Source organism: Lactuca saligna, chromosome 1, assembly GCF_052625555.1.
Source record: "Lactuca saligna cultivar CGN05327 chromosome 1, ASM5262555v1, whole genome shotgun sequence".
NCBI classification, from domain to species: Eukaryota; Viridiplantae; Streptophyta; class Magnoliopsida; order Asterales; family Asteraceae; genus Lactuca; species Lactuca saligna.
The window spans coordinates 69,435,596-69,507,684 of record NC_136417.1 but is presented as its reverse complement, the minus strand read 5'-3'; the positions used below and the strand labels follow the sequence as shown (position 1 = coordinate 69,507,684).

Sequence of the window (72,089 nt, the reverse complement as noted above, 5' to 3'; positions counted from 1 at the left end):
ACTCGGCGAGTCTTAGCATAAAGTGTTCATCGGATGAAGATGAACTCGACGAGTTGTTCATACAACTCGGCGAGTAGGATGAAGGAGTTGAATGACAGTTAGAAGGTGAACTCGTCGAGTCATAGCCCGAATCGACGAGTAGAACCAGGGACCCAGGACCATAGTTTGCTAGGGACTCGGCGAGTGGAGATCCACTCGGCGAGTCGGGACAACTGAAAGTTGACCCTAGCATTGGCTTAGAGCTAAACCAGGGGTAAAATGGTCATTTTACCTAAAGGACAGTTAGCAGTGTTTGACTGAGTATGTTGTGGGAATTGCAGCCGGAGGACTCCCGGAGCAGCAACAGTCAGTTAGTTCCCGATCAGTTCAGCAGCTACTTTGAGGTGAGTTACCTTCCAGTAGCAGTGGGTCTAAGGCCACAATGCCGACCCACCAGTAGGAAATGTATGATAGATGATTGTCTTTGTGATATCATCTAAGTTTGCTACTACCTGATATGTTATATGCTCGCATGTTATGTTATATGTGATCGTAGTAGTAGGGGTGAAATAGTCCCCGAGGATCGGTTGTTAGGACCGATGGGTAGTCAGCACCCCAGAATGGCTTGACATGGGTAGTCAGCACCCCAGAATGGCTTGACACGGGTAAGACGGCACCCCAGAATGGCCGTATGGGTAGGTCGGCACCCCAGAATGGCCGTACCGGGTAGTCAGGCACCCCAGAATAGCCTGGCAGTACGTATGTTATGTGTTTGTTTGGTATTTGGTACGTTGGGGGAACTCACTAAACTTTGTGCTTACGTTTACAGTTTTGTTTTCAGGTACCCCTGCATCGAAGGGGAAGGAGCCGGCGCGGTAGCGGCACGTCATACACACACTCTTCGGTTTCCGCATTTATGAGATTTACTGGGATTGTACTCTGATGTTCTGATGGGATGTATGGTTTGACTTTTTGGAACATGGTTGCGATGTGTTATGGTGTGAACAAACAATGTTTTTATTTATTAACGTTTTCTAAAGTAATACCTTAAAAATGAAATTTTCGGACGTAAAAATTGGGTCGTTACAAGTTGGTATCAGAGCCCTGGTTTGAGGGATTCGAACACGCCTTCGGGAGTGTTTGGACTCAAATCGAGGGATTGAAAGATTTTTCCAAAAGAAATTGTTCTTTAAAACCCGGAAAAGAGTCACAAGAAAGAGTGAAGTGTGTGACGTGCGCGACCGGCCGAGCTCAAGTAAGTATTCCCCATAGTACCCATACAAGTTTATGTTATGTTTATCAGCTCACGTAGAACTGCATGCTAGAATAGGCTAAGGATCTAGGAGTGATGCCTTATGTGCCTGTTTATGTGTTACAGCTTTATGAATATTGCATGCTAGAATTGAGTAGACAGCAGTAGGATAGCCTGTTCAGGTTATGCCTGATAGTATGAGCTTAGCATCCTAGGTTAAGTGTCGTTTCTTGTTATAAGAATAGTTTTGGCTTGAGTCTGTTTTTCCTTATCCGAATGCTGCTTGCTTTGTGCTTGGTGGGATTCTGAGTAATGGGAGTGAGCCACTAGGTAAACACGTCACACCACATGTAATCAGGGTTGAATAATCCCAAAGTGTTGGAACTGGCCCTATTGCGCAGCTCTTGTTTGAGTCCAACCGTTGTAGGGACGGATCTTTTACTTGAAGGATTATCTAATCCTCATCACATGTGATGGTGTTTAGGTGGTGGCTAACTGGCATTGTGAGGAGACCTACAGCAGCTGAGGACCAGTCGTGTTGAACTTGAGTTTTCCCTAGGGCAAGCCTAGGATGAGGATAACAGAGAGTAGCAGTAGTAAAGGGGAGCTGGTGGAGTCGAGGAATTCCTCGGAGAAGGTACGGATAGATGTGGAAGGTAGTATGGGCCCGTACTACTGAAAGCAGAGGATCCGTACCCGAGCCAAGGAGGGCTTAGACGAGACCAAGGAACCTATAAGTAGTTGAGATCCCTCAGAAAGTAGCAGTACCACTAATGATTATTATGATGTTTTGCAGAATGGTGGTACTTCGACCGAGACCGACAGATGGCGGGTCAGGAGAGGGGTCAGGTTCGGGATCTGGCACCGAGCCGATTGAGGAGAGGCTACGTGAGTTCATCACGTCGAAGATCACTAGGGGCATCCTTGAGTCGACCCCCATCATCTTTGGGTCGATCAAGGAAGGGATCGTGGAGTTGATGGAGGATCGCCTACGGGCATTCAGGAGCGACTTGGCCTCTAGCCAGTCAGGATCTCGCACACTGTCCTTCAAGGACTTCAGGGGCAGTGGTGCGCCGGATTTCCATGGGGTGAAGGACCCCATTGTCGCCAGGCGGTGGATTGCGGATATCGAATCCGCCCAGTTGACCAGCTTCTGCCCCGAGGGGTCGAAGGTGAGGTACGCAGCAGGGTGTTTGCGGGACCGGGCCCGAGATTGGTGGGAGTCAGTGGGTGACTCGTTGGGAGCCTCGGCTATCGAGGCAATGACCTGGTCGGACTTTGTGGCTAGGTTCAGGGTAGAGTTTGCGCCAGCGGTCGAGCTTCAGCAGCTGGCCAGGGAGTTTCTAGACATGAGGCAGACGACATAGACCGTGGCGGAGATCACCGCCAAGTTTCGGGAGAGGGCTTTATTGGTGCCCCAATATGCAGGTGACGAGGATATGAGGAGGACTCGTTACCATGATATGCTACGAGCTGACATTCGGGAGCATGTTAGCTTTTCGGCTTGCCCTACCCTGGACTCCATGATTGCCAGGGCTAGGGAGAGAGAGATAGATTTGGAGCACATCCGGAAACGGAAACTTGAGGATGGTCAGGCATCAGGGGCTTCGGGGAAGAAGCCCAAGGGATCAGATGGGAGGCCAAAAGGCCAGTCGGGACCGAGCCGCTGCAGGAGGTGCGGCAGGCCGCACGAGGGGGCGTGCAGGATGGGATCGTCAGGCTGCTACAAATGCGGCAAGTTTGGGCATATCAGCAGGGATTGCACTGCTCCTGCGACAGTTATCCAGACATCGGAGTTGCTGTGTTTCCACTGCAACCAGAGGGGCCACAAGAAGGCCAATTGCCCCATGTTGACAGTTTCAGCGCCAGTGAAGGCGCCAGCTCCAGCGACCCTGCGGATCACGGATGGCCGTCAGGGCAAGGCAGAGGCTCCAGTGGTGAGGAGTCGGGCATTCCAGTTGACTGCCGAGGAGGCACGCGCCGCGCCCGATGTGGTGACGGGTATGATTCCTTCCTTCTAACTTTTATTTTATGTTGTTATGATATTGATATGTGCTCTGTGTGTATACATGTGTATTAGGATCGTTCCATGTGAACGGCATCCTGGTTCAGGTATTGTTCGACTTGGGTGCATCCCGATCGTTTGTTTCTCTTGCTCTTAGCAAGAGATTTCATGAGACTTCAGGCGAGTTAGATTGCCCGTTAGAGGTAGAGATTGCTGACGATCGATCGGTGCGAGCATCGATGGTGTTTCGAGATTGTGTTCTGCGACTGTTTGAGGAGCGTTACCTGGTAGACTTGGTTCCCATTCCATTGCGTGGGAACAAGGTGATTATTGGTATGGATTGGTTGAGCCCTAATGGGGCAGTGATAGATTGCGCACAGCAGCTAGTGCGAGTCAGGACCCCAAGCGGGGGAGAGTTAGTGATTCATGGAGAGCGGCCGCAGTGTGGACCCACTGTATGTTCAGCAGCGAGGGCTAGGCGCTACCTTCAGCAGGGATGCGCGGGTTATGTCGCGTACGTGATGGACACCCGGGAGGCGGGTAAGGCGACCGTGAGCGAGGTCCCGGTGGTTCGAGATTTTGCTGATGTTTTCCCGGAGGAACTACCTGGGATACCTCCGGAGCGACAGGTGGAGTTCAGGATTGACCTCATTCCCGGTGCGGCTCCGATAGCCAAAGCACCATATCGGTTGGCTCCTCCCGAGATGCAGGAGTTGTCTACGCAGCTGCAGGAGCTGCTGGACAAGGGATTTATTCGGCTGAGCAGTTCACCCTGGGGAGCCCCGATTCTGTTCGTAAGAAAGAAGGACGGGTCGCATCGGATGTGTATAGATTATCGGGAGCTGAACAAGGTAACGGTGAAGAACCGATAACCGCTTCCAAGGATTGACGACCTATTTGACCAGCTTCAGGGAGCATCTTGGTTCTCCAAGATTGACTTGCGTTCGGGGTATCATCAGATGAGGGTCAGGGAGGAGGATATGCAGAAGACTGCGTTTCGGATGCGCTATGGTCATTACGAGTTCGTGGTGATGCCGTTTGGGCTCACCAATGCTCCTGCCGCGTTCATGGACCTCATGAACCGCGTGTGTAGACCGATGCTGGATCGGTCTGTGATAGTCTTTATCGATGATATCTTGGTCTATTCCAAGACTCGGGAGGAACACGAGGAGCATCTGAGGGAGGTACTGGAGACCCTAAGGAGGGAGAGCTTGTATGCCAAGTTCTCCAAGTGTGAGTTTTGGTTGCGCGAGGTGCAATTCCTTGGACACCTCGTCAACCAGAAAGGGATTCTGGTTGATCCGGCCAAGGTCGAGGCCGTGATGAGATGGGAGGTCCCGAAGTCTCCATCCGAGATTCGGAGCTTCCTGGGATTGGCAGGCTACTATCGGAGATTTATCCAGGATTTCTCCAAGATAGCCGTACCCCTGACACGACTGACGAAGAAAGTCGTGGTCTTTCGGTGGGGACCCGAGCAGCAGGCTGCGTTTGAGATGCTGAGACAGAATTTGTGTGAGGCACCGATCCTAGCCCTGCCTGAGGGCGTAAAGGATTTTGTGGTTTACTGCGATGCGTCCATTTCGGGGTTGGGCGCAGTTCTGATGCAGAGAGGGCATGTCATTGCCTACGCTTTGCGGCAGCTCAAGCCTCACAAGGCAAATTACCCGACGCACGATTTGGAGTTCGGGGCGGTGGTCTTTGCCCTCAAGATTTGGCGGCATTACCTCTATGGGGTTCGGTGTACCATCTACACGGACCACAAGAGTTTGAGGTACCTCATGGACCAGCCGAATCTAAATATGAGGCAGCGGCGGTGGTTGGACGTGGTGAAGGATTATGATTGCGAGATCCTTTACCACCCGGGGAAGGCCAATGTGGTGGCCGATGCGCTTAGCCGCAAGACGGTGCCGATCAGGGACGTCTGTTTGAGGATGACTGTGGTGACTCCCCTGTTGGAGCAGATTCGGGAGGCTCAACAGGAGGCTATCAAGGAGGAGCATCGGAAGAGCGAGCGTGTAGTGGGTCAGGTTTCCTCCTTTGATTATGATGGCAGAGGACTTTTGACATTACACCGTAGGGTGTGGGTGCCGTATCACGGTGGTGTGCGTCAGATTTTGATGGAGGAGGCGCACAAGTCCCGATTTTCTATTCATCCCGGGGCGACGAAGATGTATAGGGATCTTCGTCCGGATTATTGGTGGCCTTGCATGAAGCGGGATGTGGCATGGTACGTCGAGCGGTGCTTGACCTGCAGGAAGGTCAAGGCCGAACATCAGAGCCGCATGGCAAGATGCAGCCGTTGGACATTCCACTGTGGAAATGGGAAGATATCACGATGGATTTTATCACAAAGCTTCCCAGGACCGCACGGGGAGTGGATTCGATTTGGGTCATCGTGGATAGATTGACCAAGAGTGCTCACTTTATTCCGATTCAGGAGAGCATATCGGCCGAAAAATTGGCCGACATCTATATCAGGGAGATTGTGGCACGGCATGGGGTGCCAGTATCGGTAATCTCGGACAGGGATGTGCGTTTTACTTCCAGATTCTGGAAGAAATTTCATGTCGAGTTGGGCACTCGTCTACATTTCAGCACCGCCTTTCACCCGCAGACAGATGGTCAGAGTGAGCGGACCATCCAGACTTTGGAGGACATGTTGCGGGCGTGTGTTCTGGATTTCGGTGGTAGCTGGGATACCTATCTTCCTTTGGCTGAGTTCTCCTACAATAACAGCTATCACGCGAGTATTGACCGACCCCCGTTCGAGATGTTGTATGGGCGGAAGTGCAGAACCCCGATATGTTGGGGGGAAGTTGGCCAGAGAGTCATGGGAAGCACCGAGGTGGTGCTAGAGACGACCGAGAAAATCCAGCAGGTTCGGAGAAGACTTCAGACTGCACAGAGTCGGCAGAAAAGCTACGCCGATAGACGTCGATCTGACTTGGAGTTCCAAGTCGGGGATATGGTCCTCCTGAAAGTGTCTCCTTGGAAAGGTGCCATTCGATTCAGGAAGCGGGGCAAGTTGGGCCCAAGGTTCATCGGGCCGTTCAGGGTTGCAGCCCGGGTGGGCAAGGTGGCATATAGGCTGGATCTACCAGCCGAGCTCAGTCAGATCCACAGCACCTTCCATGTTTCGCAGCTGCGGAAGTGTCTGGTGGACGATTCAGCAGTAGTACCGTTGGAGGACATTCAGATTGATGACAGCTTGAATTACATTGAGCGCCCAGTCGCAATACTTGATAGAAAGACCAAGACGTTGAGAAGCAAGAGGGTAGAGCTAGTAAAGGTGCAATGGCAGCACCGCAAGGGTTCGGAATGGACTTGGGAACCGATGGACGAGATGATCGAGCACTACCCCGAGCTGTTTCAGGACCAGGCAGCAGACTTCGAGGACGAAGTCTAAAATAAGTGGGGGAGATTTGTAGCACCTGGTTTCCGGTATGTGAATTTTATTTGAGCATTGCCCTAATTTAGCCTTGGACTCGGCGAGTCATAGGGTCCGACTCGCCGAGTAGGGACGAGACTCAGGACACGTTTTAAGTAGGCGACTCGGCGAGTCCACATCCTGGACTCGGCGAGTCACCGCTGCTGGATGAAACCCTAAGTTTCAAGGGTTTGCACCCTATTTAAACTCTCATTCCGCCCCAACTCGTCCCCATTCACCCCCCAGAACTCCCCCAACATCGTTTTCCCTTGTTTCCTTGAGAGTTTGAGGTGTTCTTGGTGTGTTCTTGAAGGTTTTGAGGAGAAAGAGGAGTAGATCAAGAAGAGGAGAAGGAGATCAGCCATCTTTGTGTCATTTCAACATTTTCCTTGAGGTATATCTCGTTTTCCCCTGTTTCTATGCTTAGGATGTCATTTGGGACACTCTTGAGCAATTCTCCAAGCTTGTTTGTGCTTAAGGACTCGTAATAAGTGGATTAACCTTTAGATCTAGGCAAGATTGAGCTCCAGGAGCTCAGATCTGTGAGCTTTATGGCCCCATGTGGCTTGTTCATCCTAGATCTACCCTTTTGAGGCATTTTACACCCTAAAATCCACATTAGTGAATATCCACACGTAAAGTTGGAAACTTTACGTGTGATTTGTGTCCTAGAAGTCCAGATCTATGAATGGCATGGACTGAAACCGAGTAAATCTGTGTATTTGGTGGATGCATGGCGACGACTCGGCGAGTCGCATAGGTGACTCGGCGAGTCTGGTCGCGAGTCACCGATTTGGTCCCTTCATCATGTGTCGAGTTGAGCCATGAGTCACAGGGGGTGACTCGGTGAGTTGGGAGCTGAACTCACCCATGTTAGGACTCGGCGAGTCAATGCCCTGACTCGGCGAGTCCAAGACAATCTTCATAGATCAAGAACAGACTCGGCGAGTTGTTCATACAACTCGGCGAGTCTTAGCATAAAGTGTTCATCGGATGAAGATGAACTCGACGAGTTGTTCATACAACTCGGCGAGTAGGATGAAGGAGTTGAATGACAGTTAGAAGGTGAACTCGTCGAGTCATAGCCCGAATCGACGAGTAGAACCAGGGACCCAGGACCATAGTTTGCTAGGGACTCGGCGAGTGGAGATCCACTCGGCGAGTCGGGACAACTGAAAGTTGACCCTAGCATTGGCTTAGAGCTAAACCAAGGGTAAAATGGTCATTTTACCTAAAGGACAGTTAGCAGTGTTTGACTGAGTATGTTGTGGGAATTGCAGCCGGAGGACTCCCGGAGCAGCAGCAGTCAGTTAGTTCCCGATCAGTTCAGCAGCTACTTTGAGGTGAGTTACCTTCCAGTAGCAGTGGGTCTAAGGCCACAATGCCGACCCACCAGTAGGAAATGTATGATAGATGATTGTCTTTGTGATATCATCTAAGTTTGCTACTACCTGATATGTTATATGCTCGCATGTTATGTTATATGTGATCGTAGTAGTAGGGGGTGAAATAGTCCCCGAGGATCGGTTGTTAGGACCGATGGGTAGTCAGCACCCCAGAATGGCTTGACATGGGTAGTCAGCACCCCAGAATGGCTTGACACAGGTAAGACGGCACCCCAGAATGGCCGTATGGGTAGGTCGGCACCCTAGAATGGCTGTACCGGGTAGTCAGGCACCCCAGAATAGTCTGGCAGTACGTATGTTATGTGTTTGTTTGGTATGTGGTACGTTGGGGGAACTCACTAAGCTTTGTGCTTATGTTTACAGTTTTGTTTTCAGGTACCCCTGCATCGAAGGGGAAGGAGCCGGCGCGGTAGCGGCACGTCATACACACACTCTTCGGTTTCCACATTTATGAGATTTACTGGGATTGTACTCTGATGTTCTGATGGGATGTATGGTTTGACTTTTTGGAACATGGTTGCGATGTGTTATGGTGTGAACAAACAATGTTTTTATTTATTAACGTTTTCTAAAGTAATACCTTAAAAATGAAATTTTCGGACGTAAAAATTGGGTCGTTACAGAATGGCTTGTTCTTGGATTTTGGTGAAGCTTAAGGAAGGAGGAAGTTCATAGTGGTGCAAGGAAGCAAGGAGCTAGCTTGGATCCATCACCCTCTTCTGATTTCTGAGTTATTAAAGGTATAAAATTCATCTCAAGACCTTTGATCTTCTTGTTTCAAGTTTGAGTTCATTTTGGATGATTTTGGTCCCTTTCATGGATGCTCTTAGAGTTTAGAGAACCCCAGAGCTTTTTGTGACTCTCAAATGGTCATTAAGTTTCTAAAAATGAGAAAAGAGTTATGTTTGGGTCTATCTTGAATTCTTGAGACAACTTTGAACATATTAAGGACTTAATGGACTTAGGGTTGTAGATCTTGCCTTGGAGTGAGGTCATAATGAGTAAATTTGGAAACTTTATCCATTAAGTCAATGAGAAGGATTAGATTTTAAGTTTTGAGCCTTGATCTGTGAGGATTAAGCTCTTAATGAAGAATTATAGAATCTTCCAGTAACTACGATGTGGCCAAGCAATGGCCACGACGTGGTGGAGTCTATCTTCGCAATTATTTTGTCTGTACATGCCCACGACATGGCTAAGGAGGGTCCACCACATGGTGATGTCCTGCATATCGTCTATTTCATCATGTAATGGCCACAACATGGCCAAGAGATATCCACTTTGTGGTAACTGTTGACTTGGTTGGCCACTGACATTTATTGACCGTTAACCATTGGCTATTGAGTGGTTTGACTTTTGGGTCAAACATTGAGAATTTTAGGTTTTTATTGAGGATTCATCTCTTTTAGTGCTATTCGGTTCGCAATATTGATCAGTGCAAGGGGTGAAAGTGTTGTTGTACTTTTCTGGTTCTTCGGTTCAGGTGAGTTACTCACTATGCCATGTATCCTATTATAGATCCTTTACATGGTAGGATCGAGGTAATGTTAGAGTTCAAGTATGCTAGTTAACTAGGATAACTCCTTTCCATGTACGTGCAGTGTAGGACACTTGGTGTCGTGATTTGTTAGATCGGTGGGGTCTTTCTTGTTGATCGTATGATACTGTTAGAAGTTATGTTTGGTTAGGGTAGCTCCAAGTATTTGCATGGAAGACTAGGATATAGCTCCTGGTGGTGGAGTTTGGGTTGGGCCTGTTTACTCCTTGGTTGGGGCCCGTTATGTAACACCTGATGGTTCCAAGGTATTAATAATTTATTTAATCATTTATTTTATTGTTTTAATCATGTAAGTTGTTGTTCGGCTTAGAAGACTTGGGCTCCTACGAATGGATTTGCTGAGGCGGTACGCTGGGCGCAAGCCTGGTGTACGCGGGGCATAAGTGGATCAATAAGGATCGCAGAGGCATGCACGTACGCTTAGCGTAGGAAGTGCGCAACGTACGTGGTCAGATCCCAAAACCCTAATTTTAGGGTGCAAGCCCTATATAATGCAATTATGTTCTAAGTGTTAGAATCCTTATCAGCCTCTTATGTCTAGAAACCCTAAAATCGAGTCCTATATTCCATTGTTGAGTGTGTGAGCTTTTGGAGAGCTTTTGGTGTTCATCTTTCTGCATTTTGAAGGATTTGTAGAAGCTAGAAGTTGCTTAGCCTATAGAGGAGGTCTTGGATCCAGAACCTCTACTCATTTTGCAAGAAGTTTGAGGTATTAAGTTCTTATCTTGGTTGCTAAATGTTTAGATCTCCTTTTTGGTTAAATAATTATGTTTTTAGCCATGGTTTGGATGGATGTTGGGATTAGGATGTCCCAAAGGCTTATTCTTTCAGATTCAAGGTCTTCATGGAATCCCTTGGCATAAAGGTGCCAACTTTATGGAATTTAGGGGCCTCATGCATTCATTAAGTCCTTTTTGAGATTTGGAGCTTCTTAGGGTCATGCATGGACGTAAAGTTAGCAACTTTACATGGTATTTCAGCTAAAAGGGGTCAGATTTACATCCTGGAGCAAAGTCTTAATGGGTTAGGAGCTTAATCTTGAAGTTGGCCGAAATGGTTAAGTACGTTAGGCGTACACACCTGTACACACAACGTACAAGCCCTCAATGCAGTACGCTTAGCGTACCATATGAGTACGCCCAACATACTCAGTCTATTGGCATTTCATTATTGGACTTTCGGTTCGGGTCTTGGTTTGGGCTTGGAAGATTGGGGTTAGTTGGGCCATCTAATTTTGGTAGTTTTGGGGCCAAGTATGTTATTGGGCCATAGGCTAAGGCTTATGCGAAGGAGTTTGGCCCAATTGGAAATTAGGCCATATTTTGGGCCTTAGTGGATTGTTTAACTTTTGGGCCCATTGGATTGTGGTTATGGGCTTCATTACTGGAACAAGCTAGGGTAGGGTTAAAATGGTCTTTGTACCCCAAGTAGAGACTTTTGGTTATGTTATAGATCCCAAATGTTACTTAGTTTTTATGTGGCAATTGATAGCTCAGGGAGCTGTAGGACCAAAAGTCAGGGATCATTCATTTCATTTGGCTTTTTGAGGTGAGTTTTCCTCGTTGGGTTTAGCGGGTCGAAGGCACCAATGCAGGCCCATGTTTATGCTATGTTAGTATGCTAGCTATCTGAATGACTCTTGCATGTGTTATGTGTTTATTTGATATATGTTATATGTATGTTGGGCGGGGTCCGATATATTACCGAGCGGGGATTGATGTCTGGTTGGGCCCGAAGACAGGACAGGGCTATTATATGTTATTGTATGTATGGTATGTGGTACTTTGGGAAACTCACTAAGCTTTGTGCTTACAGTTTTCAGTTTATGTTTCAGGTACTTCCAGTTCCAAGGGGAAGAGCTCGGGTTGACTGCGTCACACATACCATTGGGATTCCGCATATGACATTTACTCTGATTTTTATGATATTTGATACATTGGTTTTGTTGAAATGTATGGATGATATTTGAAAATACTATTTTATCTATTTTAAAAATGAAATTTTTGGGACCATATTTTGGGATGTTTCATGTTATGTATGGTTGGGCAGGGCCCGTTATGTGAGTTGGGTTGGGCCCATGAACTCTTGGGTTGGGCTCGTTATGTATGGTATATGTATGTGTGTAACGTCCTGATTTTCAAGGCAAAAATTTTCATTTTATTTATTCAAAATATATATCAAAGTAAACGTATTTTATGCAGAAACATATTGACTGCACGTATGTATAGTCGAACCTTGCCCTTCCTACGAATCGATGAAGTTTCTAAAATGCATTTATAAACAACTAGGTAACCGCTAGGATTAGTGAGTTCCCTAAAATACCATATACCACAATACATACACATGCAAACAAACATGCCCCACCCAAACTACATGATGGGTCCCACCCAACATATATAACGGGACCCACCCAAACTATATCACGGTCCCCCTGATATAATTAACCATACATAGAGATACACCTTAAGTTCTACTGATATAGGTACATAAAAGCTTATACTACCGGCTCTACTCTACTAGGCACTAGCTGCTATGTCCTAACATACATGGTTATATATTGTAAGATACAGTATATTGAGATAACTCGCCTGAACAGTTTCTCAGAAGATCGACAACTAACCGGACAATTCAATTGATGAACAACACGCCAATGGGGATTAACCTATAATGTTATAGCTTATTAATTCCTATGGCAATTCGGTGATGAAAGCCAGATCTTTCACTAATCCCAATGAATATTGAGAGTTCTATCAAATAAGGATCAGTCAGGCATGATAGTTGGGAGGCAGGATCATTTCGGGTTATAGCTTTTCTGAAATCCAACATCCAAGCCAACATGACCATTTTAGACACCTCTCCCATTAGTATATCAATCAACATTATAACTAGAATTACTGATAAATATTATTGATACATTCATAACGACTATGAACTTTATATATCTATGGAAATCGTAACGATGTTTCCTACATGTTTACGATGATTACTTGGGCTAAAGAGTGTTATTTCTAGACTTTGAACTTTATAAGAAATGGTGTATATTGAATTCTATTGAAAGGTGAAGAGGGGGTGTTACAATGTGGATAGGAGATTTGGTTGCTTGACGCTAGAGTTGAGGATTGTATATGAATGCATTGTCTGTATGGTAGAATATGTGGTGTATTGGGGAACTTACTAAACTTTATGCTTACATTCGTGGATTAAACATTTTGCAGGTAGTTTGTTAGAAAAGTTCGACAAGACTATATACACGCATCAAAGATGTTCGTTTCCACGGTTTTGTAAAGCTAACTCAGATATATGGTTTTCAATCAATCAAATGTTATTCAGTGGTTTCTAAGACAAATGTTAAATTGGCTAATCTATTTTAAGAAATGAATCTCTTTGTAATTTTTGGGACGTTACAATGACAATTAGATCCTTGATTTATATTTCCTAATTATATTAAATAAATTTATTTATTTAGTTAATTCTATTATTATTATTATTATTATTATTATTATTATTATTATTATTATTATTATTACTATTATTATTATTAGGTAACGAAAATCTTATAAATACATTTTTTTTAAATTAATTAAAACGCTAATGATTTCTCATTTCTATTTTAAACCGAAACACAATGTTACAATTAATTAAGTAGGTTCTAACCACAATCACAAGTAACTTAGTAGAAGAACAATCCATGATAATTTTATGTCTTGTTATGATGTGAAATTTTATAAAACTTTCTTGCACACATGTGTTTTAATGATTTGTATGTTTACGCAAGTAAAATCGCAAATGAACTGAGTCCATCTATGATTTTGGTGGCTTTTTTGTAATTTAGATTTTTTTTTTTTTTTTGTTATTTTCCACAAAATAATTAAGAGATTAGATTATTTTTGTAATTTTCTCCTAATATAATTTGGTTACATGATTAAAATTTATCTAACATATAATCACTCATTTATTAAAACCTAGAAAGACGCTAGGCAACAAAGATGTACATCCAAACACTCATTTAAGAGGCATCAACAAATTAGAAAAGATTTCATATCATGTTTGGTTTCATTTATGATTCAACGACATTATGTCAGATTGACTTCCACCAACACGGCAGCACATGAATTGACCATGTTCAATTCCATTCACTTTTTTTTTATTAAAAAAACAAACGTCTCTTTCTTGTATATATAACAAATAAAACATCGAACTCATTCTAAGTTTCCAGCATATCTTATAAATCTAGCATGAGGTCATCCGAAGATCAATACTAAAAAGAACCCACATAATAAAACAACTAAAGCAACGTTCGAAACAACGTGAAGTACAAGGTTTGACTTTGCACAAGAACCCCACACCACACCACTCCCTCACATAACTCCATTGGTATCCTTTAGTCCTTCTCTCCATGAGGACATCGATGGAATCTATGAATAGATTAGAAGTAGTTTAGAGTGTATGTTCGTTCTAAAAAATAACACAACTCCATTGTACGTTACTAGGTTAAAAAAACACTTACACTGTCAACTCTAAACAAAAAGAACCCAAAAATTATACCACTGTCAACTCTCTTTTCATGCGAGACTTTTCATTGCCAAACCAATTAGTGTTGCTAATTTCATTATACAGTATTTAAATAGTTAATTAATAATAAAATAATCATACAAAACTTGTTTGTAAAACTAAATATTAAGATTTTTTATGGACTTTGTATAGATTGATGTGGGTGCCTACTGCCTGGGTGGTATTTTTTGAAAATAAGTGTTTTGATTAGAATATGTGCTTTTGTTTATAGGTTTGTTTAGTTATTGAGGTTCTTTTGGGATTTTTTTTCCCTATATTTTTTAGAATGGCAAAAGATTTCATCAAAAAAGAGCTAAAAAGTACAAATAAGTTACAAATTACATGCTTTAAAAAGCCACCGATCAATCCAATCTAAAGTAAACATTTTCCTTCTATGTTTGATCCAAGAAAACAAGCACAATTTGATGTCATCCATCAATTTCTTTTCATCAACCTGTGCCTTCCTAAAAAGTACTTCGTTTCTAGCTTTCCATAGTAGCTAAAAAACAACTCCAAAAAATGTATCCATGAGTTTTCTCTTCATTGAGTTTTGCGTTGAAACCAATGTTGGGTTTGCCACCAAGTCCAACAAAGAATTAATGGGCCTCGGGCCTATATCGCCCCATTTCAACACCCATTTCCATACTAACGAATAAGTGTTAAGCATCTTCTTCCGTTTGAGAACATATGTGACAGTTTATCGAGTTGATCTGAACACCTCTACCAGCCATATTAGTAGCTAACAAGATTCTATTATGAAAATGTCTCCATATAAAGCAGGTAGCCTTTATTGGTAGCCAATTATTCCAATGGACATCTATTGGTTTGTGATTATAGCAAACCTTTTCTATGTGTTCTTTTAAAGAATTGAGAGAAAAAATACCTTGCGAATTACCCTTCCAAACCTATGAGTCTTCCTCATTCAAGAAGCCTTTTAGCCCTTAAATAAGTGTCATGCCAAAATATCCTCCCGTTTCTATCAAATCTTCATTAAATTTAGCACTATTTAGCCATACACCGGTCATCATTTTTTAGCCATGGGGTAGTTGTCATGCTCATTAAATTATGAATAGAACACATGACTTGGACCATAAGCATTTAGTGTCCTTTTTAACTATCCACCGCCGTTTAGCAAGCAACAGAAGATTTTGTTTCCAAAGGCACCCAATTCACGACCACCTAGGCTTTAGGGCAAAGTTCCTTAAAAACCTTGTCTTTTTTAAAATATCCTGAACATAATTTTTTGCTAAGCAACCCACCTTTTTTTGTAACATCTTCCCTAAAGGAAATTCCTTCTAATACTTTCCAACATGCCACTAATTTTTTTGGTTCTTCAAAAATAGATAAGTTGTAGAGGAGAAAACTACCAAGTACTTCCACACCAGAGGGTTTTGGAATTCCGACTGTTTAATTTAATATTGAAACGGTCAACAATCGACTTCCAATGTGTGCTTAATTTCATGTTGGCACAAATCGACACTCATAAGTTAGTGAAAGGAAGTGCACTAACTTCATAGTTTAGGAAATTAGCAATGCGGGCTACCTCCAAATTTTCAATACCAAAGCCAAACACCTTACTTTTAATAAAATTTACATTAAGAGCGGAGACAAGATGAAAGCATCTAAGTAGTCTTTTGAGGTTGAGAACATCAGTCATCGAACACTCTGTGGTAAACATTACATCATCGTCATACATCAAATGTGAGAGGTGGCCATATTGTTAAGAAGTGTGATGCCATGAAATAAGTGTTTTCCAAATGTGGTCTTGATAAAACCATGAAGTCCTTCTATAGAAAGTATGAAGAGGAAGGGGGACAATGTATCTCCTTGGTGAAAGCCTTTGGAAATAGCAAACTCTATAGTAGGGGGGATTAACAAGCATTGAAGCACCCCTCAAAGGCTGAAAATGAACAAACCATGAATCCACCATTTCCATTTTATACCAAAATTAGAATTCCATTTTATACCAAAATTCATTCGAGTCAACACAACTATTCTAGAAAACCCCAAAAGTAAAAAAAATCTTTGTCCAAATCAACTTTGAACAACACCATTTTCTGTTCTTTCCTCTTATCTAAAGAGCATACTTCATTTATTATGAAAGAACCATCAATAATGTTTCTCCCTTACACACCGTTTCTTCTCAACCGACCATCGAAGTAATGACGTGTGATATTTTGGTCATTAAGATGGTTTTAGATATAGGAGAATTCTATCACAATCAGTTTTACTTATATAGCTTTATGTTGAAAAGAATTAATAAAGTTTCAAACTTAAACATTAATTTATTAAATGTGTTAATATGTTAGTTAATTAAAATGATAAACAATATATTTGTATGTATTTTGTATACGTGTTATTATACTGCAGGTAAAGAACACGCGGGTCAATTGATATACGGGTTATACCCGATGTTTAGTGGGTTATGATATATAAAGTGTTAGGTGATCTTGATAGATATGTACGAAGATATTGTTTTCTCATCTTATCTCTCAGTTTTCTCTTTATCTCAAGTTAGGGTTTGTTCATACATAGTTGTTTTACAAGATCTGTAATATGAGAGTATGAGTGTTTTTGTAGTGAGGTTTGAGATGTAATCTGTTGATGAAAACCATCTGTTTGATAGTGAATGAAATGATGATGTTGGGAAGATCTTGTGTCGATTATGTTTTTTTACATGGTATCAGAGCTATGGCTCCTTCAGTGTTCTTGTGATGTTCGTTGATTTGCGATTGTTTGTCTCACGATCATCCTGGTAATTTCTTAAACCCGTTCTTTATTTCGTTACAATCTCTTCCTTGACTGACACAGTTGTTGTGTATCATGAGTTCGTGTGAACTCTGATCTTGGATTTCATCAACTGTGTCACTCTTTCTGATGTTCAGTTGATTTAGGGTTTTCGTTAGATAAATCCAATCGAACATCTGTTTTTTTTGTTTATATCTGGTACTGCAAGATTGTTGTGATCTTGTAGGTTTCTTCTGTGACGATCAGATCAAGTTTGTCTACAAGACTCATTGTGAATAAAGATTAAGCCAAATCGATTAATCTCTGAGTCTGAAATAACTCACAAGGGGTCAGAGTTCATCACTGATAAACCCTGGTTGAGAACGGACAAAGAGAGTCGATCTCTGCACTTGACTCGTCGGAAAAAAGCTTTGTGAGCAATTTCTTATTCTTTTTCTTTGTCTTGCATGTTTGTTTGTAAAGATCCTGGTGATCTGTGTTGTGTTGATTGATTTTATTTTTGTATATCTGCTTGGTTCTTCCTTTGTTTTGATTGTCTTGGGCCCCGATATACGTGGTGACCATCTGGACATAAGATCAGTTCAGGGGGAAGTTTTCTTGAGTCTCTTTTCTTGAGTTTTATTCTCATTTGCTTCTATGGCGGGTGAGACAACTGATCCACCCAGTGGAAGTGGGAAGGATGATCTGATTAATTTTGATGATCCTCTCTATATTCACCCTTCTGATAATGCTGTTACCTCTATAATTACAATCAAGTTGACTGGTAATGAAAATTTTAGGTTATGGAGAAGTTCAATTTCTCGAGCTCTTAAAGCTAGGAATAAGTTAAGCTTTGTTGATGGTACTTGTAAAAAAAGCAGTGTTGATGAGTCAAAGAAAACTAAATGGGATAGAGTTAATGTTGTTGTTTGTTCTTGGTTGTTGTCTTCTATATCTGACTCAATCTATCAGAGTCAAGCTTATTCTGAAGTAGCAGAGGATATTTGGGAAAATCTTTTTGAAACATACAATAAATCTGATGGATCTGTTGTTTTTAATATACATCAACAAATTAATTCCCTTAAACAAAATGGTATTTCTCTGTCTGATTACTTCAATAAGCTTGATTCTTTATGGAAAGAATTTGATGGTCTTACTAGTTTAACAGAGTGTACCTGTGATGCTTCTATTAAACTAAAGGATCATTCAAATCTTATGAAGCTTATGAAATTTTTATCTGGACTTGATGATTCATATAGTCAAGTCAAAAGTCACATTTTGTTAATGGATCCCTTACCTAATGTGAAAACTGCTTTCTCTATTGTATCTAGAGAAGAATCACTTCAAAGAAATGGTTCTTTGACTTCTCTTCAAGCTTCTCAGTCTATAAATAAGTCTCAGACATTTGCTTTAATAGCAAGTTTAATAACAAGACTAATGTTAATAAAAATAAGGGTCAGACTGTTCAATGTAAGAATTGTGGTATTAAGGGTCATACCATTGAGAAGTGCTATAAAATAATTGGGTACCCTAAGGATTTTAGGTCAAGAAGTGAAACTAATAATCAGAATAACTTTGTTAAAAACTTTTCTGCTAATTCTACTACCACTTCTTCTGGAAGTGCTAGTACTAATAATTTTTCTGGTGATTCTGTGTTTCATTACCTTACTAAGGATCAGTATTTCAAACTTTTACAACTTATTGGTGATAAGCAAGTGAATGAAGAAGCTTCTGTTAGTGCTAATATGGCAGGTACTTGTTATTTTCAAGCTTTTAATTCTTTTGTCTGTAGTCAAAGATGGATAGTTGATTCAGGGGCTAATCAACATATGACTGCCTCTGAGTCACTGCTCCATGACACTATGGATGTGTCAAATTTAGATCTGCTGGTGTGTCATCCCAATGGTACATCAGCTAAAATTAAAAAAATTGGTAACATGAATTTATCCAATTCTTTAACACTGTTTGATGTTTTTGTTGTTCCTGATTTCAATGTTAATTTGCTTTCTGTTCATAAGGTTTGTAAAGATAGTAATTGTGAGGTTGTTTTTAATGAGCATAATTGTAAAATTCAGGATTTACAATCAAAGGTGATGGTGGGGAGTGGTAGAGATTCTGGAGGTCTCTATTACATTAATAGTGCACCTTTAGGTAGTCTATCTAATTCTACTATTTCTTCTTATGTTTGTTGTGTGTCTAAGTTAACTTGGCACAATAGACTTGGTCATCCTTCTGATCAAGTTTTAAGTTCTTTGAGACATAAACTTAAGATTGGAAGTGAAGTACTTCCACCTTGTGACATTTGTCATAAGGCTAAACAAACTAGAGAATCCTTTCCTGTTAGTCAGCATACTACTTCTAAACTTGGTGAGTTAGTTCATTTGGATGTTTGGGGTCCTTATAAAGTGACAACTTCAGAAGGATTTAGGTATTTTTTGACTATTATGGATGATTTTACTAGGGCAACTTGGGTTTATCTTTTAAAGTCTAAGGATGAAGTTTATGATTCTGTTCTTGTTTTCTTTAATATTTTGATTAATCAGTTTAGTATTAAAATTAAAACTATTAGATCTGACAATGGTATAGAGTTTTTGAACAATAGAATGAAACAATTAACTGAATCAAAAGGAATTTTGCATCAAACATCGTGTGTTCATACTCCACAACAAAATGGTGTTGTGGAGAGAAACCACAGGCACATTTTAAATGTTGCTAGGTCTTTAATGTTTCAGTCTGGTTTGCCAATTAAACATTGGGGAGATGCAATATTAACTTCATTTTTTTTGATTAATAGAACACCTACTTCAGTTTTAAATGGTTCTTCTCCCAATGAAATTGTTTATAATTCTACACCTGTTTTTGATAAACTTAGGGTGTTTGGATGTTTGTGTTTTGCATCTAAGCTGAATAATAATGATAAATTTTCTGAAAGGGCTGATAAGTGTGTTTTTCTTGGTTATTCTTCTGATAAAAAGGGTTACAAGGTTCTCAGTCTTGATTCTAATCTTATCTTTGTTTCCAGGGATGTAAAGTTTTATGAGTCAGTGTTTCCTTTCAAGCTTAGAACTTCATCTTTAACTGATAGTTCAGTTGTCAATGTAAATTCAAATGACCTATTTTCCTATGATGAGTCTACAAATTCTAGTTTTATTCTAGATAATACTAGAGCAGATAACTTGAGAAGTAGCCATCAGGTGGATGGTGCTAATGCAGACCAGGACCAAGATGAGACTTTTCCCTCTAATGTCAGCAACCGGACTGGTGAGGTAGATGTGCCTCTATCTGATGAGTTGTTTCCAAGTTCTTCTGCATTGACTGAGGAAACTGATTCAATTAATTCTAATCCTTCTGAAAGCTTGTCTACTAGGATCACTAGGTCTGGAAGGAATGTTCACATGCCAGTTAGATTTAGTGATTATGTTATAGAGGGTAAAAATAAATATGGTATTGAAAGAACAGTAAACTATTCAACTCTTAATACTGAGTCATTCTGTTTTATTTCTAATCTTAATAAAACAGTTGAACCTAAAACTTATAGTGAAGCAGCTTTAGATCCAAATTGGATCAAAGCTATGAATGAGGAAATGGAAGCCCTTTATAGGAATAATACTTGGGAAATTACTAATCTTCCTAAAGGAAGAAAAGCAATTGGGTGTCGTTGGATATATAAAATTAAATATAAATCTAATGGTGATATAGAAAGATATAAAGTTAGGCTTGTGGCTAAAGGATATAATCAGAGGGAAGGAATAGACTATGAAGAGACTTTTTCTCCTGTTGCAAAAATTGTAACTGTTCGTGTGGTAATAACAATGGCAGTAAACAGTTCTTGGCCACTTTATCAGTTAGATATTAATAATGCTTTTTTATATGGAAATTTATCTGAAAATATATATATATATATGTGTCAACCTGAGGGATATCATTCTAAGGATGATATAAGGGTTTGCAGGTTGTTAAAGTCCCTTTATGGACTTAAACAAGCCCCAAGGAAGTGGAATGAAAGGTTGTCTTCTTCTCTCTTAAGTTTTGGTTTTAAGCAAAGTGTTAATGATTATTCGTTATTTGTTAGACAATTTCAAAATACTTTTATAGTTCTACTGGTTTATGTAGATGATATAATTCTAACAGGTAATGATGAATCTGAGTTAAATAAGGTTAAAATGTTTCTTAAATCTCAGTTCTTAATTAAAGATTTAGGTGAATTGAAATATTTTTTAGGTATTGAAGTATTGAGAACTGAAAAAGGTATATGTTTAAATCAAAGGAAATATTGTATGGAATTGCTTCATGAGTTTGGTATGCTAGCATGTAAACCAATTAAAACTCCACTTGAACCTAATTTGGTTGTCAAAAGAGAATATGATTTGGAAAAATCAGATTATTTAGTTAATATAATTGAATATCAAAAACTTATTGGTAAGTTGATTTATTTAACTGTGACTAGACCTGATATATCTTATGCTGTGCAAATATTAAGTCAGTACATGCATAAGCCTTATAAGTCTCATGTTAATATTGCTTTCAGACTTTTGAGATACTTGAAAAACAGTCGTGGTATGGGAATTCATATAATTAACTCTGGTAGTTTAGATTTGATTGGGTTTGTGGATGCAGATTGGGCGAAATGCTTGTTTAGTCGAAGGTCTGTAACAAGATATCTTGTATATCTTGGAGGCTCTCTTGTTTCTTGGAAGAGCAAGAAACAGAATACTGTTTCTCGTTCATCCACAGAATCAGAATATAGGGCATTAGGAAGTATAACTTGTAAGGTAATATGGATTTTAAAATTACTTCATGATTTAAGTATAAAAACTAATTTACCTGTTGATATTTTTTGTGATAATGAGTCTGCAATTAAGTTGGCCTTAAATCCTGTATTTTATGAGAAGACAAAACATTTTGAGATTGATCTTCATTTTGTTAGGGAGAAAATTGAAAATGGAATTTTAAAAGTTAATAAGATAATGTCTTCAAATCAAAATGCATATATTTTAACAAAATCACTTGGTAGTGTTCAACATGAATATATTATAAATCGGCTTAATATGATTGATATTTTTAATAAGAATTAATTTTTTTTTGTGTCAAAATTAATGTTTAGTTTGAGGGGGCATGTTGAAAAGAATTAATGAAGTTTCAAACTTAAACATTAATTTGTTAAATGTGTTAATACGTTAGTTAATTAAAATGATAAACAATATATTTGTATGTATTTTGTATACGTGTTATTATACTGCAGGTAAAGAACACGCGGGTCAATTGATATACGGGTTATACCCGATGTTTAGTGGGTTATGATATATAAAGTGTTAGGTGATCTTGATAGATATGTACGAAGATATTGTTTTCTCATCTTATCTCTCAGTTTTCTCTTTATCTCAAGTTAGGGTTTGTTCATACATAGTTGTTTTACAAGATCTGTAATATGAGAGTATGAGTGTTTTTGTAGTGAGGTTTGAGATGTAATCTGTTGATGAAAACCATCTGTTTCATAGTGAATAAAATGATGATGTTGGGAAGATCTTGTGTCGATTATGTTTTTTTACACTTTACTTATACGACACATAAATATTAGGATCATAGAATGTCTCGCAAATCATTAGACATACACTATTATGTAGAAGATTTAATTATAATGCCTATTATTGGGGATTGTCCTACCATAATTTACGTCTCCAAGACATTTAATGTCTCTAACATCTACAAGTACTACGTGCAAGCATAATTTGTTTATCTTGGGGACTCAAGGTTAAGTTTTTCTCAAGTAAAAGGGAATTGAAGTGGAGCACATAGAAGATATTGCACAAGCCTAAGTGGAGAAATAGGAGAAAGAACAAGCAAGGGCTAAAGAGGCCCAACTTACAACATACTACCTTTTGATACATCAGGAGTTTGGAAGCCCATTTTATATTTTCGGAAAGCTTTCGGCTGGGAGCTCCAATTCTGATTTCCCCTCAAGCTTAGTAGATTTCTTTATTTCATTTTTATTCTGTTTTTATGACAAAATAAATTAAATCGATTCCTATTTTTTATACCTAAAAATTAAAATATGAATTTCTTTAATTTTTGTTTTTCATGTCCTAATTTAGCAGCTTAATTAGGGGAATTTCATATCAAATTTTATTTTCAGAAAACTTGACAATACGTGCCAAATTTAGCACTCTGTGTATAAAAAGATTTCTAAGCCATTTTTGAGGCATCTTAAATTCAATAATAAAATCTCATTTGAACATTTCCTTTTTCTTGTTTTTGGTATGTTTCACCTTATTTATAAAATGGTGGTGACTAAGCGTTTCCAACTTATAGTCGGTTAAATGTCTACCGGATGTTGGTGATTAGGGAATGTACATTTTTTTCCTTTAATATTTTTTTTCTACTTGAACCATTTCATCGGTGCCTATAAACTTTATGATACCATGGATTGTGGAGCCCACTTCTACAAATCTGACACATGTCTATTTGTTCTAAAACGATACTTCTTAAACTTGTTGAACGATATTTTTTATTCACAACAAATTAATAATCAAATAATTTATACTCGATGTTAGTTTTATTGTAACAAATTTTTACACGTTTGTCAAAATTTATTTTTTTTTACCCTAAAAGAATCTAAACTACTACAATCTCTCATAAACTCGAAACACCCCTGAAATAAAATGAAATCGATTATTCTGAACTAGAAACAAAAAAAAAAAAATACAAAAGAATTCTTTTTAAATAATTAAAAAAAAAATCACTCATATACCAGAAAGGCCTGCCCATCTCCCAAGATCACCAGGGTGGGCATAGTAGTATAACTTAATCCGGTTTAACAAAGACAACCCCGCCGCCAACGGCCGCCCTGTATCGCCGCCGTCTTCCGGATCATCGGCAAACCCAGCAACATCTCCGACCAGCCTGAATCGTACTCGTCGACTGTTCATCGCTTTAGGAAAGTCAAAGTACATCGCCGTTCCACTCTTCACCTCCGGTATCCGGTACTCTGCAACCACCACCGTCTCCTCCGACAACCCCTGAAAGTATACATCATAACAATTTATCATGATTATATCCGGTGCCACAACCACCGTCATCTAAAATACAAGACATTTTTGGTGCTCGGAGTACCTTTAATGTCGATACTTGAATACGTAATACCGGTGGAGATATGAATCTATGTTCGAAAACTGTAGATACTGCCTCCAATGCTGAAGGTGAATGTTTTAATCGAGGTTTTATAGCGCTAAAACCGTCGAGCCGGAAACCTGCTGCTACCGGTGAAGACGGAGACATGTTTTGTTCCAAAACCAGATCGTTCTCGATCAACTTCTCGGATTCAATCGGAGCCTGCAACAAAAAAGATAAATTCAAATCCTGCGATGATGTTTATGTAATCGGAAAAAAGTTTAATCGTCAATCGTACCTTGTATCTGTTTAACAATGGCGGTTTCTCCAGCCAATTTTTGATGCTACTAGCATGCTCAGATCTCTGCGACGACGACCGCTTTATATCCGCTTTCACCGGAAATCCAACTACGAGAATTCTTTTGGCGTGCAGAGACGGAATACTTTCCGATGTTCCTGCTATGGAGGCGCGTCTGCCGCCGGGATCGGAGGCCGGAGTTTCATCAAAGGATAAAAGATTGAAATCGTTCTCGAAACTCACAGAACTCGATCCAACTTTCTGGATACTCAATTTTATCCAAATCATACGACATCGCACAGGATTTCGGAAGTCGAATTTGATGTGGCGAGGCGTTTGAATATTGGATTCTTCTGGACCACAAAGCTCCGGCGAAGATGTGAGCATTGATTTCACATCCCATTTTCCGACACACGATCTTTCTTCCTTGTGTATTTTGTTACTTGCCCAAATTTGGACCTGTTCAATAACAGAATATAAAATTATGAATGAGTTTGGTATAACGGAATTGGAACTGGAATTGGAGATTCCATTCTGTGACGTGGTTTACTTACGATGGGGGAATCGGACATGGAATAGCCACAGGGACTAACGAGAAGGATGACGCCGGAGACATCAGAGAGACTGCCGAGAACGATAATAAGCTCAGTAGAAGAGGTGGTCGGAGGTGCCCTCCAGTACGACTGTTTTAATCCGGTATTCAAAGGTGCAAGCAACGACAATGGTGGTGCTGAACCTGACGCTGATTCAATCTATAAAAACAATAGAAATAATCAACAATTCAGATCTAAAGCTAGTTATTAACGATATTTTAACATGTAAAAGGGAAGATAAAATGATCTAATATATAATACCGAGTGGAGAAAGCTTCCGAATGGGAATTCAGCCAACGATTCTTCTCCATTGAGCAACTGTTGAAGCGCCGCCTTGACATCTCCATTTTTATCAGTCGACGACTCCTTTTTTCCGGCGATATAATTCCTCCCTACAATTTCACCTAAAGCTTTATACGTCGCCGTTTCGGCATCCCTATTTCTTCTCTCGCTAATCAAAACCCTAAGATAATCCAAAGTCAACGCATCAAGAACACTATCATCACAACACAGCTTACAAATAACCCCATCCATCAATAAACACCGTTCATTAACACCACGATTCTGAAGAACAAGTACAGCACCTTTTCCCGCGCAACAAACTTTGCAAACCTTCCGATTACACGCAGAGCATAAATAAATCGACTGTGAAGAAGAAGAATTCAAAGTCGAAGTCCCCATATGAACTTGACACGATTCACTGCAACAACTCTCCCCAATTCTGTTAATATTCCAAAAATCCACATCGATTTTTTCATTTTCGATAATCTCAAGACCAATCGCACCAGTAATTCTGTCTTCTAAAGAAGCTTGACCTAGAAATGCAACCGCATTTGCGGCTTTACATAATGAAGAAACATAAGATTCTTCTATTAACACGTTCGGATTTATACTTTCTGGATCGATTCCAATTGATGATAAAGCTTTATCGCGTTCAACACCAGATAGATTGAGCCTAAGACGTTCGATTTCAAGTTTCATCCCTTCTTTAAACCCTAATTTGTTACCCTGCAAAACTCCATAGTCACTTTTTTTTCTTCTTCTTGTTGAATAATCTAAAGAAAATAGTACTAATAATCTAATATCCATATCATAATTCATACCCCATGTAAAGCTGACAACATTTTGAAGCAAGTTATGTACTGAAGTGCTTCTACGTCCCCTTTGGTTTGTATTTCATCTTGTTGTATTGAATTTGTTTTATTGTCTTCAATGTAACCATGATCAAGCAAACTGATTTCTGTCATTGGTTGTGAAACAGATTCTGAAACGATGTCATCACCTGACAAGAGATCCATTGTATCAGATTTGCCAGATGGCGCCATGTCATTTGTCAAAGCAATAACACACGGGTTGTTCTCTTTGATACTATTCAAACGTTCCCATAGCTTTTCAGATGCAAATATACCTCTCCATGGAAGAGAAATCCCAAGTATCTCCACCTACAAACACATGTAAAAGATATAGAAAAACACACACACATACGAAAGGGTAAAAATGTAAAATACAAGAAAGTGAAAAACATAATGTACCTCACCGATAGTGACAGGGGAAGTGGTAGACTCAGATGGGTAGAATGTGAGAACAACCACCCGAGTAAGAAAGTCCAAATTGCCCTCGCGACCTTCGAAATCATATAAAAACGGTAGCTTAGGTTTGTGGGTAGGTGGGGTTGTTACACTTCTTGTGAACGCCATGTCATCGTCACTAATGGGCCCCGGTATTGGTATCACCATGTTTGTACCATTAACACATCTAGCAATGGAAGCTCCCTATATTGTAAGCAAAGAAAGACCCGTGTTAATTACTTAATTAGCCCTAATGTAACCAATTATAGCAATGTACTTTCAAATTAATGAAAGTAGGTTGCTATTTCTTGATTTTTTAAAAACTTGTAAAGTGAAACCTCTAAAACAAGTTTAAGCTCATCAAGATCGCGTCCTGTTCTGACATCGACTGTTGATGGATATGTTGAATCGTCTGCACCGTGTGAAATTGTGAGAAGAAGCTGACAAACATGACAAGGCTCGCCAAGGTAGATAAAAAGTTGTATTATATCGGCAGCTTGTTGCGAAATCTGTACAAAAATCAATCCAAATTATATGCTGGATAATGAATTAGTTGAAAAGCTAGCTTTTAGCTTATAAGCTAGCTTATCAATCAAGTTAGCTAATAAACTACAATAAACTACTTTTATGATTTTATCAAATGTTAAATTACAATAAGCTAGCTTAATTTTGCTAAACATTGTCTTCGTTTTTTTGTGAAGCCAAAAACCTGAAGTTTATGGGTCCTATCGACTCCTTTTTATACAAATCTATATAATTGAATTCAAATAACTAAATAGTATATATAATTTTTTTTATTATAGAAAAGAAAATTAAAATACATAAATTTTAATTTAGATCTACTTATTCTTTTTCTATAAATACATATATTTGGAATTTTTTAAATTCATATATTTATCATTGTTCTAATTTATAATATTTATATAGTTCTAAATGTTACCAAATTTCAAACTTTTTCTTATTTACATTTTTATAAAATCTTAAAAAAGATATTTCAACACCCGTTCCTTAAATAAAATAAACTATAGTTACCCAGATGAGATTTTTATGTTTAAAACTAAGAAGACTGTCTCCATCATCAGAACTCGAGTCAATGCTAGCAATCGGTTTAAGAAGACAACCAGATCGTCTACTTAGCACCTAATAAAAAAAAAACAAAAAGATATAATGTCACATTAGATGTTTTCATAAATATAAAATAAGCGATAATCACAAGGACCAAAACTGAAAAAGGTTTCAACTTTGGACCATTTTTGGAAAAAGTTACATACATGCAAAGGTTGAATTGATATCGAAGGAAGATGTTTAAAAAGCCTTAATCCAAGAAACATCTCTAACTGTTTCTGTCGATAACTATCCACAACTGCATTATTATATCTTCTTTGAAGCGTTATCTTCACATTTTGCGCAACTGAAAACTGTTTATTTTTCGCTGCTTCTTCACTAAAAATACTCAAAATATGACTATGCATTGCTTTAGAACCCGTATAAATAGTCGCATGAATATCACCCGAAATTAAAAAAAGCTCAGCTAACTGACAAACAGGTGACAAAATAGTCGACCTTTTAAACTCCTCAAATGTCATATCAAATCTCTTCCACGCCTTATCATTACACGACCGCATCCTCGCTAGCGACCCGCTTGGCTTCAACGCCACGTCAGCATCAAGAAAAATCCCAAGCCGCCTACATTGTTCAGTGAACACCTGTAGCCCACCAAAATAGCTAGCAGCATTTGTTCTATCCAAAGAATCCGCACAGTTGTAACGAATCACACCGTTTTGATGCACGTGTAAGCGAAAGCAACCGATGATGTCATCGTTGGAAACGATGACATCATCAGCTTCTTGGATATTTTCACGAGAATGTAAATAATGACCTTCTGTGATCCCTATGGAGATTGTGGGAGATTTTAAATGATACCAAAGTCCTTCAATTGTTTGTTGTTCGCCTTTGAATCGAATACTTGTATGCCAATCGTAGTTTATTAAGTGGAGTCTTGTGTTAGGGAGTTGACCGTTTGACCGGATGTGATTTAAGGATTCTTCGAAATGTTGGACTAAAATGGATTCGGATTTTCCTTCTCCGTTTCTAAGAAGGTTGATGCATACAATGGGGACAAAGCCGATTTTATTTTGGTTTCCGTTTATACCCTTGTTTCTTGAATCGTATCTTTTGGTTAATCTTTGGTAATATCGTGCGCTTCCTTTGTAAGGGTCACGGTCAGAAATGTAAATTACTGCTTCTGCTGATGTCATCTTTAGCTCTGCACCCCACCATATGGGAATAGTGCCTCGTCTCCATATGTAGGTGTTGAAAGGCACATTTTGTCCATCTCTTTTTGGTACCCATACAAGTTGTTCACACTCGATTTCATTTCCTATTTCATAAAGATGCTAATTAGGCTATGTTTGGTAAACTAGTTGGTAGCTGATAGCTGATAAGTTAGTTGAAAGATTTATAACTAATTAAGGGTACATTCGGAAAATTTTCAAAAAGCTATTTAGGCTATGTTTGGCGTACAAGCTGAAATGCTAGCTGATAAAATTTAACATTTGGTAAAACTAGCTGATAAGCTAGATGAAAGATATAAAATGACATTTAAAACAATATGATTATAATTAATCAAGGGGTATATTTGGAAATTTAAAAAAAAAAAAAAAAAACTCCTAAAAAGCTAGCTTATAAGCTACTTTTTGGCTTGCTAAACATAACAACCTAAAAAAGCTTGAAAAATAAGCTAGTTGTGGCGCGTCAAATACAACGTTAAAGTAGCTTTTTAAAAAAGCTAGCTTATCAGCTACTTTTTGACTTGCCAAACATGAGTATTTATACTAGCTCGAAAACAAGATAGTTTATCAGCTAACTGTGGTGCGCCAAACACAGCTGTAAAAGCATATACAAAGAAAAAATTGTTGAGAATAGCAACGAATTTTACCCTTTTTGCAAATATAGGCAATGTATTTTATTTGTTATATGTTGCTATTAGAGCATCAACAATAAGGGACCTTTTTCATGAAAAAGCTTAATGTGAAAAAGTTTATTTTATCTCTACAATAAGAAAGCTTTTTTCAATTTGCTTTTTTGTGGGACCCTTGTGTAAGTTGTCTGTCTACAATTGGTTGAAAACCTATGGGGCCCACCGAATCATTGAAAAAGCTTCTCCAATAGCTTTTTTCAAATTTCATGAGCTTTTTGAGGTGAAAAAGCTCCTATTGTGGATGCTCTTTATCAGTAAATAAATGTAAGTATGTTGCTATTATGAGTAAAAAAGAGTAAAGTAGGTTGCTATTTTTGACAATCTACCTGTGCTATAACAAGAGTTTAAGCCTCTTGCTAAATATCGAGTGCCAGGATGCAACCTACTACGCCTAGCTATAAGAGCAACAATTCCATCTTGCTGACCTAAGCTTCCAAAAGTTCGATATTCCACAAATCCCTATAAGTATAGGAAGAAAATTCCAAATAAGATGATAAGGGCATTAATGTAGTTTCAACTTTTCAAGTCACAAAGCATCAAATACCTGAAGCAAAATAACACAGTGTTGATCCAACCCAATTCTTTTGAAAGCAGTTGAAAACCATCCATTCCAAACAAACTCATCATCAGGTGTTTTTACAGAAACTCGACTAGGAAATGGCCTTGTGATGTCTCTTGTTTCACAAAAGTAATGTTTTCCATCAATTTCAAGTTCAGTGAGTTCTTGAATGTTTTTGACTTCTCCTTTCCCTTGTGGTTGAGGATTTTGAAGAAAGATTTTGATCCATTTGCTCTCACTAATGGTGTATACACAACCACCACCTGGTAGAAATGGAATGCTAGCTGTTAACTTTGTGGCAACAAGCAATAAGGCTGAGTTTCCAAGAACAGCATATCCCAATATGGCTTTTGCATGAATTGTACTTTTGCAGATGAATTTTGAACCATTTGTGATGTAGTTTAGTGCTTCTTCTTGGGAGTTGAAAACATCATAACCTAGCTTTTGGTCATGGTGAAGAGATCCGGTTGTTGGATCAATGTAAATCACCTGTGTGTCGCTTCTAGTAGATAAACTAACAATGATATATACCTCACTTGTATCAAGTGTAAGGATAACTACAGATGTATTCCTTGATCCACCAGCTTTAGGTGATTCCATTATCTCATAATGAATCTGCTTTAGGTGTTTATGACAACATTAAGGTTGAGCCTATAGTCTGAAAGAAGATTAAATACAGAGGTTAGTTGATTGAGACCAAAAGCATCAGTTTATGTAACAGGAGAAGATAAGTGAAAAGCTACTCATCAAAAGGGGTAGATGTATATAGATCATAATGTAATTGCATTTCCTCAAATTGGATATAGAGATTGAAAGCACACATATTTCCCAAAAAGCAGGAGGTTTATTAGCAAAAATCTATGTTTACCTTCGTGATAAGATAAGTAAGTGAATTTAAGAATCGAGCATCGTTTAGAAAGCAAATGAATACAGATAATCTAGAGGAATTGGAAATGTGAAAATAGGTGTAAGTAATTAATTAGGCGATAATTATTCGACCAATTTTGGAAATTAAGTTCACTCTTAGCATCTAAATCAGTGATATAAACTAGAAGAAACTTTAATTTCAACTAGCTCGAATCCAGAAAAGGAAACCCGATACAAATTTATCTCAAAATCCGCAAATTCAAGTGCACTTAATCTAAACGCGATCAAAACGGTAATAACACTTGCAAACAAGCTAATGAAATTGATCTGAAATATAGATAAACACAAATTCGCAAGTAAACAAAACCTGATTTCATGAAAACCCATGATGCAGAAATTGCCATGTGTCGATGAAACAAAACAACGGTTAAGTCTGAAATTGGAAAAGAAGAATGAAGAGATTGGATGATAGATTAGAGAGAAAAGAAAAACTAACCGGGAATTTGCTTGAGAAAATTTATGATGAAAAAGGTGAATCCAGACAGAAATCGAGAAGAAAAGAAAAGATCCAAACGAGAATAACGAAAGATAACTCTCGCGCGCTCCCTTTGCATCGAATGTAAAACAACTTCCGTGAGGGGGTACACTTTCTGTTTTTAGTTTTGTATTAATGAATCAGAAATTCAAGGGCAAAGTTTTGTAAAATGTTCAATTTTTAAAAAAATATGTTTTTATATTAATTTTCAAATAAACTATGTTATTTTATAAGATAAAACATTTACTACCGAAACTAAAAAAAACTTTTGGTTTTTAGAAGTCCCTATTCTTTATAAACACAACATAAATTTCTTATCCATTGATTATATTTCATTTAATAAAGATTTTAAAAAAAAATTATTTTCTATATTATAAATGATCTCCAAATTTTTTATTTCAAATTTTTACCGCAACAAATGCTTTTATGTTTATATTAAAGTAATAATTAAGTTTTAAATATAGAGGAAATTAAGCAAACTCTATTTGTTGTATGTTAATGTTGGCTAATTAAATGAAGAGTAAATCATTATGGTTTGGTCAAAATTGCATTTTTGGTCCTTAACTTTTTTTTTTTTTTTTGCACTTAGATCGTCCCGGTGGTTTTATTTTGTTGCGTTTTTCGTCTCTTACATACATAAAGTTAGAGATCAAACATACAATTTTGATCAAATCATATGGACGAAAAACGCAACAAAATGAAACCACAGGGACAATCCGAATGCAAAAAAAAAAAAAAGTTAGGGATCAAACGTACAATTTTGACCAAATCATATGGACGAAAAACGCAACAAAATCAAACCACAGAGACAATCTGAATGCAAAAAAAATAAATAAATAAAATAAAATAAAAAAAGTTAGGGATCAAACGTACAATTTTGACCAAATCATATGGACGAAAAACGTAACAAAATCAAACCACAGAGACAATCCGAATGCAAAAAAAAAATAAATAAATAAAATAAAATAAAATAAAAAAAGTTAGGGATCAAACGTACAATTTTGACCAAATCATATGGACGAAAAACGCAACAAAATCAAACCACAGAGACGATCCGAATGCAAAAAATAATAATAATAATAATAATAATAATAATAATAATAAAAATAAAAATAAAAAAGTTAGGGATCAAACGTACAATTTTGACCAAATCATATGGACGAAAAACGCAACAAAATCAAACCACAGAGACAATCTGAATGCAAAAAAAAAATAAATAAATAAAATAAAATAAAATAAAGTTAGGGATCAAACGTACAATTTTGACCAAATCATATGGACGAAAAACGCAACAAAATCAAACCACAGAGACGATCCGAATGCAAAAAAATAAACAAATAAAATAAAATAAAAAAAGTTAGGGATCAAACGTACAATTTTGACCAAATCATATGGACGAAAAACGCAACAAAATCAAACCACAGAGACGATCCGAATGCAAAAAAAAAATAATAATAAAATTAAAAAAAAAAATTAGGGATCAAACGTACAATTTTGACCAAATCATATGGACGAAAAACGCAACAAAATCAAACCACAGAGACGATCTGAATGCAAAAAAAAATAAATAAATAAATAAAATAAAATAAAAAAAGTTAGGGATCAAACGTACAATTTTGACCAAATCATATGGACGAAAAACGCAACAAAATCAAACCACAGAGACGATCCGAATGCAAAAAAAAATAAATAAAAATAAAAAAAATAAAAAAAGTTAGGGATCAAACGTACAATTTTGACCAAATCATATGGACGAAAAACGCAACAAAATCAAACCACAGAGACGATCCGAATGCAAAAAAAAAAAAAAAAAAAAAAAAAAAAAAAAAAAAGGTTAGGGATCAAACGTACAATTTTGACCAAATCAACGCAACAAAATCAAACCACAGAGACGATCTGAATGAAAAAAAAAAAAAAAAGTTAGGGACCAAAACGTGCAATTTTGACCAAACCATATGGACGATTTCAGTAATTTACTCTTAGAAGAATAAAGAGTATACAAGAGCCCAACATCAATAAAAAAATGACAAATGACAAATCAAAAGGAATTCTTATCAAAAAGGATAATTTTTTTATTTTTTTTATTTATATTTCTTCTATGTATGTAAATATGTACATTAACAAATTTTGTCATTCTTTTTCAGCTATTACAACAAAAACATCTTTCAACGACCAATTCCTCTTCTCCATTTTTCCCGGAGGATTAATCACAGCTTTCTCTACATTCCCTAAACGATACCCAATCACTATTTCTCTCCTTTGTCTCGCACGCAAAAGTATTTCATAAAAACTCAATTCTTCTCCTTCCTTAATGTATAGATCCGCTTGCCTTATGTGCATCTCATTCCCCTACTCCCCCCAAAAAAACACAAATGTTAAGAGATAATCACTCAAAATGGACTTTTCAAATTACAACATTGTAACAAGAATAAATGCATTTAACCCAAAAATGTATGATTAAGGTGGATGTTTGAGGTCGAAAACCAAAGGCACCTAAGGCCTGTTTGATAGACTTTTTTTCAGGTCCGAACAGATTTTTCTAGCTGAATGGGCTGGAAAGACTGTTTGATTTGCACAAAAAAAAAGAGGTATTTCCTAGTAAGATATGTCTTTCCCAGAACCATATCTTTCTGGCTGAATGGTCATTTTTCATCATTCAGTACAGTCAGTCAGATGTACAATCAAACAACATGGTTTCTTTCCCGCTCAGTAAAATTTTTTCCAGACAGCAACTATCAAATGGGCCCTAAGTGTGGTACCAAACAATCTCTGTGACTCCATTCCCAACCTTTTTATCAGACTAGTAAGAGGCATATCAAACAGCTCCTAAATTGGAAACAATGCAATTCAAGAGGATTACCTCTTCAGCAAAAAGCTCTTCAAGGACATCATTTATTTGGCGATCTTCAGCAACCATTGCTAAAGCCATACTAACAAGCTCATTTGATAGAACATAATCACTAATCCTTGACATTGATAATAAATTTTTAGTCCTTGGATCAAGGATTTCACTAATTATAACCGATTTATCTGAAGCTTGTTGCATTTCCCCTATCCATGAACCTTGTGAAAAACTACCTTTTCTACCATGAGAAGAAGCCTTTGCTTCTCTATAGGGTAGTCGCTTCGCCTACAAAAATATTAATTTAGTTTTTGCATTATTTTAAGTGTGTTTATTATATGACAAAAATGCTACAACAACTAAAACCACTTATTGTATACTTCGATGACATAATTTTAAGATATTTACATTTTTGGTCCTTGAGCATAGTTTCATTTTGGTCCCAAAAAGTTTTCTCGTGCAATTTTGGTCCTTATTTGAGGTTTTTGTAACGTTTTTGGTTCTGGTTCCAAGTAAAATGACCATATTTTTGGGACCAAAAGTAGTCATGTTACTTGGAAGAGAACTTATTGAGACCAAAATTGCAAAAACTAACTATAGTCAGGGACCAAAAACGTAAAATTAGTGGTTCAACAAAAGGGAAATTAATGGTGTGTCAAATACCAAAAACGTACCTGGATATCACGTATTAATAGCAGTGTAGCAAGAGACCTTGAATCAGCTTGTATTGCTGAATCTTCTACTGATTCATCAGCCAGAATCAAGATCTATAATAACCATGAATCATGATCAACATCAGAGTTCAAGATGCTATAATAACCATAGAATGGAATCTTGAATTCCAATTCCATCGGAATTGGAAAAACAAGATTCTATAATAACCATAGAATGGAATCAAGATCTATAATAACCATGAATCATGATCAACATCAGAGTTCAAGATTCTATAATAACCATAGAATGGAATCTTGAATTCCAATTCAATCGGAATCGGAAAAACAAAATGTGACTTAAGTTAAGTTGAGTCAACTCACCGAGTCAAAAGATTCTAAAGGAAGGCTTTCCAGGTGGCGACGTATGACAGCATTCCCTTCACGATGAACAAGTGTTATATTCATCAATCTTTCAATGTCTAAACCACCATCAATAAGCTTTTTTTCCCTCTCCCCTTCAAAAACTTCATTAAACATCCATAACTCTGAACCTGGTGCTAAAAAAGCATCCAGCACCTATTAAAATTTCAAAGAAAAAAAAAACATAAATGAAAATGTAGCACATGAATTATTTGAAATAGTGTTGTGCGGATTCCGATTCTGCCCCTGAAGATTCCTTGTTGTTGACTTCAGTACTTTACCATAATCATATCTTCAATATCTCTTCTCCACCCACACAGAAGTATCTTTTCCATGGAATTTGGAAGAATGAATTCTTTAGGTAGATTTCCTCTCCACACCTGCAACATTCGAATGCAAGAAAGATAAAATTAGGGTTTTTGATTTATAGAACTCACCACAATCATATCATCAATGTCTCTCCTCCATCCACAAAGAAGAATCTTCTGAGGCTTTCTTGTTGGTCGAGTTATGTGTATGAATGGTGCTTCTTTCACCTGATGACCAAATTTATTATACTCATAAAACTTCATTTCCACCTTTTGCCACCAATCGCCCCTCGTTTATGTGCACATACTTAAACTATTTTGAAGAGAAAAAGAAAAAGAAAAAAGAAAAAAGAAAAAAGAAAAAGAGAATTACATTGGGTAATGCTACTGGAGCATATGTATCATCATCTTCTGCTATAACAAGAACTTCATCACCTTCTTGAAGAACATAAGATTCATCAGGATTAAGTATGATCTTTCCTCCACATGAAACTGACTTTATTCCACATGGAATAGCATGTGGAAAGCTAATCAAAACATCTTCAAACTGCATCCCATCTAATTCAGGCCATCTTTTTATATAAAACTCACAGTTTTCAAATCCAAGAATATCTTCCCACACCTATATATACAAATACACAATCACTCGGTTTTTTTCAAAGAAGATTGTAAATTTATGTTAAAGAAACTAAAAGAAAGATGGGTTTTTTGAATTTTGACTTTTTGACCTGAGCAAGGCCAGGCTGGCGAGCACATTGAATCATTAAACGACCAATTACATCATGTGCTACAACGGTTTCAACAAGATCCCCTCCAACAAGCTTAACAAGAACCTCATTGTCAAGATCTCCAAGCTCTACCACTATGTGTCCTTGAAGCCCTTCTTTCACTCCTGTTAGGCTTAACACTGTTCTCAATGCTCGTGCATCACTCTGCATACAACCATATGTGTTATTGTTAATAATCATTTTATGCATAAAAACAGGAGTTTATGTTTACATTTTACATTTTACATTTTACATGTCATATGGATTATGGATTATGGATTATGGAAATAACCTGGTCAGCATTTCCATCTTCAGCAAGTACGATAATTGCACGTGCTTTGGACACAGATACCTATGAAGTTTATAAGCAAATTGTTATGTTTTTGCTTTGTTTGTATGTCATAAACAACATTTCTAAGTTTTTGTACCTTCTTTAGGTCAGCTAAGATTAGAGGGCTTCCACTTCTGCATATGACAGATGTTTCTCTAAAGTCAAATTCCATCTTTGCAATGTCTGATTCCATCTCTTCTTTGTCTCTCTCAGCCATTACTACAACAATCCCACCACCCAAACTCTCATTTGCTATAGCAAGTTGATTCAATAATGATCCCTGAATTCATAACAGTATTAGTAGTTTCAAAAACATTTGAAGTTTGTAAGTTGTAACTAATAAAATACTTACTAATTTATCACTCCAACCAAGAATTAGTGTGTGATCTTTCTTAACAACTTCACTTCTTCCTTTTCTCAGAGAATCAAACTTCTCAGATATTGCATCAGTAACAAGCCCAAGCATCATTGCAAATATAAGCATCCCACCAAAGCTTATGGAGACTGAAACTAACCTTGGACCAAGTCCCTCAGAGTTGGCATGGTTTCCAGAATCAGCAACATATGTCCATGATAACCAAAGGCAATCTGCTAAGCTATCATCAGTAACGCCAAAAAGTGCTAATCCACCAACACCTATTAGTAGAAGAGTTGCAACCAGCAATGCCAATGGTTTTGAATAAGGGCGCACTGACAAGAACACGTCAACCTTATAAGCTAGCTGCTTGTTTAAAGATGCCTCTTCCTTTAGATTGTCGGGTGATCTTGATTTAGAGATGTACTCCACATACTTGAGAAATAGAAAAGGTATAGAAAGAAGTGTAACTGAGATAGCCAATGCCATGCTTTTCAATCTCTTGTTGGGAAGATCAATGCTGTCTTGAGAGTCTAGATCATCACCATCAATTGGTTCTAGTAAGTTACAGAGTTGTAATCTCCCATTGAGCTTCATAATCTGGGCCTACAGACAGTAGAACAACCAGAAAAGGAATGAAATGTAAAATCAGAAGGATAATTCACTTAAGAGTCTCTAACTCTCTATTGATTCGTATTTTATGAGGTATGCATAGACATACTCCTGTGCTTCAGTTGTTATAATCTTATAATTGACATGAATCGTGCATCAGTGAAGTCCTAGGGTTGACCTCAGAAGCCAAACTGTACTTTCTAGCAACAATTAATCATCCAATTGATGTATTAGTACCTGAAGATCACTGGACTGATTATGCAACGAAAAATTCTTGTGCAGCAAAGAAGAAAAGGTGGTAATCAGAAGCTGCACCAGACAAAACGGACACAAGATAAAACCTCGAGTCAATTCGATTATGTATGTAAAACAAAAGTCAAGACAATTGAAAGATAGATAGAGAACTGACAGCCACTAAAAATGCCATCTGCCACCGGAGTTTCAACCGACCACCAACCAAGTCAATGAACTTATCTGGAGTAGAAGTTTTGTCGTTGGAAACATCACATTTCTGGGGAATTTGAGGTACAACTGACGGAGCATCGACTTCAGGAGTGATAGATCTTTGGTACCGTCGAGAGAAATTAGTACGGCGTGAGAATCCTGCATACTTGAGATCACGATGAGAGGAAGCGGCGGAAGACGATGATGTGGTACGCAAGGCCGGGCCGGCAGCAGAGGGATTAGAAGGTTTAGGATAGGTAGAGAACCTTCGGGAAGGAGGTGTGTGAAGATGATGACGATGAGAGGAGGAGGAGGAGGAGGGTTGGGTGAAGGAGGGGGAGGGGGAGGGGAAGAACCAGTCTCGGCTGACAGACGGTGGCGATGACTCGTTTGAGTCCATCTGTGAGGATTCCGTTGCCGGCTCTGATTTCAAGTTTAAACTTTCTCAAGTCAACAGATCATTTAATTGTTTTGACGAAGACAATTCCTAGAGCCTTATATAGAATATAGAGTAAATTACAGTTTTGGTACCTTTAGTTTACATCTATTTACAATCTCAGTCTAGATTTTCAAAAGATAATGTGGCCCGTCCTTATGGTTTTCAAAAGTTGTATGAGTGTTGCTTGAGGCTAACTCCGTCCATTTTCATCCGTTAAATGCATGTAAAATGATAGAAGTGTCCTCGTTTTTGTTATTTTTTATTTTCTCTTTTTTATTTTTACACCAACGTAATTCATTATTTAATTATCATCGTACAACGAGTGAGATGACAAACGGGTAACAAGCTGTGTCGCTAAGCCTTTTTGTATGGTAAAGCTAATTCTTTTAAAAACTACATTCATAGATCTATGAGATATAATATTGTTATGCACGATCCGTTATACTCTTTTAAGAAGTTCTACCGCATCCCGCACGAGGAAACCAAACGTATCAAATGCAAACGGTATGAACACGTGTTGATTTTTCATGCACGATTTCTCATGTTTGGTGACTTTAACTGTAGCATCTTTTAAAGCAGTTTGTCCCGCCGTGAAACCCCCAGCCCTCAAACCCACGAGAAGGGATACATCTGTAAGGTCCACACATACATGTTTCCCTTCGACTCATCCAAAAATCAAAATGTCATCCGGTCTGAGGGTTGACCTTCCTTCTGTCAAGTCAGTCAAGAAATTCACAGGTTCCTATTTCTTAGCGGAAACCCCGATACAGTTAATTATGTCAAACAAAACATCTTTAACCATATCGTGCATGTATTTGAACCCTCGGAGTTCTTTACAGTGAACTGCATGCTCTCCAAAAGAGTCCAAACATGCCTTGCGACACGCCTGACATATCTCGTCAGCTGGGAATATTGGAATCATGAGTCGATATAAGATAATACGATACTCCACATGATACAAATATTGGCCAAGCCTATCTATAGGATCATCACTCCACCAACAATTATCATCATCATTACCGATACCAACATCACCGGATCACCCCACCACCGCCAACTTGTCGCCAAAAAACGAACCTAAAAAATTCAACCTTTGATTACCATTATACCACTAATCACCATTACCACATTTAAAGATTAAGCGAAAATATTTAATCAAATTTAAAAGTAAAGGGCTTCTAGCTCAACGGTATCATGTGTTGCCCTCCTTCTTGAGATCAAGGGTTTAAATCCCGTCGTGGACATAGGTAGAATTAAGGAGTAGTTTAGAAGTAGATTATATTTGACGTTCAAAAGAAACCAAATTTAAATCCCTAACCTAAAATCAAAACAAATTTGAAACCTTATAACTTACAAATCAAAACCAAATTCAAAATCCTAACTAAAAAAATTAAAACATAAACGAGATTTAGTCCCAAGCTAACATAATTCTAAATCAGGATGAGAAGGAAAGAGGATGAAGGGCAGGTACGGCGAGGCCAGAGGATTGAGGTGTAGCCAGTCGATTGAGTCCACCCATGTTTCACTACTATAGTTTGTATCCGCCAAAGTTGTAGACGAGTTTCAGGTAGTAGAAGGAGCATAATGGAAGATATAAGTGACAGATTTTATTAGAGTTCCATGCGGTGTGGTAGTGATGGGTTTGACACAAAATAACATCCTATGTGCTCATGCAAACCCTAATGCTTGGATCTAGGCTTCTCTATTGAACATGTAATTCATCCAAGACTTGCAAACCCTAGATCTAGTGTATATAATTCGAAATTAACATAACAAAACAGATCTAGATGATTACCACTTCTTGAAAAGCTTGAATCTTCTTGTCCTTGGAGCTTAGAGTCACAAATGTCACTCCTCTAATGGCTTACAAACACCACAAGTAAGAGGACAATCTTGGAGAGAGGTTGGAAGCTCTTGAATTTGGCTATGGTACTCTTAGAAGTAGGGTTAGCCGATTTCTGAAGCCTTAGGGGTCTATTTATACTTGTGTTGTTAGGGTTTCAGTCAAAACCCTAATTAGATAGCTTGGGACTTAAGTAGTCCAAAGAACCTTCCAGAATAAAGGCCTTGGATGATATTAGATGGGCTCCTACTCTAATTTTCGTCCACCCCTCAAATCCAAAGGATTCACAGCCCAAATCAACTATCACATAATTGACAGTTCTAGTCCCTTTTATTTAATTAATCTCTTTCATCCACAAAATTAATTCTTAATTAATTTTTGTCTAATATTAATTAAACTATATGATTTCTTTATTAATATATTATTCATATAACATATTAATAAATCATAATAACCCCTTTATTCATAAATCATCCTATCATGTTGCTTTGGTGAAGGCAACCCAAAAGGACCATGCACAATCGAGTCAAATACTTACCAAATATAGTTATGGGCTTAGAAACTAATCCAACAGTCTCTTGCTTGGATAAGTCTAGTAACTACAAATGTAAATACAATCCGATTAGCAATCGTAGCTCTCAAAGACGTTGTCAAACTCTGATCTTATCAGTAACTTGTCCTTTAGATAAGGGATCGTATAATCCTCCGTTCTAGATATCGTGCGGACAATTACATGGAACATAGTCATACTTATTGTCCAGCAGTTTGTATCTCGATATCGTACACCGGTGAACACATCGTTCACAACACCTACAGGTTATGAACCTGCTAGCGTTCCACAAGACTATCTAGAAAGAGTCTGTGGTCGTCATCCATACTCCGCTAGATGACTAGGTCAACAACAACAACAACATCGAGGCCTCTCATCTGTTTATCATACATCAACTATCTACCCATGTTCTACCCAACATATTAGTAGATACAAATATATATTTTTATACATAGTTTAAAACCTGTATAGCATGTTCAATCAATACATATTCCACATAACAGATGAGGCACACACACATAACACATATTTCATAGAGAATAAATCGGATCTATGAGATAGAAGAAAGTGAATATACATTCACGCATATAACAACCAAATATACACATAACACGTATTTCGTATAAAATACTTAATAATTATGCGTTAGAAGAAGTTAACTACACACTCACTTGATCAGAAGATGATCGGACAACACTGCGACTTGTAGAAGTAGTATTCTTCGGTAGATCTTCACAAAAACCGGGCTCTTCGCGGGCAAAGCTTCGGATCGGGAATTACACTTCTCGGGATCTTCGAGGATTTTCTTCGGGGCTCGGGAATGATACAGGGGCTTCGGGATAATTCTTGCACGAAAAACGATGCAAAAACGCGAGAGAAATAAGAGAAATGATCAAAGGAAACCCACATTACGTTGGGCGTAATCTTAGGTTACGCTGGGCGTAACCTGGATAAGTCCGGTGACTCCCCCCCCCCCCCCCCCCTCCCCTCTGGATAATATCGAAAATTTATATTTAAATTTAATATCGAAAATATTTAATAAACTTCAAAAATTCATATTTTCCTCATACGAACTCCGTTTTCGACGTTCTTTATATCCCCGCGTAGGTGAGACTACGGTCTACAACTTTCGTTTAGACTCCGTTGGCTAATTTTGAATTTATTTTTATTATTTATTTTAGTAGGCCGGGACAGGAAAACTCCGTTATAAATTCATAACTTCTTCATCCGACGTCCGTTTTCGCCTATCTTTTTATCGTTTTACTACAATTAATGAGATCCTCGATTCTCGTTTAGATTGTTTCGGCTAAATACCGCTTGATCTCAAATCAAGTATTCGGACTGCATACTGCTAAGTCGAAACTTCAAAAAATCATAACTTCCTCATACGAAATCCGACTTGGGCGTTCTTTTTATGCACGCTCTCGGTTTAACGAACTCTAAGACTTTCGTTTAGATTACTAAGGCTAAATATTGCTCTAACGTAAATTTCACTTTTTACGTCGTTTAGCGTTGCCGATTCTGTCGCGAAACTTCGACAGGTCATAACTTCTTCGTTATAACTCGGATTTCGGCATTCTTTATATATTCGGAAACCTCATTTCAACTACTACAACATTATCCATAGATATCGAGCTGATATAACATTTCATTTTGACGCTTATTTTTATTCTTAATTCAATTAAGTCACATAGTTAAGCACAAAACACATAATACTCAAATAATACACTTTTATTATTTCAAAATGGGTTACAAAGGTTAACCTAGACTATTATATCAACATTAATGATAATCCCAGAAACACAGTCGTTAGAATTCTCTCCACCTTAGAATGATTCCGTCCCCGGAATCACACATCAACAAACAAATGCGGATAGCGACCCATCATGTCACTCTCCGTCTCCCAGGTGAGATTTGACCCATTCGTGTGTTTCCATCGGACAAGCACTAAATCGACCATCTTGCATCGCAACTTTTTAGTCTTTCGGTCAACGATTTCCTCTGGTTCTTCAATCAACCTTTTGTTCTCATCGATTCTCAACTCCGAAAGTGGAATCATGTCGGGAACTTCTCCCGTGAACTTCCTCAAATAACACACATGGAAAGTGTTATGAATTCCATTCAGTTCTTCTGGTAGTTCGAGCTTGTAAGCTTGGTTCCCAATCCTCTGAAGAACTTTAAATGGTCCAATAAACCTTGGATTTAATTTTCCCCTTTTACCAAATCTTATAAGTCCCTTCCACGGCGATACTTTAAGCAAAACCGAATCTCCAACTTCAAAAGTCATCGGTCTTCGCTTGTTGTCAGCATAACTCTTTTGACGATCCTAAGCTGCTAACATTCTTTCCCTAATTATTTTCAACTTTTCAGCAGTTTGATGAACCAACTCGGGTCCCATAAACTGCTTTCCCCAGCCTCATGCCAACAAGATGGCGTACGACACTTATGTCCGTACAAAGCTTGATAAGGTGCCATCTTTATGCTCGAGTGAAAACTATTATTATAGGAAAATTCTACCAAAGGTAAATGTTCATCCCAGTTACCTTGGAATTCCAGAGTACATGCTCTCAGCATATCTTCAAGTGTTTGTATTGTCCGTTCGCTCTGACCATCAGTCTGCGGATGGTAAGCTGTACTTAAACACAACTTGGTACCTATTTCCTCTTGTAGACTTTTCCAAAACCTCGAGGTGAAACGGCTATCACGATCCAATACAATCATTAACGGAACACCGTGAAGCCTCACAATTTCCTTCACGTAAGACTTCGCAAGCTTTTCCATAGACCATTTCTCCTTGGCTGCTATGAAATGCGCACTCTTAGTGAATCGATCAACGACCACCCAAATCATGTCGTGACCATTCTTTGTTCTGGGCAGTTTAGTGACAAAATCCATAGCAATGTCTTCCCACTTACCCATAGGCACAAGCAATGGTTCTAAACTCCCGTACGGTTTCTGATGTTGTGTCTTGACTCTTGCACAAGTCACACACTCAGCCACATACTTTGCAACATCAAACTTCATCGTCGGCCACCAATAGTAGGGTTTCAGGTCCCTATACATTTTAGTGTTACCGGGATGAATCGAGTACATGGTCTTGTGAGCTTCTTCCATCAGAAGATCTCTGACTCCTCCTGTCTTAGGTATCCAAATCCGATCTTGGAACACCTTCAGTCCATGACTGTTTACACCGAACACCAACGTTTTGCCCAAACGTTCCTCCTTTCGGTCATTCTTCTCAGAAGCTTCCCTTTGAGCTTTCTTTATACTTTCCACAATAGTCGAGACAACTTCAATTCTCAACGCTCTTGGCCTTTTTCTTTCAAGATTGACTTTCCGACTGAAAGAATCAGCAATAACATTTGCTTTACCAGGGTGGTAAAGTATCTCACAGTCGTAGTCCTTAAGCAATTCTAGCCAGCATCGTTGCCTCGTATTCAATTCCTTCTGACCGAAGAGATATTGGAGACTCTTATGATCAGTGAAAAGTTTTCACTTCGTGCCATAGAGGTAATGCCTCCATATTTTCAGAGCGAAAACTACCGCTGCCAACTCCAAATCATGAGCCGGGTAGTTCTTTTCATGCTCTTTTAGCTGTCGAGATGTATACGCGATCACCTTATCTCTTTGGGTAAAAAAAAACCCAATCCAACACCAGACGCATCGCTATAAAAAACGAAGTCTTCAAATCCATCGGGTAGAGAAAGTATCGGTGCCTCGCATAGTTTCTTCTTTAGCTTCTCGAATGCTTCTTTATGCTTCTCACTCCAAGCATAAGTAGTTCCTTTGTGGGTCAAAGCTGTCAATGGAGTAGCGATCGAAGAAAAACCTTGGATAAACCTTCGGTAATATCCGGCTAATCCTAAAAAGCTTTGGATCTCCGTGGGACTTTTTGGTTGTTCACACTTCATCACAGCTTCGATCTTCGCTGGATCAACCATTATCCCTTCTTGGTTGACCACGTGACCCAAGAATTGGACTTCTCGAATCCAAAAATCACATTTGCAGAACTTTGCATAAAGCTTCTCCTTCTTCAAGACTTCCAACACTTCTCGCAAGTGTCTGCCATGCTCGTCTTGGCTTTTCGAATAAATCGGAATGTCATCTATGAACACTATCACAGATTTATCAAGGAACGGTTTACAAACTCTGTTCATTAAATCCATGAATGCTGCTGGAGCATTGGTCAGTCCATACGATATAACCAAGAACTCGTAGTGTCCATAACGCGTTCTGAATGCAGTCTTCTCTATATCCTGCTCTTTTACCTTTAGCTGATGATATCCTGACCTTAGGTCGATCTTTGAAAATTAATTTGAACCTTGTAGTTGATCGAACAGGTCATCAATCCTCGACAACGGATATCTATTCTTTATTGTTGCCTTATGAAGCTCTCGGTAATCAATGCACATCCTCATGCTTCCATCTTTCTTATTCACGAATAACATCGGAGCTCCCTAGGGTGATGAACTAGGTCTAATGAAACCTTTGTCCAATAACTCCTGAAGTTGCATCATCAGCTCCTTCATCTCTGTCGGTGCTAATCGATAAGGTGCTTTTGCAATTGGCGTTGTTCCGGGCAACAAGTCAATACGGAATTCCACTTGTCGATCAGGAGGTAATCCAGGAAGATCTTCGGGAAATACTTCCAGATAATCACACACAACGGGAATATTCTGCATCACCTTCTTTTCCTTCTTAGCATCGATCACAAATGCTAAGTATGATGTACACCCCTTGGTCAAACATTTTCTGGCTTTCATTAGAGAAATGATTCCAGAACTTACTCTGCGTTTATCTCCATACACCATAAACGATTCCTTCCCTGGCGGGTTTACTTTGACTATCTTCTTTCTGCACAATATCTCGGCATCATTGGTACTAAGCCAATCCATTCCCAATACAATGTCGAAACCATTAAGTTCTATAGGCAATAATTCCTCGTGGAATTTATTCCCATTCAAGTCAATTAAGATGTTTTTCATACGATGGCTAACAGGTACAAACTTGCCACTAGCAACTTCGACTAATAAGGCATTATCCAGTCTATCAACAGGCAAAGCTAGTTTTCTACCAAATTCATGCGATATAAAGGAGTAGTTGGCTCCATAATCAAATAAAATTTGGGCAGGCAATGTGTTTATGAGAAAGGTACCTGAAGTGACATCAGCTTCATCTTTAGCAGCTTCCAGTGTCATCTGGAATGCTCTTGCTTTTGGCTTTGGCGGAATGTTGGGTCTAGCTACTTCCTTCTTTTTCGGATAATCCCTTGAGATGTACCCCTCCTCACCGCAACCATAGCAAACTTTCTTGGTGATGGTGCATTCATTGGCATAGTGCCCTGGCTTTCCACATTTGTAGCATGTGGCCACTACCTCACATTTTCCATGATGCTTCTTCTTACATTTGTCGCACCACTTGGCTTCGACTCCACCTCCCCTCGAACCAGACTTCGAGAACTTGTTTTTATTATTGGACCCTAAAGTTCCATCGAACTTCCTCTTTTCACCAACCTCTATCCTCTCCAGACCCTTTTCCTTCTATTGGGCCTCCACATTCTTAGCTGCTCGAACAGCCGTTTTCAGAGTAGTTGTCATCTTGACTGTCGGGCCAAAGTCGGCAGGCAGTCCATTGGCGAACCTCTCAATCTTGGAGAGCCGTTGGTACTAGGTACGGAAATAACTTCATTTTCTCAGTGAACGCAGTAGCATAGTCATCTATGCTCATCCTCCCCTTCTTCAAGTTTTGGAACTAATTATTCAGATCAATCATATCTATCTCTGAACAATACTGCACCCTTAGTTGTTCCAAGAACTCCTCTTATGACATTTTTAGGGCTTCTCCTCGTGGCATAGTATCTTCCAACAACTTCCACCAACTCAAGACTACAGTCTTCAGCTGTCTAACTGCGAAAACAGTCTTCTGTTTGTTGCTACAGTCGCAACTTTCAAATACCATCTCCATTTCAGAGATCCAATCCATTATCTCAACAGGATTCGGGCTTCCAGAAAGACTTGGCGGCTTCGCGCCCAAGAAATTCTTGTACATTCGCCCATCATTGTTGTTTCTCCTTTCCGGATCGTTCCTTCGTTCTTCTTGAGTCCCAATTTGACTCACAATGTGACTATTGTTCCCTTCCTCCAATTGTTCGGGAATCGGTTCGGGTTCCACGTTAGGTATGATAGGTTCGTCCCTATTTCCATGCAACATCTGTCGCATTTCTTCCCTTTGTTCGGCTAACATAGCCCGAATCATGGCTTGCACTCCAGCCATGGTGATCTGTTCTGGTGTAGCAGCTTCAACAACTACTTGTTGAATTACAGGCGGTTGATTCCTGTTCTCGTTTGCGTTTCCAACACCACTTCTTTTTCTCACCATTTTTTATCTATACACCGAATAAGGTGAAATTTAGATCTTCATTTACGATAGATATTCAAATCATCCTTATCACTCCGAAACGATTACATGCTAGTCCTAATATCGTAGACATACGCTTAGAATCTTAAACACATAAACCTTCAGATCCGGTTGGCAACAAACCGTAGATCCGAACAAATAAAATCATATATGGCAACATATAACATTTAGCACGTAAAAGCATTTTAGGCAGCTTCCTAAAATTTACTAGTGCTTGTGTCTAAAATTTAACAGACACACACCTCGCAATCTCCACTTAGCATTCTAAGTTTAAGTCTAGACATCCTACAAATTCCTAGTTCGCTTAACCTAATGCTCTGATACCAACTGTGACATCCCTAAAATCTCGGCCACAAAAGACCGATTTCATTTATGCTTTTTGAAATAATTTCAGAGTAAATCCTTTTGATTTAAAAGAGATGTAGAATTTGTTCCCAAAAACAAAATATGATAAAATAATATTTATCAAAGCATTTCATCAAGAGATGCATTTTCATTATATAATCAAAACTCGGGATGTCCTATTGACCCATGTTCAAATCCTAGCACCACTCAGCCCTTGTGGCCATGGAGGTTCGCCTGCAGTGACTCCAGGGCATGAAGCAAAGCTTTATGTTTGCAGCGGGGGATTAGTCGGTGCGCGAAAGCTGGCCCGGAAACCCTCGTTAGGGAAGTTCCCTTTCCAAAAAAAAAAAAAAAAACTCGGGATGTCATGTTCCGATACAGACCATAAAGCATAAACGATAACATTACAAGTCATTCAACAAATATATACATATACAGACTTGTAAACAAAACAACTCGATGATTCATCCATCTTATGCCCTTGCGCCACTTCCTGTAATACAAATAAAATTGAGTGGGTCAGACTTGGGAGTCTGGTGAGCATATAGGGTTTTCAACCCACAATAAATAAATTATATTTAATTTCACCAACCAACAATAACCCGATTACCCATTCCCGTTATCCTCACTTTACGTCCCTAAAACAACATCTATCTCAAGGGACCTAATCTAGGATTTTCATCGGGACGGACATTACTGTTAAGGGGTTTCCTCAACAATAGATATCCTAAAGGAAACCATGAGGGGGATAGAGTACACCGGTGAACAGCTCGTTCACAACACCTACTTGTTATGAACATGCTAGCATTCCACAAGACTGTCTAGAAAGAGTCTGTGGTCGTCATCCATACTCCGCTAGATGAGTAGGTCAACAACAACAACAACATCGAGGCCTCTCATCTGTTTATCACACATCAACTATCTACCCATGTTCTACCCAACATATTAGTAGATAAAAATATATATTTTTATACATAGTTTAAAACCTGTATAGCATGTTCAATCAATACATATTCCACATAACAGATGAGGCACACACACATAACACATATTTCATAGAGAATAAATCGGATCTATGAGATAGAAGAAAGTGAATATACATTCACGCATATAACAACCAAATATACACACATAACACGTATTTCGTATAAAATACTTAATAATTATGCGTTAGAAGAAGTTAACTACACACTCACTTGATCAGAAGAGATCGGACAACACTACGACTTGTAGAACTAGTGTTCTTCGGTAGATCTGGAAGATCTTCACAAAAACCGGGATCCTCGCGGGCAGAGCTTCGGCTCGGGAATCACACTTCTCGGGATCTTTGGGGCTTCGGGGCTCAGGAATGATACAGGGGGTTCGGGATAATTCTTGCACGAAAAACGATGCAAAAATGCGAGAGAAATAAGAGAAATGATCAAAGGAATAAGGCAGCCTCGACCTCCTTTTATAAGGCGCTGAAACCCACATTACGCTGGGCGTAATCTTAGGTTATGCTAGGCATAACCTGGATAAGCCCGGTGACTCCCCCCGTCCCCCCCCCCCCCCCCCCCCCCCCCCGGTTAATATCGAAAATTTATATTTAAATTTAATATCGAAAATATTTACTAAACTTCAAAAATTCATATCATCCTCATACAAACTCCGTTTTCGATGTTCTTTATATCCCCGCGTAGGTGAGACTACGGTCTACAACTTTCGTTTAGACTCCGTCGGCTAATTTTGAATTTATTTTAGTAGGCCGGGACAGGAAAACTCCGTTATAAATTCATAACTTCTTCATCCGACGTCCGTTTTCGCCTATCTTTTTATCGTTTTACTACAATTAATGAGATCCTCGATTCTCGTTTAGATTATTTCGGCTAAATACCGCTCGATCTCAAATCAAGTATTCAGACTGCATACTGCTAAGTCGAAACTTCAAAAAATCATAACTTCCTCATACGAAATCCGATTTGGGCGTTCTTTTTATGCACGCTCTCGGTTTAACGAACTCTAAGACTTTCGTTTAGATTACTAAGGCTAAATATCGCTCTAACGTAAATTTCACTTTTTACGTCGTTTAGCGTTGCCGGTTCTGTCGCGAAACTTCGACATGTCATAACTTCTTCGTTATAACTCGGATTTCGGCATTCTTTATATATTCGGAAACCTCATTTCAACTACTACAACATTATCCATAGATATCGAGCTGATATAACATTTCATTTTGACGCTTATTTTTATTCTTAATTCAATTAAGTCACATAGTTAAGCACAAAACACATAATACTCAAATAATACACTTTTATTATTTCAAAACAGGTTACAAAGGTTACCTAGACTATTATATCAACATTAATGACAAGCCCAGAAACACAGGCGTTACAATTGTTTATAACAAAGTTGTAAATTCCATTGAACTAGTAACATTACCCTCATATCGCACCACTTCCGACATATTCTGTCGAGATTTCGACTTGTAGAATCCATTAAACCATAGAAAACACTTCCAACTTTTCCCAAATAAATCTCTAGAGATTTGACTATCTCCGTTTTCCGAAACCGACACCCATGCTTGTGCTAACTTCTTTTCTTCATCTTTCGATTAATTCATCCTTTTGGGAGCCATGGTTTTTGAAAGAGCAACACAAATGTGTGAATATGAATAAAAGAAAAGAAGAGTTGTGTGAAATATACGAATGTTTATAGTGGTATTTATATAGGTAAAGATTTAATAAAAAAATGCCAAAGTAGTGGTTACATGATCAACAAAGATTCAAAAGAGTAAATAGTTTTCATTGTACGTTGTACGCCGTTTTTGGCTTCAGAAATCATCACAATCATGCTCGACCACGAAGGTTCAGGGTGGTGTTCACGTACAACTTACCACAACCCTTCTCATTGTGGGTATTGCAGAAAGCATAATAAGCTATATCATATTATTTTATCATCGACAATAAAAAAGTATTTAATCTATTTGTAAATTACCTTTTAAAACATCATATTTTAAATGAGATCACAACTTTATAAAAATGATAAAATGATACTCAGGTCCGATCCATTGGTTTTCAATGTCCAAGGCAAGATATAATAAATCATGCCCCTATATTTTAGGATATATAAAAAATAGTGTGAACTACATAAATGTAATATAATAATTAAAGAACAAAATAGTTAGCAAATAATTAGCAATTAAATACGTTATTTTAGAATATATATATATATATATATATATATATATATATATATATATATATATATATATATATATATATATATATATATATATATATATATATATATATATATAACGTTTGACTTTTATCTTTAGTTTAATTAGTATACCCACTTTAGTTCCAACCATTAAGAAACAAGTTATCTTATGTATCCAATTCCAAAATCTAATGAACAAGAGATAAACAAATGTAATGAGTAAACACATAAAAATTAGTGTCAAACTTGACTTTGGCAACTTTAAAGACCACATAAATTAAAATATTCCCTTTTACAGCAGAAGTAATATTAGTTTGTATAAACCTCATTTCCATTTGTAAAATCCTCATTTCTTTTTACAGTAGTAGAAGTAATATTAGTTTGTAAAAACCTCATTTCCATTTGGCTGCATAATATAGTCTTAAAGTTTAAAGCGTTGTATGTTCATGTACATAAAGAGCCTAAGGATTTTAGTCGATGATTTTAAGAGATCTTACCAATTATGACCACTAGAATAGTTTTTTTTTAATGGAAAACAAATATATAGAAATAAAAAAGACAACAGCAAGTTGAACAAAGATACAACGAGTTCAATCAATTACTCAAAATATACAGAAACATTAAAGTGCGAAAGAGAGAATGCCAATTTGAGAGGTACCTAGTTAGGTAATCGAATCTTCAACCATAAAATAATAGCAATGAACTCTTAAAGCCTCACAAAAAAATACCAATCAAGTTTTGATTTGATTGTAAAAAAGAATAACAAATACCAACAATTACACCATAAATTCTTTTAAAAGCTAATATGACAACATCAACCATTAAAATGGACAAGGTCATAATGGTCAAAACTCCATATTTACCACTTCAACAAAGCACAAGAACTTCCAAAAAACTCTTTAGAAGTTTGCAATCATCAAGAGGCAAATAAGTCCAATTTTTAAGGAAGTTTCCGAGCAACATCAGTTTAAAATACAAGATAATAAGGTGCAAAAGTGTCATTAAACCACCTTTGTCATTCCGCCGCCCAAAAAAAACAAACAAACAGAGGGCAACAGCAGCCCCACCAAAGAAGCGAAAGTATACCGGGAGTAGAGTGAATGACAAAAAGGTCAAATAGCCCAAATAACATTACACTTTAAACTTCCCAATTCGAGATTGTCCAACAAATACCAATAGTAGTCATTTAAATCCATCGATGATAGCAGGTATGAGGGGCAACGACAGAGTCTGAGGGGCAACGACAGAGTCTGATTTCGTGAAATAGTCATGTCGCCTCATTTCCTTAAGTAGCATGAAGCAAGGTCGTCTCCTCATCTTCTGATGTTTGAAATTGGGCGCTCCGTCCTAGTTTTCTTTTGTCGATATTGTGATAACCTACTACCGGACTCACTTGAACTTGGTGGATCAAAATTTAGGCCAAAATAATATTAGATTTCTAATAAGTGGACCAAATCTGATACCCCTATTATTGTGATGCCCAGGACCGTGGCCCAGCTCGCCCAGCCAATGATTCCTGTCCTACCGCTAGTCCTTTGATTTAGCTACAAACATGTTCAAAATAATTTTTCTTAAAGTATCTATAAACATCAATGATTTTCTAAAAGGAAAATAAAATAAAATAATGGATTTTCAATAAAAATATATAAAATGTAACTGATAACTGATTTTCTCAAAATTTCCTTAATAGTTTTTTTAATTCTCTATATAAATGTGTCATTTGAGTGTCAATTTGAGAAGGTAAACAACCCTTTCTTCTTAGAAAAAGAAACAAATTACAAGAATCTTCTTCATAGCCGTTGGACAACTATTTCTCCAACTAGCCGTTATCAGACCAACGGTCCTCAATGTCTCTGTATCTAACTATCTATATATACACACACAGACACCATCACCGTCAACTAAATCCTTCTCTTCAACACCATCTAACATCTCCACGCATCGCCGCAACTGTAATTACATCGCCACCAACACCGCCACCGCTCCCCGGAAAAATTAACAAGTTTAAGCAAATGGGTTTCTCAAGCGATGTTCAATCACACTACAAGACCCACAAGCTCTTCCTCATCAGCAATTACGTCTTACTGGGAGCAGCCTCCAGTTGCATCTTCCTCACACTCTCCCTCCGCCTTTTCCCCTCCGTCTCCGGCGGACTGCTTGTCCTCCTCCATATCATCACCATCGCCGGAGCCATCTCAGGCTGCAACGCGGTGTCTGCCGGGTCAAACAAGTGGTATGCAGCCCACATGGTGGCGACTGTCCTCACCGCGATTTTCCAGGGATCTGTATCTGTTCTGATTTTCACGACGACTTCGAATTTCTTGGCGGCGTTGAAGTCGTATGTTAGGGAGGATGATGCGGCGGTGATATTGAAGATGGCCGGTGGGCTCTGTGTTTTGATGTTCTGTTTGGAATGGTTGGTTTTGACTCTTGCTTTCTTCTTGAGGTATTATGCTTTTGTTGAAGGCAGCCAGACCGGAGGGAAGGTACAGGCGGAGGAGAACTCTAAGCCGGTGTGGACACCACCGTTCCAAGTTTAGGGCTTGTGTTGAAGAAAGAGATTTAAAATTATATTAAATTAATTTTGTATGTTTTATTTATTTGTTTATTTTTATAATATGCTGCTGCTGCAGCTATGTTTCATTCGTTCATTGAAAATATATATTTTATAAAGAAATTCGATCATTTATATTTTCTAAATGTTGTTGAAATGGATTATTGGACACAATAAAATAGGGATGGATAATAAAAGTACTTGTAGGTAACTAAATTTTGATTTTTTTTACAAATTTTTATATTAGAACTTATACTTGTAGGTAACTAAATTTTGATTTTTTACAAATTTTTATACTAGAACTTAGATTTATGAATTTTGTGGACAAATATGAATCAGGTTATCTTCTCTTCCGGCAAAACATGGATTTGCCGGTGAATTTTTCGAATTCTGATGAAACCCAACTTTAATGAAACAAAATCTCCAGAAATTTGATAAACGGTTTTTCAGATTTGGTGTGTTATATATTTTAGAACCATGGCAAATCTGATGAAAAAATGAACCTAAAATCGAAAACCTACTTGAAAACCCAAACATCTTAGAAATTGAAAACCCAAAAATCCAGTTTTGATTTGTTTCTGAAAAAATGCGTGGCCTTAAAGAACTCGTAAAATTCACCGGAAAATCAATGTTTAGTCGAAGAAGAATAACCAGAAAATTCATATTTGACCGGAAAACTCATTATTTGGTCGGAAACTACACTAAAAACTGATATAACCCACTATATCCTATCATACAAATAAGCAGCGACTTACAAGTTAATATCACTAAAAGTTATATTTTATAATTACAGGGCAAATCGTATTTACGTTTGTTCATTTATTAAATAAACGTAATCCATTTTAAAGGTCCGTCGAATGTTTAGTTCGTTTATAGTTCTACGATTAAACCTAATAATTGTTTTTGTTTCTACTTTCTACTTTTGAGTTTTTTGTTTTATTTTTAATAGAAATCGACTTTTTAAGTTATTTTTTTTTTTGTTTTTTCATATTTCTTTCGGTTTCGTTTTTTGGTTATGTTTTTTTCTTTGCTTTTTAAGATGGTTTTTTCTTTACTTTTGGATTTTGGTTGTTTTCATTTTATAAACAGTTATTCCTATCTCTAAAACTAATTGATTTAATTTATTTTTAGTTATGTGTTTTTTTCAAGGTTCTAAAAACTGACACGTCATGATTTCAAGGTTTGTATTTGTCGTCAAACTTCAACAAATTATTGTTTTAAGTTATATATGTATATATAAATGAATAATATTAAAATATATATATAATTATTAATTATATACAAAATTGTCACCTTAAATCCTGTCTTACAAACGGAGTGACTCATCAAGACTCGTTAAAACTTAAGGTTTGACATTATCACCAAATTACGCTTTACATTATATAGAACCTTGATTTTTTTCATCAGCAACATAATAATGAATTCAGTAAAGCAATCAAAACTATCTTAATGATATGGATTACCTATAGTAAATACTATATATATATATATATATATATATATATATATATATATATATATATATATATATATATATATAAATCTTTTATAGTAGCCTGTCAATCCAAGAGAACTCTGAATCTCAGTTGGAGACTTTGAAACCTTCCATCTCATCACCACCTTAACCTTGGCCGGATCTACCAGAATACCGTTCTTGTTGATAAGGTGCCCCAGAAACTGCACCTCGCACAACCAGAACTCACACTGGGAGAACTTCTCATATAGTCTTTCCTCCTCAGGGTTTCCAATACCTCCCTCAGATGCTCATCATGCAGCTCCTGGGTCTTAGAATTGACAAGGATGCCATCGATAAAATCACAAGCCAATCTAACATGGGTCTGCATGTGCGATTCATGAGGTCCATGAATACGGCTGGAGGATTGGTGAGCTTAAAGGGCATTACCACGAACTAGTAATGACCATAACGAGTTCGGAAGGCCGCCTTCTGCACATCCTACTCTCTGATCATTATCTGATTATAAACTGAATGTAAACCAATATTGGAAAACCAAGATGGACCATGAAGTTGGTTAAATAAATCGTCAATCCTCGGGAGTGGATAATAGCTCTTCACCATTAGCTTATTCAGCTCCCCGTAATCGATACACATCCGATGCAACCCTTCCTTTTTCCTTACAAAAAAAGATCAAAGCTCCCCATGGAGAACTACTTGGTCGTATATTCCCTTGTTTAATAGCTCCTGCAACTGTGTAGACAACTCCGACATCTATAGAGGTGCTAACCGATAAGGTGCTTTGGCTGTCGAAGCCGCACCGAGAACCAAGTTAATCTGAAACTTCACTTGCCTCTCCGTAGGCACTCCAGGAAAGTCATCCAGGAACACATCCAGATATTCCTAAACAACTGGTACATCATCCACAGTCACCTTACCCTTCTCCCGGGTATCCATAACATAGGAGACAAATCCAGAACAACCCTGATGAAGATAACGTCTCGTCCTAACTGCTGAACACAAAATTAGCCCGTGCTGAACTATTGGATTAGGTGCCTAAGACCATAATGATAATTGGTATGTACTTGACCCGATAGTAGCATGGTCTATTTGGGTTGCCTTCACCAGAACAATCTGATAGGATGAATATTTGAAAAAGAAGTTATTTATGACTTATTAATATATTACAAGTTTAATATATTAATTGATAAATCATAATATTTAATTAGTATTGATCAAAAATTAATTTAGTGATCAAAAGAGACTAATTAAAACGCGGACTGATTATGTAAATCATTGATATATATATATATATATATATATATATATATATATATATATATATATATATATATATATATATAGTGTTTGGGCTATTGATCCATGATGAGCTAAGTTTATGTAAGTATCCATGAAGAATTATCCGACATGAGATATGAATCATAACCCAAGTGTATGAATTAGGGTTTACCCAAGACTCTTGGAATCCTACACTATATAAATGTCACCCCTTAGCCAAAATCGGTTGACCCTAAGAGTTTTAAGAAAACCCTAGATAATTTTGGTGATGTTTAACCTCTCTCTCAAAGTCCTCCTTTGTTCATGGTGTTTGTGAACCATTTGAGGCATCGCACTTGAGGTGCTAAGCTCTTAAAAGGCCAAAACTACAAGCTACAATAAAGAGGTATACTTCTCACTTGATTTTATGAGTTATATGTCAAAATTGTATGCTAGTTGCAGGCTTCATGCTTTGGAAATTTTATTGCATTTATAACTAGATAAAACTTAAATCCAAAGCTATTAGGGTTGTATGTGCACCATATGAGTGTTATAGTACACAAAACCTATCAATGATATTAGAGCCATGGGTAGTTTTTTGTTATATAGTTGCATTGTTCATTGTTTAAAGTTGAAGCAAACTGAAAATGGCCTTCAGCCAGGCTGAACTCATCGAGTCCATTGATGAACTCGACGAGTCTAAAGCCTGGCTCGACGAGTTGCACTGGCTGATGACAAATTTTTGAGGTTTTTGGCCTATATTGGATTCGGATCACTACCACAAATTGTTTTGTATCATAAAATCTGTTTTTTCTGATATGGTAGTGATTATAGTCATCCAATCCAAAGATAATTGTTGGTTTATATGAAAAACAAAGTTACTTGTAAATTGTTGATATGAATTATCTTGCCTTATGAGTTAAATTAGATCAATCCTAGATTATAGGATAATTCTATTTGTTAAAATTGATCTAAATGTTTTTAGTGACTTCCATAACTTGTCCTCAAGTTATGGAACATGAAAGGTCTCATCCATTAAAATGACATTAAACTCATAAGTTACAGAAATGAAAAGGTTTTCAAGAGTTACAAGACTTGCCCTCAAGTTTTGTATTTGAAACATCTCAAATTATGAAAACATTAACTCTTGTAACTGAAAGGTTTCAATAGATGCAACTTTTGGGTTTATAACATAAAAATTAATTAAATAGTTTTAATTTTGAATTTTTAATAACCTAGATGCTTTGAATAGTTCAATTACACCTTATGGACTTTATTAAATTAATTAAAGTGTTTAATTAAAAGAGAAGTTTAATGAATCCATAATAACATGGTTTAAGATTAATTAAATTCAAAGTATAATTTATTAATAGATTAAACCACCAAGTATTTTAAATGTGTAAAATACACCCTTATACTATATAAATTTAAAAAGTTTAATATATTATATGTATAAGTAAAAGGTCGGTCTTACTGTTAGTAGGCCTCATTCTATAAGGGGGTATAAGGATACTGCCTATAAAATGGTGGTTTAATGGGTGTCCACTCTCACCTACCGCTTCCTTGACTAGTGGAGGGTCGTTAGCCGAACAGGTAGGATAAGACAATAATTCTCATTAAAAGTATAATGAAAATGCCAAGTAACTAAACACTTATAAATTCTCAATCTTAGTTACTTAGGAAAAATGTGAGTTTGGTGCTAACCCATGAAATTGCACTTTGCACCTTGTTAAGTCGTTAGTGGAGCGTGTGTGGTTAACCGGCACACTGATCTGGGACTGACAGTGTGTGACAAATGGTAGCTTGATGTTAATCATGGATCAATGGAGCGTGTGTAGTTAACCGGTACATTGATTAGATGATTTGTAACATTAAGTGTACCAAGCTAGTTTGCATGGTTATTACACCTTGTTTGTGATCATCGGCATCCTAGTCACAAACTTTGAAAGAGCATAATCGAGATTAAACATGCCATTGAAAAGTTCAATGAATCTAAAAAGAATCTAGGAATTTCAATTCATTTAAAACCTAAAATTCATTTTCGTTTTTCATGGTGGAAATTGGTAAATCATCATTTACCTACCTTCAAATATTTTATAATTGGATTACAACATCCCTTTTCCAAATTGTAGAATATTGTGTTGGGTCCTAGCCTTAATATTTCAGTTTGGGTGTTATATTAAGGACTTAAATCAACTAACTTGAATTTCTCCCATTATAGATGTCTAGTTCTGACAACTATGGTCTTCCCAAATCTTTTGGAAAAAGCTTTTCTCATGAAGATGATATTCCACAAGACAATCAAGGTGAAAGATTAATCCCTTCTTTGTGTTGTAGTGGAAGGTCTGTGTGTGCACATATCTTGGAGATGTTCACTCAAACCCTATTGGCAAGTTAAAGTTCACTCAAACCCTACTGGCAAGCAAACATCAAAATGGAAGGTCTGTGTGTGCACATATCTTGGAGATGAAGTCACACATTGACAGGTTGGGAATGTTAGGAATCGTTGTGTCAAGGAAGTTGGATGTTGACTTTGTTCTTCAATCACTTCCTGAGTCGTATATTCAGTTTGTTAAAGACTATTATATGACTAAAAATAATTAATTAGTAAAGAAATTGCAATGAATTAAAACTAAAATATAACTAAAGGGATGAAATAATACATCATTATAGGAGAAGGGCTTAGATGTACAAAACTTTAAACTATATTGACCACCACTCGATATATATTAAGTAGTCAATAAAAAAGAACAAAAAATGTTATATGCTCTAATGAAAATAAATGCTTAATATAAAAATATTAATAATAATTAAGATTTAAAAAAAAAAAAGTCTCATTAAAAATGTTCTAAGAAACCCTTTGTTTTATGGGAATAGGACTTACTAAGGTAATTAACTTTTTGGGTTGTTCGCATATAGGTAACTATCTTTTTTTTTTTTTGTACACATCTAGGTAACAAACTTTTTGGAACTGTTCACATATGATCATTATGAACTTTCAACAAGTTCATAATTAATTATTTTGTTCATAATTAATTATTTTGTTCATAATGGTTATATGTGAACAGTTCCAAAAAGTTTGTTACCTGATGTATACAAAAATAACATAGTTACCTACATGTGAACATACCAAAAAGTTAATTACCTTAATTAGTCTTATTCCCTTGTTTTATTGAGGAAATAATCTTTTACTTTAATGATCACATTTTAATAGGATATATAACATATCAAGTTATCAACAATTATTTTTCTTAAAACACAGGAATTTTATATTAGAAAAAATAAAACAGTAAATCTTCGTATAAAATATAAAAATTGTAAAGGATTTTCTCAAAATTTCATTAACATCTATTTTTTTAAACCTCTAAATAAAATAAAATGTCAATTGACCATCAATTTGAAAAAGTAGACAACCTTTTTTTCTTCCTTATACAATAAGCAACAAATTACAAGAGGCATCATATAGCCGTTATCAAACCAACGGTCATCAATGCATATGTATCTGTATCTATACATATAAATTAACACACCAATGCCTTCTCTTCAATACCATCTAACATCTCCTCCCAATCTCCGCTACTGTAATTACATCGCCACCAAGTCACCAACACCGCCACCGATCGCCGGAAAGTTCAGACAACAAGCTTAAGCAAATGGGTTTCTCAAGCGATGTTCAATCACACTACAAGACCCATAAGCTCTTCCTCATCAGCAATTACGTCTTACTGGGAGCAGCCTCCAGTTGCATCTTCCTCACACTCTCCCTCCGCCTTCTCCCCTCTGTCGCCGGCGGACTACTTGTCCTCCTCCACATCATCACCATCGCCGGAGCCATCTCAGGATGCAATGCGGTGTCTGCCGGGTCAAACAAGTGGTACGCAGCCCACATGGTGGCGGCTGTCCTCACCGCGATTTTCCAGGGATCTGTATCTGTTCTGATTTTCACAACGACTTCGAATTTCTTGGCGGCGTTGAAGTCGTATGTGAGGGAGGACGATGCGGCGGTGATATTGAAGATGGCCGGTGGGCTCTGTGTTTTGATGTTCTGTTTGGAATGGTTGGTTTTGACTCTTGCTTTCTTCTTGAGGTATTATGCTTTTGTTGAAGGCAGCCGGACCGGCGGGAAGGTACAGGCGGAGGAGAACTCGAAGGTGTGGACACCACCGTTCCAAGTATAAGGCATGTGATGATGATGAAGAAGGAGATATAAATTATATATTAAATGAATTTTGTATGATGTTTTATTTGTTTTGAATATGTAACTTTATTTATTTATTTATTTAAAGAATCTGCTGCTGCTGCAGCTATGCTTCATTCGTTCTTTAAGAAAATGTTATACAGAAATTTGTTGATGGGAAGTGAAAAAAACTCATCAGCTGACATAGACACCAGTTAACCGATGAAAACTTTTTACCGAGGCACCGAGCCACTTTTTTAACATCCAAGGGTCCATAAATATTATATCAATTGCTGTCCCATCTTCAATCTTTTAAGAAATCTTCCTAATCCTACTAGGGTTGTAAACGAACCAAACGAACACGAACAAGGTCTTGTTCATATTCGTTCGTTTAAGTTAGCCGAACAACAAACGAACACGAACGGATAAATGAACGAGATTTTCTTGTTCATATTCGTTCGTTTAACAAATTACTTTGTATGTTCGTTCGTTTATGTTCGTGAACATGTTAAACGAACAAACATAAACGAACAAAGATAAAAAAAAAAAAAAAACACAACTGAACATATATGAACATAAACGAACATATAATATAGCAACATAATAAAAAATAATTGAATATAGATAAATATAAATAAACTTAAACGAACGAACATAAACGAAAGTAAATGAACATCATAAACGAACGTTCACAAACATAAATGAACGAACGAGACCATTGTTTATGTTCGTTCATTTAACTAAATGAACGATACTTTTTGTTCATGTTCGTTCATTTATTAAATAAACGAACATAAACGAACTCCCGCCGAACAGTTCACGAATGGTTTGTCGAACGTTCAGTTCGTTTACAGTCCTAGTTCCTACTACCAGAATCTTTATAATTTTTTTTTAGCTATTTCTTCTCACAAAAACACATCATTATATCACAAAGTCCACTATGCTTATTCTGCATTTGAATTCTATCCGATTTTGATACCTCAATTACTCAAATTCCACCATTAAATTAGCAATAGAAAAAGTCTTAATATTTAAAAAAAAAATGTTAATGAACCGTTAATTTATTATTTTAGATCTTTTTTATCTAATCATGAGACCAAACTATTATTTCTTTAAAAATAATGAGATTTTTTATACGGATTTCATCAATATTTGTATAAAATGTACAAATGTATTTTTTACGTATTTATATATATTTTATGCAAGCATATATTTTTAAAGTTTTTATATGTATATGTTTACGTATTTTTTATGTATTTTAAATGTATAAACATATTTTTTATATATTTATATATATTTTTAACCATTTTACACATTTTTTATGTTTTTTTTATGTGTTTTTATGTACTACGTATTTATATGCATTTTTACATATTTATGTATCTTTTTAAAGTTTTTTATATAGGTGTTTATGTATTTTAAATGTATAAACTTATTTATATGTATTATTAACTATTTTACATATATTTTTATGCGTCTTTTATGTATTACTACGTATTTATATGTATTTTTACTTATTTATGTATTTTAAATTTTTTTTTTATATATATGTTTATGTATTTTTATATATTTTAAAGGTATAAACGTATTGTTTTACGTATTTATATGTAATTTTTTAGTATTTTACATATTTTTGTGTATTTTTATGTGTTTTTTTTATATATTACGTATTTATTTATTTATATATTTTTTAGCTTTTTATATAGATGTTTATGTATTTTAAATGTATAACCATATTATTTTTAAGTATTTATGTATTTTTTACTTCAAGTCATCTTCATCATTTCATCTAATTTGCATGGCTTCTTCAAGTACGTCTAGATGGTTTTCATACATATCCATATATTTTAAGCTTTTCTCATTCAATGTTTAATTTTCACATAAGCGAATGGAAAAAGCTTAAAATATGTGGGTATGTAGGAAGAAGTTGTACAAATTAGATGAAATGGTGAAAATGATTTAAAGTAAAAAAAATAGATAAATATGTAAAAAAAATATATAGTTCTAGATTTAAAATACATAAAAATACATAAACATTTATATAAAAAACTTTTAAAAGAATATATAAATACATATAAATACGTAATACATAAAAATATGTAAAATACTTAAAATTACATATACATACATATAATCTCAAATATTATATATATATAATGTTTCGACTAAAATAGTTCAATACATATCGACTAAAGGCAAATGGGCAACAAGCTAAGCCGCTAGCCCTTTATGGATGACAAAACCAATTCTTTTGAAAACAATATTTGTGGATCTAGGAGATATGACATTAGAATGCATGAACTGTTGGATTCTGTTGAGGAGTTCCACCGCCTCTGGTGCGAGAAAACCAAATGTATCAAATGTAAAAGGTACAAACACATATTGATTTTCTATACCTGCATTTTCGTGTTTTACCACTTTTCATGCAGTGGCTTTTAAAGTGGCATGCCCTGCTGTGAAACCCACTCCCTAAACCAACGAGATGAGAGACCCCAGTAAGATCCACGCACACATGCTTCCCTTCTATCCATCCAAATATCAAAATGTCAGTCGGTCTAAGTGTGGACCTTCCATCCTGCGAGTCCGTCAAAAAGTTCACTGTCGCTTCTTTCTTCGCATAAATACCAGCATGCCGACAAGCATCACAGAGAACATCCTGAACCACATCATGTTTGTACTTGAAGCCAGAGAGCTCTCTACAATGAACCGCAAGTTCCCCAAAGGTATCCAAACATGCCTTGCGGCAAACTGGGTATATCTCGTCAATTAGGAATAGGGGAATCATGAGGCGGTAACAAAGGATAGTTCGGTACTCCACAAGTGACATATGCTGGCCAAGGCCATCGATATGGATAGACACTCAAAGACTGCTTTCTGTCTGACAGTCATGTCGAAGTCGACTTCCATATCCTTGATGATTTTGCTTAAAAGGGCATACACCAATGCTTTTTGGGATTTGGGGGGGGGGGGGGGGTGTCCTTATTAGTGAAACCGCTACCATCAAATCCAGGAATCGTATCACGAAGACGAGTCATAAAACATAGGTAATCCGAGTCCATACCACATACACCACTGTCACGTAAGATGTGTTCTTGTAATGCCCAAGATTGGGCCCTCGATGCAACAAATGTGTAGAAGGAAACCTCGTATGTCGAGTACAAACTCAAACCATCGAAACGAATAGGTAACAAAGCCAGCCGCCACTGAATGTCTCCGAAGAAGGGGCCTCCGCATAAAAAATATGTTTATACATTGAAAATACATAAACATCTATATAAATAACTTAAGAAATACATATATACGTAATACATAAAAACATAACACATAAAAATAAATAAATAAAATATGTAAAATACTTAGAAATAAATATAAATTCGTAATAAATTTAAATATATAAAAAAAATGTAAGCATATACAAATAGAAACTTAAAAAAAATACATAAATACATAAAAAAATAGATATAAATACGTAATACATAAAAAAATAACACATAAAAATATATGTAAAATACTTAAAAATACATATAAATACATAAAAAATATGTTATACATTTAAAATACATAAAAATACATAAACATAAACATATAAAAACTTAAAAAAAATACATAAATACGTAAAATAGATATAAATACATAAAAATATGTTTATACATTATATACAAGTTTTGATGAAATCTGCATAAAAGTCTTATTATTATGGAAAAATTAATTATTTGATCTCATTACTTGTTGAACAGGTTAAAAGGAGCTAAAGTGAATAAATTAATCGGTTTATTGGATTTTTCTATTCAAAAAGTTAAAAATTCGGGATTTTTTTGTTCAAAAAATAAAATTTAGAACTTTATTAAAAATTTTCCTAAAATATTGAGATTTTTCTAGAGATTTTCCTATTTATCTAAATAAAACCGAAAGGCATGTAATTTTGGAATGAATCCTAAAATATCATATTTAAATTAATTCACCTATATGATTCATCCTTGAATATGCAACTCAATTTTATTAGCAATCGTTTCTTTTCTTCAAACCTTCTCCAACAACATCATTCTTATTGCTTATAACTTCAAACATCGTTATTTGCTTCAAACCTTCACTGATTTGCACCAAAAGCTTACTACTTTCTTTCGATTTTTGCTTGATCATGAAATTACATATAGTTGATTATTTATTTGTTCATGTATGAAATCTATAAATGCATATATTTCAATTTTCTTTCTCAAATATTACATGAAATTACATACAACTACATAATATTTAGATTATTATTATCTTGTTCGGTGTTTATCTCATTACTTCCTAATTTTTAACTATTTGATATTGTTTAGGATTCTTTTATCCTAGTATATAAACGTGTATCCGATTCAACTTTTGAATAATAAGAAAATTGATATTCTCCTTCTTTGATTATGATATGGTATCAGAGAAAAATCTGGGAAACTTAACCTAGAACTTTGCTCAAACAATGGTTAGTAGCAAAGGATCAAAACCATCGTCACCACAAACGAAAACTATTGATGTTTTGTCTCCATATTTCGTTACATCTTCTGATCATCCATTGCTAAATTTTGTAGAGAGAATCTTTTTCATGATGGAAACTATAGCGACAGAAAGAACAAGATAATGAATGCCTTGTTCGCCAAGAACATGGTAGGTTTCATCAATAACTCACAGCCCATTCCAAAAGAAGGATTGGCAGATCTGATGAACTGGAATCGATGTAACGCCATGGTGAGAGGGTAGCTTGTCAGTGCAATGGAGAAAGAAATCAATAGTAGTGTCAAATACGCAGTCACAACATGTGATATATGGTTTGATCTGGAAGAGAGTTTTGGAGGGGAGAATGTGCCAAGAGCCTACGAATTAAGATGAACAATCGCCATGATTCATCAAGAAAGCATGACCTTCACGTACTTGTCAAGGTTGCGCATGTGACATCACAAAGGAAATCATGAAGAAAGAAAATGAGTGTTGTATGATTTTCTTAAAGGACTTAATGATGATTGTGGAGCTTTGAGAACTCAAATTCTTAGCACCAACCCACTACCCGCTTTAAGCAATGTGTACCACCTGCTAAGTCAAGATGAACATCAAAAAAAGGTTGGCACGTCCAGAAACAACATGAATAAGGTAGCGACTTTCCAGATCAGCAACAAACTTGGCTCAAGAATTATAACAAAAGGTAACTCCTCAAATAACTCCAACAAGAAAGAAGACAAAAACATGAATGGGGCGAACGATGATCACTGGTGCTCCCATTGCCAAAAATTAGAACATAAAATCGATGGGTGTTTCAACTCATTAGTTATCCAGATTGGTGGAATGTAAAACCCACCACTTACAAAAATCAACAAAACAAATCCAAGCAACATAACCCTCGTGTTGCTACCGTCAGTGGAGATGTTCCACAACATACACCCAATCTCACCAAGGAAGATTATGATAGATTGCTTCAATTGTTGAAATCTACAAAACCAAGTGAGCAAAGAACAAACTCAACTACAAACATGACCGCTCGAGAAACTTGATAGCTGGATCATTGATTCAGCTGTCAATGACCACATAACCCACCTTAAAAAATGGTCAAATGCCATGACTAATGGAAAGAATGCCACTTCAGTCACTGTCCCAAATGGCGAAACTGTGAACGTTAAAGGAATAGGAGATATAAATATATCCAATTTCAAACTGAAAAATGTCTTAAATGTTCCAGATTTCAACTTTAATTTAATTTCAGTTATCAAGATAACTCGTAATTTGGGTTTTTCTTTAACGTTTTACCTTATTCATGTTACATACATGACTTACGTTTGAAGAGCCTAATTTGGATGGGTAAAGAGCGCGATGGATTGTACAACTTAGAGCCAATTGAAAGAAAGAAAATGGAAATGACAACTCTAAGGAAGTACAATGTTTAGCATAGAATATTGGGGCACACTTTAGAGGGATTTTTTCGCAAGATACAACAATTAGGAGACATAGGTACTTATAGCAAATTTTGTGATTCATGTATTACAGAAACAAAGTAGGCTTCCTTTCTTAATTTTTCTTTTCCGAAAATAGTAGATTGCTTTGATTTAATTCATGTTGACATATGGGGTAGATACAAACATGCTTCTCTTAATGGTTCCTATTACTTATTGTTAATTGTGGATGATTATAGTCGTGGTGTATGGATATATTTGATGAAAACCAAGTTTGAAGCTGCTGAATTATTAATCTCTTTTTACAATATGGTAGAAACGCAATTTAAGAAGAAAGTCAAAAGATGAGAATGGATAATTGTTCAGAATTCCAATCTAGATTCATTATGGACTTTTACAAAAATAAGGGTATGCTATTGGAAACCTCGTGCCCATACACACCATGTAATACCGCCAAAATCACGACAAATTTTAACTTTTAAAAAATAATCCAAAACCATAAATGTTTACAAAATTATTGTTTTAAAATTGTATTTCTATAATCAAAGTATCCCAAAATCCAAATAACATAAAACTGAAGGATGTGTACGGTCATGCCTTTGCCTTGCCACGGTCATCTGAAGTACCTGAAACAATAAACTGAAACTGTAAGCCAAAACTTAGTAAGTTCCCCCAAAGTACCAACACATATAACATATAACAACATATATTAGGCCTAAAGATAACAAACTGGATTAACCTAAGCTTACAACATAAGTCTGGCTTGCTCTTCAGGCCCACAACTTATGTCTGGCTTGCTTCTGGGTTTGCTGACTACCACACGAAGCAGTACTACGTCAAGCCAATGATACTATGTCGACTTATATATAATAGATAAAGATATAACAACAAAAAAATAATCATGTGGACCTTAACATATCACTACAACATAATAACATACTAACTAGGATACATAATCTACCAGGCCGACATTAGTGCCTTCGACCCACAAGTGTAGTGAGGAAAACCCACCTCAATCAGAAGATAGCAAATCTCACACCCAAGTTGGCTGCACAACGACTCCTCATGCTGAATATAATCGAAACCAACCTTAGTTACTTTCTGAGGTTAAGCTCATAATCATGAGGCCCAAAATAGCCTAAGTCCAAACTAGGCCCACTAATGGCCCAACCCATCTAGGGAAACCTAAGGCCTGAATGTTCCAAAATGGCCTCAAGTCAACAGTCCAAACTCCAACAGCTGACCCTCACGCCGTGACCAGCTCATGGTCACGTCGTGAGCATTAACTTAACCTGGTCCCAACACAGTAGGTTAACTTAGCCAATCAACTCGCCTAGTCTCAATTCCAATCATCGTCACATCGTGTCCACTTCCTGAGTCACGTCGTGACCTAATCTAGACAAAACAGTCGGGATGGAAAGCATTCTCATAACATGACAAGCTTATTCCTCATGTCGTGAGCGCTGAACTAGCCAGCTTTGAGCATTAAGCTCTTCTTCCTTTCAGCCATTACTTGGGACTTTCCATAGGGTCTTCCCTTACCCAATGGATGATAAAAATCGTAGATTTTTAGTCATGCATGTCCAATGCATGAATCAAACACTCACTAGGTCAAAATAGGGGAAAAATGAAGTCAAGACTTATGCTTGGAGTCTAAAACTACCCCAAAACTCAAATCTAAAGATTATACTATAGAGGATGCCTCAATGATCCATAAAGTTGGCAACTTTATGGATCCCATGCATGCAATCCTTCACAATCATGAAAAAAGGAGCTTAAAACTTAGATCTAGCATGCATGTGGTAAAAAGGTCAGAGCTTTGTAACTTACAATGGTCCAAAATATTTGCAAGAAGGTGATGTAGGAAGTGGATTGCCAAGAGGTTTCTCCACCAAGGTCTTCTTCCACTTCAATGAGATAAAAACCAACAAAGAGAGCTTCAATGTCACCAAAATGGCTAAGGACTTCAAGTAGGTCGAGATTAGGGTTTTCAGGAGGCAAGAGAGTGAGGGATGCTAAGGATAGGCAACCCTAGCCCTCTCATTCCATTATATACCCGAAATATCAGGGTTTTGGTCATCAAGCCGTTCTCACGCCGTGAGCACCCAAAGTATCACGTCATGAGACTTAAAAACACGTGTCAATTAGTCAATGGCCACTCATGATGTGACCACCATGTATCACGTCGTGACCCTCATCTAAAAGCTATAAATCAATAAATAAGTACCTCCATGACCCATGTGTTTACAGACCACAACAAAATGGAGTGGTAGAAAGGAAACACATAGATTTGTTAGAGATGGGAAGAACTTTATGTTTTTAAGCCTCACTTCTAATTGAATTTTGGGGAGTTTTCATCCTAACAACAACATAAATTATCAACAAATTAACTACAAAAAATTTAGACAACAAAACACCACATGAGATCATTCTTGGAAAGGTGCCCACATACACACACTTTAGAGTATTTGGTTGCTTGGCCTATGTACATAATGTGTTTGGAAAATATGACAAGTTTGGATGAAGAGGCATACCATGCATATTTCTTGGATATCCGACGGGTCAAAAGGGATATATGTTGTATAACTTGAAAGATCAAAGAATTCATATAAGTCAAAGTGTTACTTTCATTGATAGTGAATTCCCTTTTGGCAAAAATTATGAAGGACACAAGGTAATTGCAAACAAACACCTTGTTGATGCATTGAATAAAATCCAAGTCAACGATGATAACTTCACTAGTTATCCAGATGAATGTCCGCCTACCAGTGATCCATTAACTATAAAGAATAATACCTTAAAAAAGGAAAAAGAATCTTCCAAAAATGACATGTTGGAGCAAACAAGAAATAGACAAAGTACGTATGCTCGTTTTAAACCCAATCACCTTGAAGACTTTGTGACTGATTTGCCCCATCAATCAACTTCTGAAAGCCCATCCCTGCTACATGCTCTTCGACTATGACCAATCCACTGGTACATCCTCTTTCTAATTTTGTTTCTTATACTAAGTTCTCAAAAACTCATCAGGATTTCGTAGCATCGATCACTTCAAATGAAGAACTGAAAGACTTTACTCAATCTTTGAAAGATCCAAGATGGATTGAAGCAATAAAAAAGGAGGTAACAAATCTTGAAGAGAATGGAACTTGGTTTTGATGGAACTCACAGCTGAAAAAACAGTTATTGGCTCAAAATGGGTCTACAAAATAAAATATAAATCCGCTAGAGAGGTTAAAAGATTTAGTTGTGGTTGCGAAGAAGGAGTGGGAAAGTTCATCAAATGAATGTAAATAATGCATTTTTTCATGGAGATCTCAAAGAAGTAGTTTATATGAAGGTCCCCCAAGGTTTCCGTGATAAAAATGTGAAACGAGTTTGTAAACTACACAAGTCCATCTATGGTCTTTGACAAGCTTCTAGAAATTGGTACCAAAAATTCACGAAAGCTCTTATAAAAATCAATTTCCACCAGAGTAAAGAAAACCATTCCATGTTTTTGTTCTAGAAAGAATCAATACATATTACTGCCCTTATTTATGTCGATGACATTTTGTTGATAGGTAACAATATCAACAAAATTAACGAGATAAAAACTCATCTTCAAAATCGTTTCAACATCAAAGACTTGGGCCCACTCAAATACTTCCTTGGTATAGAAGTTTCTAGTTCTAAGGAAGGTTTTGTGATTATTCAAAGAAAATGCACACTAGATATCCTTGAAGATTGTGGTGTTTCAGCTTGCAAACCTAGTGCATTTCTGATGGAACAAGACATAAAGCTTCGAAAAGATGATGAAAGTTCGGAGGTCGATGCCTCTCGTTATTGAAGACTGGTTGAAACCTTCTCTATCTCACAGTCACACGTCCAAACATCACTTTTGCTATTAACCAACTGAGCCAATTCTTAACTAGCCCACAAAAATCTCATTTGGATACAACCTACAAAATGCCTTGCTACTTGAAGACCACTCCTGGTCAAGGGATGTTCTTTTCATCCAGTGGAAGTCAAGATCTCACAATATATTGTGACGTAAGTTGGTTAAGTTGTCCTACTACTAGAAGATCATGCACATGGTAATTCATTATCTTGGGAGGTTCACTTGTTTCATGGAGAGCAAAGAAGCAAACAATTGTATCAAGATCCTCAGCTGAAGTTGAGTATAGATCTATGGAAAAAATGGTACGTGAAATCTTATGGTTAAGGTGGTTGTTACTTGATGTGGGTGTTATGAAAAATGGCCCTACACCACTCATGTGTGACAACAAAGCAACCATGCATTTTCCAGTGAATCCGATTTATCATGAAAGAACAAAACATGCTGAGATGGATTCTTATTTTGTTCGTGAAAGGATCAATAATAGAGAGATAAAAACTTTCAGTATTCATTATGAATTTCAAACAGCTAACATTTTTACTAAAACTCTTGGTGCAGATCGTTTCAAGTTTCTTTGAGTCAAGTTGGGTGTTCGTGATCTTCATAATCCAACTTGAGAGGGAGTATTGAGATTATTATTATCTTGTTCAATGTTTACCTTGTTACTTCCTTATTTTTAGCTATTTGATATTGTTTAGGATTCTTTTATCCTAGTATATAAACATATATCTGATTCAACTTTTGAATAATAAGAAAATCGATATTCCCCTTCTCTGATTTTGATACATAATCATATCATGAAAGTACAATGTTTTTTGTTTAAGTATTCACTCAATTCCACCATTAAATCTGTCACACCCGCGAACCGAACGGCGGAAACGTTCAAGGGCTCTTGTGACTCAAATTGAATACCATCACAATGAATATACTTGAATCATACCACAAATCATCACCATGCATTGGAATATTACAACTGATATTGCTTACATTCACTACATTGTGTAAACGTTACAATTCCATAACATAGACTGTCTAATAGACAGTTTAAGCAAAAAACCATGACATGACTTGGTACTTATTCTCCGGCTTACCTGTTACCTGAGAATACAACTTATTTTGAAAAACGTCAACATATGAAATGTTGGTGAGTTCATAAGTAATGTTATGGAAAAATGGTTTTTGTGAAGTTTGAAACACCCAGAAAATCCGATATTTTCTGAAAAGAGTATTTGTTTATAAAAAAAGTGTGAAGATCCGTAAATATGCTTGTCGATTTTGAAAACATGTATAATTGTTGAACTGTGTATACATCACACAGGTGAATATGTTGAACTTTCAGGGAAAACCCGATGTTTTCCCAGTACGCAAATTACATGACTTGATTATTGTTATACCGATACGACGAATGTTTTTGATTACCCAGGTGACATTGGATTAACTAGGGTTTGTGAGTGGTTACAATCACGCATTAATGAAAATGACTAGTTTATAACTACAGGTTACGAACGATCCCTAAGGCGTCATCCATACTACTCACACAATCCAACCACCCTGACTTCTCATGATTAACGCCATGAATCTGATTACTCAAATTATCATAAGCCCAACAACCGAGGAGAAAGGAGGGTACAAAGCCCCCTTTATTTCCATAAGTTATTCAAGGCTATCAGAAATGCGAAAGGCACTTGGCCCAACTCGCATTTGACTTCTCGACCTCACTAGCAGTACTAATGGACCATTAGGGCCCAATAGCACAATAGAGCTATTGAAAGTCCTTTTACATGTAATTGGGTCATAGAAGGCCCATTAACATGTAAGCGCGTTCCCTTCGGGCCTAAAGATCATGTTATTGGGCTAGCAAGGCCCAACAAACATGATTTGAAACTTTCAAGCCCA

At 37.0% G+C, this 72,089-nt stretch overlaps 4 protein-coding genes across 7 annotated transcripts; 2 read left to right on the top strand and 2 right to left on the bottom strand.

Annotated features, from left to right (window-relative positions):
• Positions 1–23,538: 23,538 nt before the first annotated feature.
• LOC145039392 (putative phosphoinositide phosphatase SAC9) lies at positions 23,539–31,517 on the bottom strand. Of its 3 annotated transcripts, XM_078987469.1 has the most exons (14): positions 31,374–31,517; positions 29,996–30,668; positions 29,778–29,910; positions 27,743–28,851; positions 27,504–27,611; positions 26,810–26,980; positions 26,436–26,675; positions 26,312–26,345; positions 26,007–26,185; positions 25,165–25,911; positions 24,865–25,062; positions 24,311–24,769; positions 24,016–24,234; positions 23,539–23,921 (listed from the first exon to the last, which is right to left on the bottom strand). In XM_078987469.1, the coding sequence occupies exons 2-14, from the start codon at positions 30,608–30,610 to the stop codon at positions 23,646–23,648; spliced, it is 4,488 nt and encodes a 1,495-aa protein (XP_078843595.1). In that variant the 5' UTR covers positions 30,611–30,668; positions 31,374–31,517; the 3' UTR covers positions 23,539–23,645. The 3 variants fall into 3 exon arrangements, with proteins under 3 accessions (XP_078843595.1, XP_078843585.1, XP_078843590.1); XM_078987459.1 differs by having other exon boundaries at positions 26,007–26,345; XM_078987464.1 differs by lacking the exon at positions 31,374–31,517 and adding an exon at positions 31,245–31,356 and having other exon boundaries at positions 26,007–26,345.
• Positions 31,518–33,460: 1,943 nt separating this feature from the next.
• LOC145039383 (ion channel CASTOR-like) lies at positions 33,461–38,600 on the bottom strand. 2 transcript variants are annotated; one of them, XM_078987454.1, is made up of 12 exons: positions 38,110–38,600; positions 37,938–38,009; positions 37,086–37,694; positions 36,831–37,013; positions 36,695–36,754; positions 36,364–36,567; positions 36,009–36,257; positions 35,765–35,863; positions 35,289–35,483; positions 34,929–35,021; positions 34,273–34,542; positions 33,461–33,761 (listed from the first exon to the last, which is right to left on the bottom strand). In XM_078987454.1, exons 1-12 carry the CDS (start codon positions 38,542–38,544, stop codon positions 33,543–33,545), a joined length of 2,688 nt encoding a protein of 895 aa, XP_078843580.1. In that variant the 5' UTR covers positions 38,545–38,600; the 3' UTR covers positions 33,461–33,542. The 2 variants fall into 2 exon arrangements, with proteins under 2 accessions (XP_078843580.1, XP_078843576.1); XM_078987450.1 differs by lacking the exon at positions 35,765–35,863 and adding an exon at positions 35,609–35,707.
• A 14,224-nt stretch (positions 38,601–52,824) lies between these two features.
• LOC145039376 (uncharacterized) lies at positions 52,825–53,636 on the top strand. Its single transcript, XM_078987442.1, has one exon. It carries the CDS (start codon positions 52,949–52,951, stop codon positions 53,474–53,476), a length of 528 nt encoding a protein of 175 aa, XP_078843568.1. The 5' UTR covers positions 52,825–52,948; the 3' UTR covers positions 53,477–53,636.
• A 6,125-nt stretch (positions 53,637–59,761) lies between these two features.
• On the top strand, positions 59,762–60,535 carry LOC145039368 (uncharacterized). The gene has a single exon (XM_078987435.1). It carries the CDS (start codon positions 59,875–59,877, stop codon positions 60,397–60,399), a length of 525 nt encoding a protein of 174 aa, XP_078843561.1. The 5' UTR covers positions 59,762–59,874; the 3' UTR covers positions 60,400–60,535.
• The last annotated feature ends 11,554 nt before the right edge of the window (positions 60,536–72,089 follow it).

Excerpts from the sequence above, each read along its gene's own strand:
- LOC145039392 (XM_078987459.1), bottom strand. The coding sequence starts at position 30,610 with ATGGAATCACCTAAAGCTGGTGGATCAAGGAATACATCTGTAGTTATC. Across the intron at positions 26,981-27,503 it reads AACATAAAAATCTCATCTGG|ATTTCGCAACAAGCTGCCGA; the intron begins GTAACTATAGTT and ends ATTTTTGTACAG. Across the intron at positions 24,770-24,864 it reads CCATGTCCGATTCCCCCATC|GTCCAAATTTGGGCAAGTAA; the intron begins GTAAGTAAACCA and ends GTTATTGAACAG.
- LOC145039383 (XM_078987454.1), bottom strand. The coding sequence starts at position 38,544 with ATGGACTCAAACGAGTCATCGCCACCGTCTGTCAGCCGAGACTGGTTC. Across the intron at positions 37,014-37,085 it reads TTGGTTGGAGTGATAAATTA|GGATCATTATTGAATCAACT; the intron begins GTAAGTATTTTA and ends TTATGAATTCAG. Across the intron at positions 35,022-35,288 it reads CTTTAGAATCTTTTGACTCG|ATCTTGATTCTGGCTGATGA; the intron begins GTGAGTTGACTC and ends TGGTTATTATAG.
- LOC145039376 (XM_078987442.1), top strand. The coding sequence starts at position 52,949 with ATGGGTTTCTCAAGCGATGTTCAATCACACTACAAGACCCACAAGCTC.
- LOC145039368 (XM_078987435.1), top strand. The coding sequence starts at position 59,875 with ATGGGTTTCTCAAGCGATGTTCAATCACACTACAAGACCCATAAGCTC.